Source organism: Schistocerca americana, chromosome 5 (genome assembly GCF_021461395.2).
Source record: "Schistocerca americana isolate TAMUIC-IGC-003095 chromosome 5, iqSchAmer2.1, whole genome shotgun sequence".
Classification (NCBI taxonomy): domain Eukaryota; kingdom Metazoa; phylum Arthropoda; class Insecta; order Orthoptera; family Acrididae; genus Schistocerca; species Schistocerca americana.
Genome location: NC_060123.1, coordinates 176,250,996 through 176,323,084, shown reverse-complemented (window position 1 = coordinate 176,323,084; position 72,089 = coordinate 176,250,996). Strand labels below are relative to the sequence as shown.

The 72,089-nt window shown below is 43.6% G+C and overlaps 1 protein-coding gene across 1 annotated transcript; it reads right to left on the bottom strand.

The window, feature by feature from the left end:
- Positions 1–32,932: 32,932 nt before the first annotated feature.
- On the bottom strand, positions 32,933–63,505 carry LOC124616258. Its single transcript, XM_047144561.1, has 4 exons — positions 63,205–63,505; positions 51,667–51,813; positions 40,530–40,622; positions 32,933–33,280 (listed from the first exon to the last, which is right to left on the bottom strand). The coding sequence occupies exons 1-4, from the start codon at positions 63,503–63,505 to the stop codon at positions 32,949–32,951; spliced, it is 873 nt and encodes a 290-aa protein (XP_047000517.1). The 3' UTR covers positions 32,933–32,948.
- Positions 63,506–72,089: the final 8,584 nt, after the last annotated feature.

The window sequence follows — 72,089 nt, the reverse complement described above, 5'->3', positions numbered from 1 at the left end:
CTCTCAACGGCTTTTGATTGTGTAAATCCTGGGATACTTCTAGATAAGCTCAAGTATTGTGGTATAAATAGGACAGGGCTCAAATGGTTTAAATCATACCTAACTGGAAGAGTGCAGAAAGTTGAAATAAGCAGTTCACATAATATGCAAAAAACTGGTGATTTCTGAAACTGGGGAACAATCAAGAATGGGGTGCCGCAAGGTTCGGTCTTGGGTCCTCTGCTGTTCTTAAAATATATTAATGACTTGCCATTCTATATTCACGAAGACGCAAAGCTGGTAATTTTTTGCTGATGATACAAGTATAGCTATCACACCCAAGAGACAAGAATTAACTGATTAAATTGTAAACGATGTTTTTCAGAAAATGATTAAGTGGTTCTCTGCAAACGCGCTCTCATTAAACTTTGACAAAACACAGTATATACAGTTCCACACAGTAAATGGAATGACACTATGAATAAATATAGACTTCGATCAGAAATCGGTAGCTAAGGTAGACTATTCAAAATTTCTAGGTGTATGCATTGGTGAGGGGTTGAACTGGAAAAAACACACTGAAGATCTGCTGAAACGTTTGAGTTCAGCTACTTATGCTATCAGGGTCATTGCAAATTTTGGCGATATACATCTCAGTAAATTAACTTAACACGCCTATTTTCATGCTGTACTGTCGTATGGCATCATATTCTGGGGTAACTCATCATTGAGTAAAATCAGAATAATTGCTGGAGCTAATCCACGATCATCCTGCAGACACTTATTTAAAGAGCTGGGGGTCTTCACTGTAGCCTCACAATATATATATATTCACTTATGAATCACAATCCGAACGAATTCAAAAGTAATAGCAGTGTACATGGCTACAACACTAGGGGAAAGGATGATCTTCACTACTCAAGGTTAAATCTAACTTTGGCTCAGACGGGGGTAAATTATGCTGTCACAGAAGTCTTTGGTGACTTACCTAATATCATCAAAAGTCTGACAGATAGCCATATATCATTAATTTAAATTAAAAGAATTTCTGAATGGCAACTCCTTCTACTCATTAGATGAATTTTTGGATGTAGTAAGTGGGTAATTTCTCCACCCTCACCCACAAAAATAATTGTGTCATGTAATATTTTGTGTAATGTAATGTCTTGTGTATTGAGACCTTTGATTAACCTGACACGTTCCACATCATTACGAAGTGTCGTATTCATGATCTATGGAATAAGTACTAATCTAATCTAATGACCTAAGTTCATGGCTTGTAGAAAATAAACTAACGCTAGATCACAGTAACACTCAGTTTTCACAGTTCAGGATTCAACATAACCTGACGTATTAATTTCTCAGAATGGCCATATGATTGGTGAAACTGAGAAATTCAAATTTCTAGGTTTTCAGATGACAGTAAACTGTCGTGGAAAGCCCACGTTCAGGATCTTGTTCAAAGACTTAATGCTGCCATTTTTACTATTCGAACGGTATCTTAAGAGAATGACCAACACGAAAATTAGTCTACTTTGTTTATTTTCATTCGCTTGTGTCGTATGGTATTATATTTTGGGGTAACTCTTCCAATTCTAAATGATATTTTTTGCTCAGATACGGGCGGTTCCAGCAATAAGTGGTATAAGTTCCGAACCCCTCGTCGACCACTGTTCACGACTCTGGGTATTTTGACATTGGCCTCTCAATACATATATTCCTTACTGTCATTTCTTGTTAACAATATTAGCTTATTCCCAAGAATAAGCAACTTTCACTCAGTTAATACTCGGCAGAAATGAAACCTGCATTTGGATCGGACTTCCTTAGGAAGGTGTGTAGTCTACTGCTGCATCCAGTTTCAATAAGCTACCGCTCGAATTCAAAAATCTTAGCAGTAATCCACGCGCATTCAATCGAAACTGAAGAGTTTCCTCATGGGTCACTCCTTCTATTCTTTCGAGGAGTTCCTTGAAAAATCAATATGAATCTTGTTGTATTGTTGATTGCGTTTACTTAAGTTTATGGATGAATTTTTTCGGGTTAATAAACATTTTATTTTTATCTGTTATTGCTTTTATATTGTAATTTCATGTTCCATGACCTTGGAGATTTGCTCGTCAATTTGTTCCTACGGAACTTGACCTGTAAATAAAAAATAAATAAAGTTTTGTTGCCCTTCACGGAAAGTCATACTTGGCTTACATTTCAGCAAGATAGAGCCCTGGTGCATACGGCGAAAGTTTCTACTGCTTGTTTTTAGTGCTCGCCAAACTGTACCCTGGCCAAGAAGGTCGCCGGGTCTGTCCCCATGGCGCTGATAACCTCGTTGTTGTGCGCCCTAAAACACTAATCATCATCATCAACGTCTGTCCCCAACTGCGAACATTAGGAGCATTATGGACAGGGCCCGCCAACCACCACTGTGTTTTGACGATCTAACGCGCCAGTTGGAAAGAATTTCACGCGATATACCTCATGAGGACATCCAACAACTGTATCAATCAATACAAAGCCGCCCAACAGCTTGCATAAGGGCCAAAGGTGGACCAACTCGTTATTGACTTGCTCAATTTGTGAAGCTTTTTTTTCTTGAAAAAATTGTCCAGTTTTTCTGAAATTGTAATAATTTGTTTGTCTGCATATGTAGATCACATCTACCGATTTTCGTCCTGTTCGGATAATTTCTTCGTCGTGCGCCGTTTACCGGGTACCGAACCACCATATCCGCTGCTTGTAGACGTATGTACTACGAATGATTTTGGTACCTGTAAGTATGAATTTTTAGGCTGTCCCATTAAAATACTTTTGTCTGACAGCAAGCCAAAGATGACTTCTCCGTGTTTGTGATCTGTTCTTTCATAGACAGCACCTGAGAATGGCCTGCCTAATCGAAACGAAATGAAGTAATTATCTGCTGACTAAGCAACAGGCGAAGTGGAGCCACGACACTGTCCTTTAATATAAAAAAGATTTAACGATAGGACAGCAGGGAGTTTATCACTGTAACACGATGCTCAGCCCCTGTAGATGATGTTTTAACGTTAATATTAACTGACATCAAAACAGTAATAGAGGAATAGTCACATAAACATACATGAACGAACAATACCGAGTAAACGCGAAAGCGCGCGCTGCCACAGCACGTTGCTGTTACGTGTTACGAATCTATCCCTGTTGGATAATGGCTTCAGTTGACGTATTTCGCCAGACGTTTTTCTCACCGAGAAATAAAATGGTTACTGAGCTGAAAGTAACATGTTAAAGTGGTCACTGGTGCATGAGACTGATTTATCTCCTATGGATAAAGCGTCTGCCATGTAAACAGGAGATCTCGGGTTCGAGTCCCGGTCGGGGCACACATTTTCACCTGTCCCCGTTGATATATATCAACGCCCGTCAGCAGCTTAAGGTATTAATATATAATTCTAATTTCCTTAGTGTGGCCAGGGTGTCCCACTATATTTAGAAAACACCGTTTTTGCCCTCCAGATTCTTTTCCTGTCACCTCCTAAAGATCTCTTTTTCTTCTGAAATACCCAGAATACCGAGTGCCTCACGTATTGTGGTAACCCTTAAAAAACCATAAATGGTTAACGATATCGAGATAATTTTACCTCCAAGTGATGTCATGCAAAGGGGTAAGTATTTAGCTGCATGCACAGTTTCGCTTAGGAATACACGGGAATATGTACGTTTACGTCAAACAGTACTTTTTAGATCGGAAGAAAAGAAAATCTGGGTTTAGTGGTGCAACTTTCCGTCGACTTTGTTAGAAACGGAGCACAAGCTCGGACTGGGCTACGACGTGTTCGTTTTAAAGGAAGCATTATGGCATTTTTCTCGGTTTAGGAGAACTATGGAAAACTTAAATTAGCATTGGCATATGGAGATTTGAATCCCGCTCCTTGACCAAGAAAGTCCAGCATTTTAACCACTGTGCCACTGTGCTGGTGGACAAAAAATACGTCAACACAGTGTGTGTATGTGTGTGTGTGTGTGTGTGTGTGTGTGTGTGTGTGTGCGTGTGCTGTCGGAGAAGTAGCAGTGGAATTTGAAATAGCGGTGAAAGACGCAAACGTCTTGCATAACGCCCACTTTGACGTAATTTCTCGTGTGTTCCTCTGGGCAACTCGGATAACTGCTGCACAATTGCCGCTCGTTATATTCGACTGCTAATGCAACTGTGGACATCTTCGACGTACGTGGTCCTTTCCGTAGTACCTCAGTTTTTAGGCTAATGGCATCATATCCATTTTACATTTGTTTACATCTTTTTGCAAGAATTATCATCTCTTTCTTTCCTTCCCTCTCTATTAGTGGTGTTCTAATTCTGTGTTGTCGATAGCTAATAATTATGCAGTTGCTACATGAATTTCAGATCTTGTTTGTTATACAAGGACGGAATTTGTATGAACCGAACACGTCAAGTTAATTCTCGATCGTACAGTGGCTTCCTGGTAGACAAACATCTTAAAAAGTAAAACAAATGAAAGCCTGAAGTACCAGTTCAGTCGCCCTACCGAGTCCCAGAAAGCGTTTTAGGTCCCCTCTCTGTACGTGTCTGGCTTCTCGCAGCCCTTGCTTGCTAGGTAGAGTGGCATTCATTTCCGTCGCATACAGCCGACCAGTGGCAACACTGCACGTTGGTACTTGAAGTAATCGTATTGTATACTAACTTTACTTGTGCTGTATCAAACTGACACATTTACTTGTGCGTTTCCAACCCACCTCCGAAGCGAAAGTCACTATTGCCAGCTTGTTCAGTGGAACTCGACTCGGACGTATCCGGTTGGATTTCTGATGGTGGAAGAAATTTTCACCGCCGATGTATGACCGGCAAGGGGCGGAGAGGTGGAGGCCTGAAGTTACCGGTCACCAGACTTTGCGCAGATGTCCTGGATTCAGTTGCAGGGTCTGTGGATTGACGGCGCGTGACACTTTTGATGGTGATCCACTCGTACGAAGGGACGTTGATCTCGGAGTTCCCCTCCCTTCTCCCATCATTACGCAACACAAAAAATGGCGCCACACTATACATACATTCCTTTCAGCTAGCTACACTATGCCGGTCACTGTGGCCGAGCGGTTCTAGTCGCTTCAGTCCGGAACCGCGCTGCTGCTACGATCGCAGGTTCGAATCCTGCCCCGGCCATGGATATGTGTGATGTCCTTAGGTTAGTTAGGTTTAAGTAGTTCTAAGTCTAGGGGACTGATGACCTCAGGTGTTAAGTCCCACAGTGCCTAGAGCCATTTGAACCACTCAGATACACTAAAAAATACACTTCAGACACAACTCTCATGTGCTGTGGGCAAAGGGGCCATTGCGTGTGGGCGAAGAAAACGGTTTCAGATTAAACAGGGTCTACCAGGCAACAATGGCGCACTACCATCCTTTCTTTTGCTCTTTCCTAACATGTTTTGCATTCACGGATCTATTCTTTGTATGGAATCGTGTTATGTTGTTGTGGTCTTCAGTCCAGAGACTGGTTTGATGGAGCCCTCCATGCTACTCTATCCTGTGCAAGCTTCTTCATCTCCCAGTACCCACTCCAACCTACATCTTTCTGAATCTGCTTAGTGTATTCATCTCTTGGTCTCCCTCTACGATTTTTACCCTCCACGCTGCCCTCCAATACTAAATTGGTGATCCCTTAATGCCTCAGAACATGTCCTACCAACCGATCCCTTCTTCTAGTCAAGTTGTGCCACAAATTTCTCTTCTCCCCAATTCTATTCAATACCTCCTCATTAGTTATGTGATCTACCCATCTAATCTTCAGCACTCTTCTGTATCAGCACATTTCGAAAGCTTCTATTCTCTTCTTGTCCACACTATTTATCGTCCATGTTTCACTTTCATACATGGATACACTCCATACAAATACTTCCAGGAACGACTTCCTGACAGTTTAAACTCAATGTTAACAAATTTCTCTTCTTCAGAAATGCTTTCCTTGCCATTTCCAGTCTACATTTTATAATCTCTCTACTGCGACCATCATCAGCTATTTTCTCCCCAAATAGCATAACTCATTTACTACTTAAAGTGTCTCATTACCTAATCTAATTCCCTCAGCATCACCTGACTTTATTCGACTACATTCCATTATCCTCGTTTTGCTTTTGTTGATGTTCATCTTATATCCTCTTTTCAAGACGCTGTCCACTCCGTTCAATTGCTCTTCCAGATCCTTTGCTGTCTCTGACAGAATTACAATCTCATCGGCGAACCTCGAAGTTTTTATTTCTTCTCCATGGATTTTAATTCCTACTCCGAATTTTTTTGTTTCCTTTACTGCTTGCTCAATATACAGATTGAATAACAAAGTGTTTATATGTTTTATTTCTGAAATCTTTTGTGTTTTACACTATGACTAAATTTCATAACGTTCGGCACACCTACTTTTGAATTATCGTTGATATGTGATATTACTTTGATTTTTGAAAACTATTTTATCACTATACAATTATCTCTCAATCCTTGTGAGACTTAATTTTATCTATACTGGGCTCATTATCTTCTGTAATGTATTTCCACGTTCCACTGTTTGTATGCTCTTTCAGTTCCTGTTATCTACTGCCTCTTCTAGTGCCAAATTAACAGTTGCTACGAAAATTTCACGTAAGCAATTACGCGAAAGTAGTAGGTCACTGAGCATTCTGGCAAAAAACGCTGACATCAGCATCAGAACTTTCTTATCATCTAGGACATGATATCATCGTTTCTCAGGCAATTATGCTTATTATATTCCGCTAACGTTAGTATCAGCATATTTGCATGCGGTGCAGTTTTACCCCTGCTATACGAGTATTAGAGAAAAGTTGTATTCTGGTGAACCCTGCACCTGTGACATCACGAGAGTAACTTAATGTGTACAATGCGTAATGCCGACATTAGTGCCATCTGCCTGTATCCACGTCTAGATCTCATGTGTTCAATTAATGAGGCACTGACATTGAGCAAAGAAGAATTTTAAAAGTCTACTTATTTGAAACATATAACAAAGAAATACACTCACAGTTTTCTGTATTAGTATTGGAAAAGCACGATATTGGAGGAGTGTATATCTGTAGACAGGAATAGTATTGTTTAACAAATGATGCCAATGCAACAGAATTGCAAGAAGACGCATAATGTGACTGGAACCACCAAAACAGTGTGGTGCGTATGCTGGACTAATTTATCCTTAAATTAAATGAAACAACAAGTTCACTGTTACCAGTCACCGTTTTATTTTTCCACGACGCGTTTCGAAGGTTTAAACCTCCATCGGGTGGATTTACATTAGTTAGTATTACATATGTGTGTATGTTGTGTTACGACATTTGGAGGAACTTGTGGCACTGCCTAGTGGAGAAACAAGACCCTATTTCAGAATATGGTTTTGGATAACTTTTGACAAAAAATTAAACTGATATTTAATGGTAAACTTTAATAAGTAAACTAGAGTACCTCCAATGGTCACAGGTTCCTTTTTCTGTCGTAACACTTCACATGTATACTGCCACATTTGTAAACGAATATGGCGTCTGGAATCAGCTGGGTGCAAGGTTCGTACAGCAGAAGAGAAGACATAATCGCAAAGTGCAAAGAATATACATTGTAACAACATTATTATAGAATAATCGTTTAAACCATTTGGAGGTGTTTGTTTTGAGGTGTCAAATATATGTGTGTGTACTTCAGGTGGTATATAAATCCAATTTTGAAAGGTTAAAACAGCTAAACATTCGTACTCGTTTATGCAATCAGGTGAAAAGTTAAAATGGCTTAAACTTCATACTTGCTAATAACAATTAGGTAAAATGTTATAGGCTTCAATTACAATGATCATATTGGCTACAGCAGTAAAATCATACATAGATGACACTCTTTGAAGAAAGAGAGAGAGAGAGAGAGAGAGAGAGAGAGAGAGAGAGGAAGGAGTGATTATATGAGAGCAAACATTTACATGGCAAGGAGTCTTAAGATTACATGTTGCATATATTAGCTGCCTAAAGGTTGGGGTAATACACTGGTTAATGTTGTAAGATATGCAGATAGATATACATTTGGGCAAGTAGATGATGTACATACAGTTTTAAGCTGACAGGGGGTACAAGCTGTTGGTGTGATGAATTATCTGTGAATGAGGTCAATCTCTTGTACTCTTGGCGGCTGTCAATATTTATGGTCAATATTAGGATATGTGTGTGTGTGTGTATTTTAAGAGTGTAGGCAGTTGCTGAAAACAGAGATGATACTATTGTAAATATTGTTATTTTTGTCATTTAAGATGGATTCTGGTTGTTTCATTTGGTGTTTGTATATTTGGAGTGTTTCAAGGATGTCTAGTTTTCTGCCTTTTGGTTGGATGTGTTGGATGTTAACAACACAAGTATTAGCATCCTACACATCCAACCAAAAGGCAGAAAACTAGACATCCTTGTAATACTCCAAATATACAAATACCAAATGAAACAACCAGAATCCATCTTAAATGACAAAAATGGCAATATTTACAATAGTATCATCTCTGTTTTCAGCAACTGCCTACACTCTTAAAATACACACACACACACACACACACACACACACACACACACACACACACATTTCCTAATATTGACCATAAATATTGACAGCCGCCAAGAGTACAAGAGATTGACCTCATTCACAGATAATTCATCACACCAACAGCTTGTACCCCCTGTCAGATTAAAACTGTATGTACATCATCTACTGGCACAAATGTATATCTATCTGCATATCTTACAACATTAACCAGTGTATTACCCCAACCTTTAGGCAGCTAATATATGCAACATGTAATCTTAAGACTCCTTGCCATGTAAATGTTTGCTCTCATATAATCACTCCTTCCTCTCTCTCTCTCTCTCTCTCTCTCTCTCTTTTTCTTCAAAGAGTGTCATCTATGTATGATTTTACTGCTGTAGCCAATATGATCATTGTAATTGAAGCCTATAACATTTTACCTAATTGTTATTAGCAAGTATGAAGTTTAAGCCATTTTAACTTTTCACCTGATTGCATAAACGAGTACGAATGTTTAGCTGTTTTAACCTTTCAAAATTGGATTTATATACCACCTGAAGTACACACACATATATTTGACACCTCAAAACAAACACCTCCAAATGGTTTAAACGATTATTCTATAATAATGTTGTTACAATGTATAACCTTTGCACTTTGCGATTATGTCTTCTCTTCTGCTGTACGAACCTTGCACCCAGCTGATTCCAGACGCCATATTTGTTTACAAATGTGGCAGTATACATGTGAAGTGTTACGACAGAAAAAGGAACCTGTGACCATTGGAGGTACTCTAGTTTACTTATTAAAGTTTACCATTAAATATCAGTTTAATTTTTTGTCAAAAGTTATCCAAAACCATATTCTGAAATAGTGTCTTGTTTCTCCACTAGGCAGTGCCACAAGTTCCTCCAAATGTCGTAACACAACATACACACATATGTAATACTAACTAATGTAAATCCAGGAGGTTTAAACCTTCGAAACGCGTCGTGGAAAAATAAAACGGTGACTGGTAACAGTAAACTTGTTGTTTCATTTAATGTCAGTAACAGTCACGGTAAAGCCTAACCTAAAAATGTTCGCATTTAAAGGTAATTTATCCTTCTTAAAATGACTATCCAATCTCCCACCCCATAAGAAGTGCTAGCAATTGCAGTAAGTCTGAGGGTTGGAACTTTAATAGTGGCAACTATTTATTTACAGCTCGTACAATATAGATACGTGTTTCAAAGTTTTACTGACCTCCAAAGTAGTCACCAGCAATGTGTATAACCCGTTGCCAGCGATATGGCAATCGTAGAATACTCTTAGCGGTGCCAGTTGTGTCGACAGTTCGTGCGGCGGGGTCTATTGCCCGACGAATTTGTAGCAGTTCTGAAGCAAATGCCGTGAAATGTTTCCTTCAGTTTAGAAATCGAGTTGAACTCACGAGAGCTTAAGTCAGGGGAGTGCTGTAGGTGGTATAGCACTTAGCAGCCTCGTCAGTAAACAAATCAGTAACAGCTTGCACTGTACGTGCTTGAGCATTGTCCTGCAAAATGAGGTCAGGTCCCGCAAAAGTGTCATCGCCTCTGTCTCTATGCTGTTCATTTTTGGATCACAACCCACAATCAGCTTAGAAACGTGGAGAACGCAATTGATTGTATGCAGTTCCAGCTTATTTCGGGGTGCACTCAGCCTCGTGATGCCAATTGAGGAGCTACTCGACCGAATAGTAGCGGCTCCGGTCACAGAAAACCATCGTAACGACCGGGAGAGCGGTGTGCTGACCACACGCCCCTCCTATCCGCATCCTCAACTAAGGATGACACGGCGGTCGTATGGTCCCGATGGGCCACTTGTGGCCTGAAAACGGAGTGCTATATAATTACAGCTTACGAAAATCATTCTATTGTTGCAGGTTAATCTCTTCCGAAGAATCTCCGAGCAGCAGTGGATATTTCACGCGTCACATGCTTGTACTTTCTGAAGAAATAAAGATCAAGTGGCTGATGTATGGAGGTTTCGTTTACTGCAATTATGTGAAGTGTGATTTTGATTGCTGGTAGATTATTTTGTACGTGCATGTCACGAAGAACACTCGCGTGTTTGTGGGGCCCGAAAGAATCCGATATTAGCAGAAGTATATCTCTACTGATTTGTTCTACTACCGCTTCGTGTAGAAATGTCCTGAAAAGTTCTTAGGTCACTTTGTTGGAGTAGAGTGGACGAGTAACTTTGTTGCCGCGAACATGGTCTCACGTATATGAGCACTGAAACAACGAGACTCTTGAAGGACTACAAACAGCTTCGGGGTAAGTTTACCTATTTGTGAAAGCAATGGAATAATTGCGCACGTGTATGTTGTCACGTGCACGGACTGTACAACCCCAAAATATCTGTAGCACCTCTACCTGCAAGAGTGTGGCCCACAGTCTTCTTCTCGTAGAAATCACTTGCGTCGCCGTTGTAGATATCTGCATCAGTGTAGGCTGTCTTGAGTACACGAGTTACTTATTGACAGTCCTCTACTGTTTTTAGGATGTCATTTCTATTCTGGTACATTTTCACTGTAACAAAAGGTTTGGCTTTACGGCTTACGATGTCGTTTTTATGCTTCCTGAGAAAGAACCAACTGTCACTTGCGTCAAAGCTTGGGAAATCTAACTATCTTGCTTTTTTTTGGTCCATAATTTTATGTCTACATTGTGCACGCTGTTTGAAGGTCTCCATCACATGCATTGTAATGTGTTTGCAATTTTCTTCCACAAGTATTAACTCTCCACTTCCCACCGCCATTTCCATTGATATAACATACATCGTGCAGGGTATCTACTGAGAAATCTGTTTTTCATTGCAGACATTGTGCGGTGTGGTAATGTTTAGATTGACTTCGACTGCTTTTTGAGGTTAAATCAATAGTTGAGCACTTCGATTTTGTCGTTTCTTTCGCAAAACACTTTTTTTTCTTTTCACGGTAATTCGTCATTTCTATCACTTGAAGACTCTTCTGGCGACGATATCAGAGACGTTGACTCTTGCCTATGGACTTGGTCACAAACGAACAATTCCGCTCCGTCTAGTGTGCGCTCGTCGATACCTAATGTTTCCTCTTCGGTGACATTTCGACGCCTGATCAGTCCTGGCTGGCTCTGAGCACTATGGGACTCAACTGCTGAGGTGCTTAGTCCCCTAGAACTTAGAACTAGTTAAACCTAACTAACCTAAGGACATCACAAACATCCATGCCCGAGGCAGGATTCGAACCTGCGACCGTAGCGGTCTTGCGGTTCCAGACTGCAGCGCCTTTAACCGCACGGCCACTTAGGCCGGCAGTCCTGTCCAGTAGAAATACCAGACACTATCATCAACCAATTCAAAACGCAAAACAGCACCGTCAGCTGCAGCAGCAGCACTGGCATGCGAACTGGACAGCAATTTCAGACTAACTCGTTCGCGTGTGAACAAACACGAGACTTTAGATGCAACATGCACATTTGATGTCCTGCAGTCAATATGACTATTTTGATTATTATTGTTATTACTACTAATACTTCCGAGCGTATGATGCAGTTGTTTCTTTATTCTCTTGATCCGTCTGTTTTATTTTTATTCTGTGAAACTACAAATGTACTCGGTAGGTTTGTTACATTTCAAATAAACGAGTTGCTATAATCTCCGAACTGTCTTTTACATCTCAGGAACATGTTTCCCCATATAACAGTTTCAAACGTACTATAGTACAAAAGATAGCACAAGCAGGGCTCGAATCCGGTACGACAAAATAACGATCTACCGCCTTCCCTACGGAGCTCTACACAACAGACGGCCACAGCTGTTACTCACTACTTACAGTTCACGCACTCTCTCCGGGACGACAGCAGATAGCACAAACTAACTACACTCCTGGAAATGGAAAAAAGAACACATTGACACCGGTATGTCAGACCCACCATACTTGCTCCGGACACTGCGAGAGGGCTGTACAAGCAATGATCACACGCACGGCACAGCGGACACACCAGGAACCCCGGTGTTGGCCGTCGAATGGCGCTAGCTGCGCAGCATTTGTGCACCGCCGCCGTCACTGTCAGCCAGTTTGCCGTGGCATACGGAGCTCCATCGCAGTCTTTAACACTGGTAGCATGCCGCGACAGCGTGGACGTGAACCGTATGTGCAGTTGACGGACATTGAGCGAGGGCGTATAGTGGGCATGCGGGAGGCCGGGTGGACGTACCGCCGAATTGCTCAACACGTGGGGCGTGAGGTCTGCACAGTACATCGATGTTGTCGCCAGTGGTCGGCGGAAGGTGCACGTGCCCGTTGACCTGGGACCGGACCGCAGCGACGCACGGATGCACGCCAAGACCGTAGGATCCTACGCAGTGCCGTAGGGGACCGCACCGCCACTTCCCAGCAAATTAGGGATACTGTTGCTCCTGGGGTATCGGCGAGGACCATTCGCAACCGTCTCCATGAAGCTGGGCTACGGTCCCGCACACCGTTAGGCCGTCTTCCGCTCACGCCCCAACATCGTGCAGCCCGCCTCCAGTGGTGTCGCGACAGGCGTGAATGGAGGGACGAATGGAGACGTGTCGTCTTCAGCGATGAGAGTCGCTTCTGCCTTGGTGCCAATGATGGTCGTATGCGTGTTTGGCGCCGTGCAGGTGAGCGCCACAATCAGGACAGCATACGACCGAGGCACACAGGGCCAACACCCGGCATCATGGTGTGGGGAGCGATCTCCTACACTGGCCGTACACCACTGGTGATCGTCGAGGGGACACTGAATAGTGCACGGTACATCCAAACCGTCATCGAACCCATCGTTCTACCATTCCTAGACCGGCAAGGGAACTTGCTGTTCCAACAGGACAATGCACGTCCGCATGTATCCCGTGCCACCTAACGTGCTCTAGAAGGTGTAAGTCAACTACCCTGGCCAGCAAGATCTCCGGATCTGTCCCCCATTGAGCATGTTTGGGACTGGATGAAGCGTCGTCTCACGCGGTCTGCACGTCCAGCACGAACGCTGGTCCAACTGAGGCGCCAGGTGGAAATGGCATGGCAAGCCGTTCCACAGCACTACATCCAGCATCTCTACGATCGTCTCCATGGGAGAATAGCAGCCTGCATTGCTGCGAAAGGTGGATATACACTGTACTAGTGCCGACATTGTGCATGCTCTGTTGCCTGTGTCTATGTGCCTGTGGTTCTGTCAGTGCGATCATGTGATGTATCTGACCCCAGGAATGTGTCAATAAAGTTTCCCCTTCCTGGGACAATGAATTCACGGTGTTCTTATTTCAATTTCCAGGAGTGTACATTGGAGTTTTGGCTGGTTCACTGTCGATATACAATGTTCGGTACCAGTCTAACTGACACCTGGATATTTGGGAACTTTGAAGTTATGAAAATGCTTTTTTTCGAAAAAATTCAACATTGTCTGGTAACAGAGCTTTTTTTCTTTAATTCAGTAAATTTAGCAGGTTTAATGTAAATATCTTTTTTTTTCAATGACGCAGGTAACTGTGACGTGTGATGTCAATAAATATATTGTAACTGATAAGTGTATTTACACTGAAGCGCCAGACTAGCTGGTATATGCGTGATTATTTAAATACAGAGATATGTAAACAGACAGAATACGGCTCTGCGGTCGGCAACGTCTATATAAGACAATAAGTGTCTGGCGCTGTTGTTAGAACGGTTACTGCTGCTACAACGACAGGTTATCCAGATTTAAGTGGGTTTGAAGGTGGTGTTATAGTCTGCGCGCGAGCCATGGGACACAGCATCTCCGATGAAGCGATGAAGTGGTGGTGTTCCCGTACGGCCATTTCACGAGTGTGCCGTGAATATCAGGAATCCGGTAAAACATCAAATCTCCGACATCGCTGCTGCCGGAAAAAGACCCTGCAAGAACGGGAGCAACGACGACTGAAGAGAATCTCTCAATGTGACAGAAGTGCAACCCTTCCGCAAATTGCTGCAGATTTCAATGCTAGGCTATCAACAAGTGTCAGTGTACGAACCATTCAACGAAACATAATCGATATGGGCTTTCGGAGGCGAGGGCCCACTCGTGTACCGTTGATGACTGCACCACACGAAGCTATACACCTCGCCTGGGCCCGTCGACACCGACATTGGATTGTTGGTGACTGGAAACATGTTGCCCGGTTGGACGAGTGTCGTTTCAAATTGTATCGAGCGGATGGACGTGTATGAGTATGGAGACAACCTCATGAATCCATGGACCCTGCATGTCAGCAGGGGACTGTTAAAGTTGGTGGCGGCTCTGCAGTGGTGTGGGGTGTGTGTAGTTTGAGTTATATGGGGCCCCTCATACGTCTAGATACGACTCTGACAGGTGACAGGCGTGTTAAGCATCCTGTCTGATGACCAGCACTCATTCATGTCCACTGTGCATTCAGACGGACTTGAGCAATTCCAGCAGGACAATGTGGCACCCCACACGTCCAGAATTGCTACGGAGTGTATCCAGGAACACTCTTCTGAGTTTAAACACTTCCGCTGGCCACCAAACTTCCCAGACATGAACATTATATAGCGTATCTGGGTTGCCTTGCAACGTGCTGCTCAGAAGAGATCTCCACACCCTCCTACTCTTACTGATATATGAACAGCCCTGCAGGATTCATGGTGTCAGTTCCCTCCAGCACTACTTCAGACATTAATCGATTCCATGCCACGTCGTGTTGCTGCCCTTCTGCGTGCTGGCGGGGGCCCTACACGATATTAGGAGGTGTACCAGTTTCTTTGGCTCTTCAATGTATATTCTCCAGGTAACACTGAAAAACATTGAAGTAAGACAAAAACAAACAAGATGTGATTGCTGAAAAAATGGTAATAAGAATATTAAAATTGCTAAAAAACGAAAATTTGCAATAGAAACCATTAAAAGTAACAAAAATACACCAATATAAGCAAATATAACACAAAATATTATAAAAAATCTCCGAAATACGCTATGTAATAAAACGACTATTGCTCCCCTCCCTCCACTTATAATTTTGTTTTAGAACACACTTGATATTATTTTTGTTTCTGTTAAATGTTGGCTGTTGAATATACGAGCAACGTATTGGGTTCTATCCACTGCAGTTACAGGTCTGTGTGTCGGATAGCATGTCAATGAAATAAAGGTAATACAGATGCCACGAATTAAGACCAAACTTGGCAAACACAACACTAAAGTGAAAAAAAAGAAGCTATGTTAACCAAACGCGTACCTGAGTATAGGATTATTTCTACTCTAACATTGTTTCCTTGATGCCAATAGAAAGTGCTGCCACGCGTGTTCATAAAGTGAAAAGAAATTATTGTGTCCCGCATAAGGTGTAATTTTAAGAGAATTTTATGCGAAAAATCAAGGAACATATTCTCAATTCGAAGAGAGGTTATGGGAAAATGAATAGATTTATCAGTTTATGATAGATAACAGTTAATGCGGTCTGGAGAAAGTCTTTCTCGCAGTCTGCTGCACTTCTTATGGTTGATCTCGTTCGAGATTTCCAATAATATTGGAAAAAGATGAAGCAGATGCACAACTACTACGAAGAATAAGGTAAGAATGATAGTTGAGCTACATTCCGAGATTGAAGACTATTACAAGGGTTGTACAAAACAGTATGGAAACCTAGTTTCCTGAGACTAACCATACCTATAGCTTTCTGAAGTTGTCTTTTCCCTTCTGCTGCTACAACTCGCCAGTATCGTATTGCAGCCCTGGTACGTTCAAATATAGCCCATCTAGTGAAATAGTGTTCACTTGATATTGCTCTTTTTGGAGCCCGGTGATGGTGTAGGATAGGAACTAGGCGGCAGTAAGTCGTGGCTGTGAAGTGTAGTGTGTGTGCCACTCTGTTGTATGGAATCACTGCAGAAAAATGGGCCGATATGGAGACGTGTCAATGGCAGAAAGGAGCTGTTCTGGTCGAACGTGCACGTGATCACACCGTTAATGAAGTTGCCCGAGTTGTTTGTGTATCAATGCGGACAGCCCAATGTGTCTGCAAGAAATGATGTATCATTCCCAGTCATGTAAAACGGCGTAAGAGCAGCGGTCGTTAAAAGACCAGGCAGTGAGTGGGGGCGAGTGTCAGGTTTTGTCAGTGACAGTCGCTTTCACACAGACAGCAGTTGCTGCCCTCAATGAACACGGGTCCATCTGAACTAGTTTCTGAAGGGAACTTCGTGCAAAGGGCCTTTGAGGTCGGGTACCTCGCAAAACGCCATTGCTCACAGTGTCAGGTAAAGCTGCACGTCCTCAGTGGACCAGACAGTACAGAAACTGGACGGTAACTGACTTGAGGCATGTTGTGTGGTCTGAGGAGTCGTGATTTTGTCTCTTTTCAAATGATGCAAAGCGTTAAACGCACCCACGGCCGAATAAGGTTCTTATCTTGCAGCGTATAGCGGGGCCCACAACATATACAGGCCCCACAACGAACTCGTGACGTCACGCTAGTCGCCTTGTCCGCCGTAGTTTGCGGACACTCGACTCAGCATTTAAACATGCAGTTAAAAATAGTTAAACTCGCTTGAAATAGTTACTCGTTCCCTGCTGGAGATAACAGTCGTAGGATATGAAGCGTCCAGCGCTATAACGCAGCTTGCCTTTCTCATGAGCCTCGGCGTGCAGTGTCGCTAGTGATTTTCGTACCACGACATATTCAGGTTACCGTCAGCGTGGACCAGAAAATTTATTTCAGCATTCTCGGTGACCGAGCTTTGTATTTACATGTACATCTTCGTGAGAAATATGCTGTGGACACGCCCATCTTACCGTGTTCAAAAAATGGTTCAAATGGCTCTGAGCACTATGGGACTTAACATCTGAGGTCATCAGTCCCCTAGAACTTAGAACCACTTAAACGTAACTAACCTAAGGACATCACACACATCCACGCCCGTTACCGTGTTCACAGCTACACACGTTCGCTTCTGGGTTTCCAAATACTCAGGCACCCATCACACATCGAATGGCCAGATAAATCGCTTAGAAAGTTTCAAACAAATCTGTGCTCCAGGCATCCGCAGCTGTGGCAATACATCTTGCAGAAAGAACACCGCATACAGCTCTATGATAATCTTTAATGGGACACGACTGGTTTCGTGATCTATAGCCACCTCCTCATGTGTACATAATGCTTTAGGTCGTTACAGACATCGATGTTTGGATAGAAGCGAGCTCATGTATTTCGATGTTGTTTCCAGTAGGTTACTAAAGATTTGTTCCTGTATAATGACTAGTCTTATCTCAAATGTAAAATGCATCATCAACTCAAGGTGTTTTTCCTTAGAGACTGAAATATGCCGTTGTCAAGTCCCTATTTAAGGAAGATGATGGATGTGTCAATAACTACCGACCGGTTTCACTGCAGACATTTTCCAAAATTTTTGAGAGGGTGATGTACAGGGTGTTTCAGAAAGAATTTGCGATCGCTGCTTCACGGCTCTGTTATTGCAGGAACGAATACATTGTCTAGTTTATATTACTTGTTGCTTGATGTTGTTCATCTTCTGTTTGCTTAGTTAGCATTGCATGTTGCAAAATGGCTACCCAGCAGCGGAAATCATTTCGTGTTCTCGAGTTTTGGAAGTGTAATTCGCTGACTCCAGTGCAGAGACGTTTCTGGTTGACGGAACATTAGGAGGCGAAATGGATGCAACATTCGCAGATGGTATCGACAGTTTGTAGACACAGGATGCATTGCCCGCCTTCGTGTTCGCGCTGAAATTGTCGCACAAATACACGCCGTCTTCCCGCGTAGTCCGATAAAATTACCGCGTCGAGTCAGGTGGGAGTTACAACTGCCTACAACAACAATTTGGCATGTTTTGAGAGGTCGGTTGGTTCTGAAGCCGTACAAGTTACAGCTGTTATATGCACTGCGTCAAACGGAAACGTGTGGCATTTTCTGACGAGCTTCAGAATGCTGTTGATAATAATAAGACTTTTGCACAACGTATCGTGTTCAATAATGAAGAAAACTTTATACCTTTTTGGGAAAGTAAAAAAATACAATGTTCGCATTTGGGGCCTACAGAACTCACAGGCACACACCAAACATGTACGAGTTGCACCCAAAGTGAACGTGTTTTGTGCGATATCTCATTCCATTCTTCGTTGAAGGAAACCCGCTTAACGGTCACCAGTGTCTTGCTGTTAAAAAACTGGTTGTTTCCGAGGCTGAACGAGGACAACTTCATTTTTCAACAGGACGAGACATCCCCACACTGGAGTCACCAGTTGCGCGAATGTATGAATGAAACTTTACCGAGCCGTAGGATTGGTCGTCAAATAGTCGGCGACTTAGCACTTCACAACTGGCCTCCACGGTCACCGGATTCGATAACGATGACTTCATACAGTGGCGTTTCGTTGAGGACCAGGTTTATGCACCAACACTTCAATAGAACATAGAACTATTTACAAGAACATAGAAGTCTTGAAGTGCCGGATGTGTACTGCCCCAACATCAGTGACGACGGACGTGACTACCAGAATATGAGAGGAATTCGAGCTACGGTGTGATATTGTTCATGTCGTTGGTGGAGGACGTATTGAAGATTTGTAGGATTTGTAGGATAAACTTGAGAGAATCGTAAATATGTGTCCCAAGTTTCACAGCTCTACATCTTATAGTTTAATAACTATATGCGATCGAAGTACGAAGATTCTCTTTGGAACAACCTGAATTCTAGAACAGTATTTCACCTGAGCAACAATAATATGCTCAGCAAATCACAGTTTGGATTTCAGAAGAGTTGCTCTGCTGAGAATGCTATTTACATATTCATTCACCAAATTTTACAAGCATTAAATGATAACATCGCACCGGTTGCTGTTTTATGTATCTATCTACAGCATTTGACTGTGTGAATCACAGTATTATCGTTAATAAATTGAAGTTTTAGGGAACTGAGGTGTAGCCAATTGATCGATAATGTCAAATCTAACCACAATGCAGGAAACTGTACTTAGTAATCCATCACTGTAGTACGGGAACATTATTCTGATTAGGGAGAAATCAGAGCGTTCCCAAAGGCTCAACCTTAGGTCCACTATAGTTTCTCAAATATGTAAACTACCTTCCATCTAATGTACAACAAGCAGAATCAGTTCTTTTTGCAGATGACATTAGTGTTGTAATAAATCCAAGCAAACAGACTGCAGCAGAAGAAATGGTAAACAAGGTCCTTAAAAGTATTTAGACTGGTTTTTCTGCAAATGGTCTCACCTTCAATTTTAAAAAGACGCAATATATTCAGTTCTGCATCTCTAGGAGTACTGCACCAATAATAAGTGTAACACATGGTGAGGAGACTGTAAATAAGGTGGAAACTACAAAATTCTTAGGTGTTCATATTGATGAGAATTTAACTAGAATATGCACATTTAAGAACTTCTAAAACAACTTTTCTCAGCCACAATTGCACCAAGAATCATTGTAAATCTTGAGGAGAGACAAATCACTGAGATACTTCTTTAACACATTTTCATTGAATAACGCCATGTTGTTGTTGTGTTTCTACTATCCCTCATCTTTTTACCTACTTGATCCTCTGCTGCCTTCACTATTTCATCTCTCAAAGCTACCCATTCATCATCCACTGTATTTCTTTCCGATATTCTTGTCTATCGTTCCCTGATGCTCTCTTGAAACTCTCTACAACCTCTGCTTCTTTCAGTTTATCCAGGTCCCATCTCCTTAATCTACAGTTCATAACCAATAGATTGTGCTCAGAGTCCACATCTGCCCCTGTAAATATCTTACAATTTAAGACCTGGTTCCTAAATCTCTGTCTTACCATTATATAATCTATCTCAAATCTTCCAGTGTCTCCAGGCCTCTTTCAAGTATACAACCTTCTTTCATGATTCTTGAACCAAGTTTTAACTATGTTCAAGTTATGCTCTGTGCAAAATTGTACCAGGGGGCTTCCTCTTTCATTACTTACCCCTATTCCATATTCACCTACTGCTTTTCCTTTTCCTACTATCGAATTCCAGTCGCCCATGACTATTAAATTTTCGTCTCCCTTCACTATCTAAATAATTTCTTTTATTTCATCATACATTTCTTCAATCTCTTCGTCATCTGCGGAGCCAGTCGGCATATAAACTCGTACTACTGTGGTGGGCGTGGGCTTCGCGTCTATCTTTGCTACAACAAGCGTTCGCTATCCTGTTTGTAGTAGCTTACCCGCACTCCTACTTTTTTATTCATTATTAAACCTACTCCTGCATTACACGTATTTGATTTTGTATTTATAACCCTGTATTCACCTGACCAAAAGTCTTGTTCCTCCTGCCACCGAACGTCACTAATTCCCCTTATATGTAGCTTTAACCTACCCATTTCCCTTTTTAAATTTTCTAACCTAACTGCTCAATTAAGGAATCTGACATTCCACGCTCCGACCCGTAGAGTGCCAGTTTTCTTTCTCCTGATAACGACGTCCTCCTGAGTAGTCCCTGCCCGGAGATCCGAATGGGGGACTATTTTACCTCCGAAATATTTTACCCAAGAGGACGCTATCATCATTTAAACATACAGTAAAGCTGCATGCTCTCGGGAAAAATTATGGCTGTAGTTTCCCCTTGCTTTCAGCCGTTCGCAGTACCAGCACAGCAAGGCCGTTTTGGTTAAGGATCAGTCAATCATCCAGACTGTTGACCCTGAAACTACTGAGAAGGCTGCTGCTCCTCTTCAGGAACCACATGTTTGTCTGGCCTCTCAACAGATACCCTTCCGTTGTGGTTGCACCTACGGTACGGCTATCTGTATCGCTGAGGCACGCAAGCCTCCATCGGTTGGTCCATGGTTCATCGGGGGGGGGGGGGGGGGGGGGGGGGGGAGGGATAACGTCATACGGAATAATATTCTGAGACAATGATTTTTAAGAAAGAAAGTCTTCATTGCTCAAGAAACTTGTTCACCCATGATCATCTTTCAGACATCTGTTTAAGGCATTAGGAATTCTGAATGCTTCCAGAATGAGATTTTCACTCTGCAGCGGAGTGGGCGCTGATATGAAACTTCCTGGCAGATTAAAACTGTGTGCCCGACCGAGACTCGAACTCGGGACCTTTGCCTTCGCGGGCAAGTGCTCTACCAACTGAGCTACCGAAGCACGACTCACGCCCGGTACTCACAGCTTTACTTCTACCAGTACCTCGTCTCCTACCTTCCTACCTTCCTACCTGCCAGGAAGTTTCATTCTGAATGCTGTCTCACAATATATTGATTCCCCATGAAGTTCGTTGCAAATAATCCACTTTAGTCCGAAAAGATCAATGATACACGTAATTACAATGTCACAAGGAAAGAGAGGCATTCATTACTCCACATTAATGTTGTCTCTAGCACAAAAAAGTGTGCACAATGCTGCAACTATAATTTTTCTTTCATTTCCCAGTGATATAACATGTCTGACAGACAGCAAAGTAAAATTTGAAAGCAAACTGAAACAGTTTCTCCTTGAAAACTCCTTCTATTACGTAGAAGAATGCCTACTATTGTGATGCGTCAAAGGTGGTGGGTAGGAATTGCTAACTTACACTTGTATATCCAAAAATATACAAAAAATATGTTCAGCATGTAGCCGTATTTACTGTTGATCTGCGACGTGATTGGTCATTTGGATTCCGTCAATTTTTTGTGGAATGTGCACTTCTAAATCTTGACAGCTTCTTGTCTGAAAATTTGTTGTCAAGTCTTCGAAATACACACCCCACAAAAAATTTACAGAATCTAGGTATCGATGGCTCTGGTTATGCATGCATTGATGCAGCTGACTCTCTAGACGTTAATGGTCTGAAGACGGCATTAAAGAGCTGTCGAAAATGGTGGTATAAGTAAAATTGCGAAACTGGTTGTGTAAATAAAATAACAACTGCTGAAAATTTACGGCTGTTTTGTGACATTACTTTGGTAAATACGATGTTTTGTGGTCGAATCTTGATTTTTCAGAGGTGACAATTACAACTTTAATACCATGCCTCATATTTCATTATAGCCATTAAAATTGCTCCACCAAGAAGAAATGCAGATGATAAACGGGTATTCATTGGACAAATATATTATACTAGAACTGACATGTGATTACATTTTCACGCAGTTTGGGTGCACAGATCCTGAGAAATCAGTACCCAGAACGACCACCTCTGGTCATAATAACGGCCTTGATACGCCTGGGCATTGAGTCAAACAGAGCTTGGATGGCGTGCCCATGCAACTTCAACACGATACCACAGTTCATCAAGAGTAGTGACTGGCGTATTGTGACGAGCCAGTTGTTTGGCCACCATTGACCAGACGTTTTCAATTGGTGAGAGATCCGGAGAATGTGCTGGCCAGGGCAGCAATCGAACATTTTCTGTATCCAGAAAGGCCTGTGCAGGACCTGCAGCATGCGGTTGTGCATTATCCTACTGAAGTGTAGGGTTTCGCAGGGATCGAATGAAGGGTAGAACCGCGGGTCATAACACATCTGAAATGTAACGTCCACTGTTCAAAGTGCCGTCAATGCGAACAAGAGGTGACCGAGTGTAAGTAGGCTGTTTATGTTTTCTCTATGTAAGTAGGCTGTTTATGTTTTCTCTATGTAAGTAGGCTGTTTATGTTTTCTTATTGGCAACGTTACGTAGCGCTCAATATGAAAATCACTGGCTGTGCTGTGTGCAGTCTGTGGCTGCTTTGCATTGTTGTAATACTCGCCATTGTAGTGTTAGGCAGCTGGCTGTGAACAGCGCGTAGCGTTGCGCAGTAATACTGTAGATTCAGGTTTTGGGTCATCACCGTTTTCTCAAATAAGTCAAGACACATTTTCTGCTTGTCAAAATGTGAATGTTGTCGGTGCAAATGCACTGCCGAAAAGCGTAGAGAAACAGATTCCAGACACTAATACATTATTATTGCAATTAATGCAACAAATGGAACAAAATCAGAGACAAACACAGCAAAAGCTTGAAAAGTTTGACACAATGGAACAACACCAGAGACAAACACAGCAACAGTTAGACACAGTGGAACAAAATCTCAAAAAGTTAGACACAATGGAACAAAATCTTCAAAAGTTAGACACCACACTTGAACAAACACGTGAAGATTTAACTAGTGAGTTACATAACATTGAATCGAAATGTCAAAAAGTCTGTAATGACGTAAAATCACAAATTTGTGAGCATTTCCAACCTATTTTTTCGCGGCATGAAAATGCATTACAGAATCATGAAGCAGCCATAAAAGAGCTGCAAACTATTTTTCATGAAAATCACAACACCTTGCAAGCTAAAATTGACTCAGTTGCATCTACCGATTCGGTTACGCAACTTGCAAAAACTCAGGAAAACTTAAAGGTCACAGTAGACACGATTGCAACACAAATGGACACTCTGAAACTTGGTTCAGAAAAACATACAGAGGAAATGATTTCACTATCGGATAAAGTAGCCGAACTTTCAGATCAGTTCACTAACTTATCTACAAAGGTAGATGATGATCTGAATGACACAACACCTGTAGCCTTCACTGACACAGAAGAGTATGAACAAATTAGAAAATTCAAACAAAATCAAAATCAAATCAATACACAGTACAACAGAGAAATCCGGGAAGTGCAAGATCAGTTGGCACAAGTAGTACAAGAATTACGTATTTCAGAGGACACTCGCGCCCCAATACGGGAAGAGGGACATACAAATACGGAACAGACACAAAATAACAACACAGGGCACTTCGGAAATTGTGAAAGAAGTTGGCAAGGTACGCCGAATTTTGAGATGGAACCGCCGAAACGACGTAACTATGACCGAGATGCTACTCGCCGACACGATGATTTTGACTATAAGCTGTTCATTACTACACGTAAATTCAAAACATTTAAGAATTCTGGCAACGACATTCATCCACAAGCATGGCTCCATCAATTCTCGCATTGTTTTCCTCCCAACTGGTCGTTAGAACACAGATTAGAATTTATGTGTGGCTACTTGGAGAATGAACCAGCTGTAAGAATGCGATCGGTAATTCACGATTGCCACAGTGAAGGAGAGTTTTACCATGCCTTCCTCTCAGCATATTGGTCTCAAGCCACACAAGACCGTGTAAAACATAGCATCATAATGATGAAACGTTTCGAACAATCTGAATTTTCCAGTCTTATGAAATATTTTGAAGACATGTTGCATAAGAATCAGTATCTTTCAAACCCATACAGCCCCTCAGAACTCATCCGCATTTGCTTAATGAAATTGCCTGAACATTTACGACATATTATTTTAGCAGGACGTTGCAAAGACGACATTGAAGCTTTTCAGGGACTGTTACAAGAACTGGAAAGTGACACTGACAATCGCGGAACGCGAAAACAAGGACACAACAATTACATGTCACATCCGTCACAATTCCGTGACGACAGAAACAATAACCAGACACGACTGGTCTATTCTTACAACGCAAATCGTGACCAAAACAGACACCACCCATATGACAACCATTGGCAGAGTAATAGTTACAGAGAAAGATCGCATTTCCGTAGTAATGAATGTGACAGAGATAACCATAGAAACAGACAATATGGTAATCAGAACTATTATTATCAACGGAGACAGAATAATTTCAGACGCAACAGTTCAGCGCGCAGTTACGATTCAGGGAGAAATTCTCCACCACATGACCGACACGAAAGAAACTGTGTAAACTACCGACAAAACGACAGACCTGAATTCCATCAGAACTGGCGAGCTTTAAACAGAGCTGGGCCCTCTCGTCACGGTGAATTTGTAAAAGCTAGGTCTCCTAATCCCAATAACGACGCGCGCCAACAAATGAACAGACAATGACTCGCACCGCAGGCAGCCGCGTGCGCCAGGTGGCTCAGGGAAAAATAACATAGACGCTAACCTTGTGAAAAATTCCAGTATTCTTTACTGATGTATACTGCATGATAATTGCGTTCAAGCTGAAATTCTGAGTACTTTGAAGAGTAAAAGATTGTACCACATTTCACATGTAAAACCTATTATGGAAAGATAATCTGCTTTTTAATTTTTTCTTTGCTGTAAAACTTTTCAATTGACGCTACTGGTATGCTTTGTCAGATTTAGAATCTGTTAACATGTAACAATGTTTGAAGTGAAATATCCAGTCAAGAACCAAGAGAACTTATTGAAACAGAAATGACGAATGCATTGTTATAGTGAACAGACGTCACAGTGTTATTGTGTGTGTACATTCTTGCTTGTTTGTTGCACGATTACGTAACGACTATAAGGCTCACATACTTAGAACATTTACCAGTACTGCTAAGGAGATTTTAATGCAACATTTTGGTTTATTTGAAAATACATTCTGAATTTAATGTGCTTTCTGAGAGATACCAGATGACACAGAGGTTAGTTTATGTGACAGCTACACGATTTTTATCACGACGCTACTAATGAGTGACAATTTACAATGTTGCTTTTGCAGTGTTTCTGTTTTATATCTGCACAGTTTTCTGAATTCTTCTAGGAAGTAAAACATGTTTTAGTAGTAACTTTTGTGGTATAGCTACAATGAGACAGGGTTTTCCGTAGCACAACAATACGTTACAGTACAGTACTTTCTTCATCACAACAATAAGCGTAATAACTACGATATCTATACACAAAGCATTTTACTTTTGTTTATCATGAGGTAAGTACATTGACTTCTGCAGAACTTAGCTTTCGGAGGACGATAACTACGACACTTCCACAGAGATTATGTTGCAACAAGACGCACATTTAGCGCTACAGGACACGTATTTGAGTCATTAATTTTGTACTTAAAACATTTATTTTTAAAGATTTTTGAATTACAAAGAAAGTTTTCCGTGATATATTTCATTCCATTGGTGTAATCTGTAACACCTGAGGGTATAATTACATTAATCCTCAGGGGGGTACACGCTTACTTTGTGTACCATGTGTGTGGCAACCACAAGGAACCCTAGCTAATATGGTATTTGCTTATACAACTTTACACATCGGTACCATATTTCTCTAACACACAAATTACACAGCTATCTGATCATTTAACTGAGAGATAAACATGTTTTTTACTACATCAGTGACACATGTTTACGTAATTACACAGTTGGATAACTTCACACTTATGAAACTGTATTTTGTCTGTACTTTGTAAACTGTTCATATTTTTTTGGAACCATTGTGATACTATGAGAGCTTTGAATGATATATTTGGTAAGGGAGCATGATTTTAAAGTACGTTTGAGGTAGATGACACTATTGAAATGAGCAGAGAATTTTTTTAGGTTTTGAAATTATTGCAGAAAGCTACGACGTTTTTGAGATTTGACTGAGGTGTTATGATGTTATTATTACGACGACGATGTGTACTATCCTGTTGAGGTATGTTTATGATAAATAAGCTGATGCTATATGAGGAATCTGATTATGCTATGTAGCTATTATGATGAAATATTGAAGACGTGTTGATGAATATGAATATGTATATGTGTAATAAGGTAAGGAATAATGAGTAGTGTTTAGGGACTCTGATTTGTGGAAAAGGTTGTTGGAAACCAAGAATCGTACTTTAAGAGTTATGAAATGTGTGTGTATATTCGTGAATGTATTACAATGCAGACGAAAATTTTTTGGACACTGTTATATCAATAGCATTTTGTTTCTACAGATTTGTAACGCAAATTCTTGACCTGTGAAATATTTTTATATGCGACTGTCTCTGTAGCGGAAACTGCTGTCGTAAATATTTCCGTAAGAAAGTTAACGGACCACCTACACGTAATGCGTCGCGGGCACCCAGCTGTGTCAGACGCCTGGAGAAAAAGCCATTATTGCGAGCCCTTGCCAGCGGCACAGGTAGAACAAAAAAAAAGGGGAGGCCATTATCCTCGGAAATATTTTTACATCTGCACACCTGATTATGACAAGCGTCTTTCTACGAGAGTTGAGAGAATTTCTACTAACTTATGAAATGTCACATGACTATTGAATGATATTTTTATGCTTTGGTTTGCGTAATTGCTTATTTCATTTGATATCTGTTTTCCAGCTGTGTTACAGCATTAGTTTTATAAAATAAACTTAGATGCATTTGCTAATGTGAACACTTTCTGTCAACAGATCTATTAAATAATTATTTTATGATCCACATTCTTTAAAAAAGGAGCACTTGGAAAGGAAAGAACAATAAGAAGGAACTAGTAACTGCATTCATAATTTTCTTTTCAAGTAATTGGTAACTTTTTGGTAGAATAACTTCTTGTGGTGCACCACTTTAATTACATAGATATTAAGATGTGAATATACATTTCCCTTATCTGCACTGTTGTTTTTACTGTAATATTTTTTCTGCTTGAGCTATGTCATGTTTAGATATAAGTTATTGCATTTGCTGTTGCTGTTTGCCAGGCATAGTGCTACTGAATCTTAAATTGTGTTACTCTGTTAAGCTAGTTTTACTACTGACTTATTTTTCTTGTTACTATACATTGGCTCATATTAGTTGTAATATTGCAATTGCTTTGGCATTTGTATTTTTTATCATTGCTGTTTGTGTTACTTATTTTGTGCTTCTGCATTGCCTCGTCCCTTAGTTTAGCATCTGAGCTCAGTAGATTTAAGTTAGCTTAAGAGGGGGTAGCCTCTAAGAGAATGAGTTGCGATGAATTGGAAGAAATGCATTGAGAAAACAGGTTTAGGTAGGATTTTCTTGGAAATAAATGTTGAGGTAAGAAATGTGTGAACATATAAATACAGAAAGCATGCTTGGATAAGATTTTTTTGGTGGAAGCAAAGGTTGAAATAAGACGAAAGATCTATAGAATGAAGTTTTGGGATGGACTGCAGTAGCAAATGTTACACTGAAACCGAACCCTGTCCTTTCCTTTTGTGTTATCCCAGTACGTGTTTGTGTACCCTTGTGTATTTGTTTTCTTCCTGTCTCTGTGTAGTTTCATAGAATTTTTTCTTCTTTTAATATTAAGCTACATTCACTATGATGAGGAATACTGTTATCCTCGAATATAATTGGCATTAATAATATGTTATTTACTTTGTAAAGATGTTAGATATTATTAATTCCGTTCTGTTTAATGCTCATGTGTGAAGTTGATGTTTCGCAAGTTATTCTGATCTTCTATGTATGTACTCATGTCATAATTCCTGTAACACTGATGTATATGTCTATATCTATTCTTTTGTAAAGCCTGTACTACAAATGTTATCTATATTGTTATGTTTTTAATGATGTATTTTGTACCTTTGTTATTGTATTCTTATGTTATAAAATTGTAATTGTCACCAGTTCATGATATTATTAACTTGTTAGTTACATTTCACTGCACACGTTTCTGTTGGTCATAGTATATGGATAATATGTGAGAAGTTGGGACTGTGAGTGTTTGCACGTGTGTTAATAACTCAGCAAGGGACTGGATAACAGCATTGCTGGATCTAAGGACAATTCCAAAAACTTTGTGAGTGCACAAGTGGTGGTTTATGGACTTGCTATATTCTCCGCAAGACTCTTCAATGGTGAATGTGCACCTGCACAATCGCAACAGATGGCTGCTGGCCATCTCTACAAGGACTACAGTGGGTCTGCACATCTGGTGGCCCACCAATACCATTATCTCTACAAGGACTACAGTGGGTCTGCACCTCTGGTGGCTCACCAATACCATTATCTCTACAAGGACTACAGTGGGTCTACATCTTTGATGATCCATCAATACCATTATTTCTACAAGGACTGCAGTGGGTCTGCGCCTCTGGTGGCCCACCAATATCGTAATCCCTACCAGGACTACAGTGGGTCTGCTCTGTGATGACCTACCAATATTCATCAAAACTTCGAATGACTCTGCTGTGGGTTTGCTCCATTGTGGCCCATTACCTGTCTGCATGTCGAGTCAGCACTGTCTTTCCGTTGGAAGGACAACACTACTTCTTCAAGACTGCATGGAAATCCACTACTTCTGTGTGCAATTTCTTTTACTAATGAGACTTTGTGAAAAAAAAACCTGTGATTACCGTAATGAACAATGTGGACTGTCTTTATGGACTGTGAGAAAATTTTAGCTTTTGACCAACATTGTATCAATATGTGTGTGCATTTGATTTCTTTGTTATTGTAATTATGAAAAATTTTATCAAATCATTATTGGCCACTGCCCAAAAAAATTTTGTAAAATTTTTTGTGGGGAGCATGGGGGCTATGTAAGTAGGCTGTTTATGTTTTCTCTATGTAAGTAGGCTGTTTATGTTTTCTCTATGTAAGTAGGCTGTTTATGTTTTCTTATTGGCAACGTTACGTAGCGCTCAATATGAAAATCACTGGCTGTGCTGTGTGCAGTCTGTGGCTGCTTTGCATTGTTGTAATACTCGCCATTGTAGTGTTAGGCAGCTGGCTGTGAACAGCGCGTAGCGTTGCGCAGTTGGAGGTGAGCCGCCAGCAGTGGTGGATGTGGGGAGAGAGATGGCGGAGATTTGTAATTTGTCATGAACTGATATATATATTATGACTTGTGATGATATTAAGGTAAATACATTGTTTGTTCTCTATTAATATCTTTCATTTGCTAACTATCCCTATCAGTAGTTAGTGCCTTCCATAGTTTGAATCTTTTATTTAGCTGGCAGTAGTGGCGCTCGCTGTATTGCAGTAGCTTGAGCAGCGAAGATTTTTGTGAGGTAAGTGATTTGTGAAAGGTATAGTTTAATGTTAGTCAGGGCCATTCTTTTGTAGGGAATTTTGAAAGTCAGATTGCGTTGCGCTAACAAAATATTGTGTGTCAGTTTAAGGACAGTCTTGTAAGAATTGTTCAAAGGGGACGTTTCACGAGACGTGTAACCAATGGTACCCCATACCATCACGCCGGGTGATACGCCAGTATGGCGATGACGAATACACGCTTCCAATGTGCGTTCACCACGATGCCGCCAAACACGGATGCGACCATCACGATGCTGTAAACAGAACCCGGATTCATCCGAAAAAATGACGTTTTGGCATTCGTGCACCCAGGTTCGTCGTTGAGTACACCGTCGCAGGCGCTCCTGTCTGTGATGCAGCGTCAAGGGTAACCGCAGCCATGGTCTCTGAGCTGATAGTCCATGTTGCTGCAAACGTCGTCGAACTGTTCGTGCAGATGGTTGTTCTCCTGCAAACGTCCCCATCTGTTGACTGAGGGATTGAGACGTGGCTGCACGATCCGTTACAGCCGTGCAGATAAGACGCCTGTCATCTCGGATGCTAGTGATACGAGGCCGTTGGGATCCAGCACGGCGTTCCGTATTACCCTCCTGAACCCACCGATTCCATATTTTGTTAACAGTCATTGGATCTCGACCAACGCGAGCAGCAGTGCCGCGATACGATAAACCGCAATCGCGATAGGCTACAATCCGACCTTTATCAAAGTCGGAAACTTGATGGTACGCATTTCTCCTCCTTACACGAGCCATCACAACAACGTTTCACGAGACAACGCCGGTCAACTGATGTTTGTGTATGAGAAATCGGTTGGAAACTTTCCTCATGTCAGCACGTTGTAGGTGTCGCCACCGGCGCCTACCTTGTGTGAATGCTCTGAACAGCTAATCATTTGCATATCAGAGCATCTTCTTCCTGTCGGTTAAATTTCGCGTCTGTAGCACGTCATCTTCGTGGTGTAGCGATTTTAATGGCTAGTAGTGTATTATGTACATTAGGGATGAATCTCTTCCTAAAATATTCATCATTTTATACGCTGCTAAGTGTAAGCTTTAGCTTGACTATATAGGACACAGCAATACAGTAAAAAAAATTTATTAAGCAATAAATACAAATAAATAAATAATAAATATTGAAATACACAGATAGGATGATGAAGTATATCTGCTTGAAGTAAGTAGTCATGGTTCGAATGAATGACAGTTTTCGTTACTCATTCAGTCCAGAGAGAGAAGCACGACTCGAAAGCCGTAGCTGTGCCGTGAGCTGGAGCCTCGTCAGCCGATGAACGCCTGGCCCGCCTGGAGCAGACAGGCCATGACGTTCCAGAAGGAGGGTCCGGAGAAGAGGACGCCGGCCGCACACCACATGATGCCCAGCATGCTGCCCCACGCCTGCCTCGCTTGAAGCCCAAAATCCCGGGGAAGCAGGTCCGTTCCTGGGTGGTGCCTGCTGGCTCCGCCGTCGTCGGATGTCCATCTAGTACCGTCAGCCGGAAAATCTGGCTTATTGACGTTAGGCGGAAGAAATTTGGATGTTTGCGACTGCTGATCCATTCCAGATCCATCCGGCCTTTGCAGCTCTACGTGTCGCGAGGATTCTCCTGCACTTGCTGCCAGAATATAGGCGGGCCTAAAGTCTGAAGACCGCTTTACTCTAACATGCTTGGCGCGAAACGCCAAGTTGCCGTGTGCTATTTCGTTAGTCTTATTGTATCTGGCCGAAAGTGACCCTCCTTTTTCTTTTAAACATTCGACGCGATTCCCAGTCTCAAGAGAACCCTGCAAGCACGGTAAAGTAGAGGTATCACCTTTTAGAGAATTAATTCGGATCAATGGATTCATTAAAGATTGAGCTACTCCTATATGTAACAGCGGAAAAATGATTGAGAAAGGATTATTTGGTTTACTACTAGGCGAAAATATTGCAAATGCCGCACTGTTCTTTTGGTAGTCTAACGTATTATTTGGCAAAAGCACAAACTTTCGAACGGGTGGAGATTTAATTGCATGGACAGTGTCATTGTATTCTTGTATAGTTGAGTTGTGAGCTTCAAACTGAGCGTAAATTTTTGAAGCAGTCGTTGTTTTCTCTCCGAATTTAGCAGTCACTTTCGTGCCGTTAAATAGTGTGGGATGTTCCGACGACGTAGTCACTGTCTCATTGCTATGTTCTTCATGTGCGAGATGTTGAAAAACAGTCTTTGTAACCGTATTCTTTTTTATGACGTTGGTTGCTGTGCCATTGGGCGGCACATGCGGTCCAGAATGAACTTGAGCTCCACGGAGGTAACTGAGAAATGCCGCCATGAGTCCCTCACTTTTGTTCACTAGATCATTTACTGCAATTGTGATGCCGCCTGTTGCATTTCCGTTATCTTCAACAGACGGCGAGAAGATATATTTTATCGGTTTACCTCGTGAATAAATGTTTGTGATGGGACTACCGTGAAGGGCTCCAATAATACCTTTTCTGACCACTGGCATTTGATGATGCTGCTCGGCGGTTATAAATTTTGTAGTCTGCGGTGAAGCTTTGAGAGGTGCATATTGCTGATCAGATTCCGTGGCTGGACTGTACAATCTCTTAGCCTCGTCAGCACTCTCCACGGTCGCTCTGGTGTGGGACAGCGGCTGTAGAGTTGCCTCGTCGTCCTGATCTCGGACCTGCGTTGCAGTAGCAAGTGCTACGGGGCCGGCCGGGCGGTCGCCGATGACGCCTGCTTTCGGTCCTCGGTCACCTCGTCGTAGATGTCGTCGCCGCCGCCCCCCGCCGTCGGTTCGTCGACGGTCGGCAGCCCCTCCTCGCCCGGCTTGACGAGCGCCACGCCGTCGCGCCCCATCACCATGCAGTCGAAGTGCAGCACCAGCACGGGCGCCCTCTGCAGGCGCGCCTCCATGTCCAGACACGCGTGCAGGTTGAGCCCCGGCGTGTACACGTCCCACAGCCGCATGCACATGTCCATAGACGGCGCGTACGGGATCGGCACCGGCATGCACAACGGCGGCGGGTTCTTCGCTGCAACAGGGGAATACGGTGGTTGGACAAATACACGAAAACACCGCGAGAAACATAGATGCTATTCAAGCCTGCCGGTTGCGCTGTTTATTTGAGCACGAACGGCAGTGCGTCATACACCGAAGAGCCAAAGGATCTGGTACATCTGTCTAATAGGGACCCCGCGAGCATGCAGATAGAGATGGGGACCCTCCACGCCCGCACCAACGTGGTGACCAAACCAAAAGTTCTACTGTCACCTCCGTCAACATGTTAGTTATCTAGTAAGGGGATCACAGGATGCTGGGCTGCGATGTTATCCGTGCGTCTGGGTAAGACTACGCATTAACACGGTCCATCAGGTGATAGATAGTGGACGAAACGCGAGTGAGGGTAGCGATTTTGTTGTGTACAAGGCCCGCGTAGTCAGCGCGTACACAACTTTCTCACTAGAGCGCGCCCCGCTAAGCACAACAGCGCAGGCGCAGCGCTAGTCCGTCTCCGCACTACGAGATGGTGCTGCCTTAAGAGACGGACCAAATTCTGCTTCCGCCGATCCGCGTATTAATATGTAACGCAGCCAATGAGATTGCTGCTAACGTAGAACCTTTTCTTCCTCGCGGATCACACTCGCGCAGTGATACCTGAACGCGCGAGGTATTATAACGAGTGTACAGACCTCCGATTAGTCAGTCTGCATTAGTCTGTAGTCAAGTTTCAGTCTGCGCCTAATAAGATTACCATATTCCTGTACATAGCAAAAAAAAAATGGTTCAAATGGCTCTGAGCACTATGCGACTTAACTTCTGAGGTCATCAGTCGCCTAGAACTTAGAACTAATTAAACCTAACTAACCTAAGGACATCACACACATCCATGCCCGAGGCAGGATTCGAGCCTGCGACCGCAGCGGTCACGCGGTTCCAGACTGAAGCGCCTTTAACCGCACGGCCACACCGGCCGGCCCCTGTACGTAGCCATGAAGATAAATGACTAGACACTTTGCCAAGTATCAGAGATATGTGAGAATAAGATTAACGTTCCAAGACCAAAGGAACTTCAGACTGTCAATTGTAAACAGCATCAAGAATCAAGTTACGTAATGTCTATGTTATTTATTATTTTAATAAGTGTGTGTGAAAATTAATCAAGTTCTGTTTAAAGTTGGGCACCGTCAATCTGCTACTCTAAGCGTGCAAGTGGCATTTCTATCGTCTGACCTAACGGCAGAAGACAAACACGCCACGATACGACCACGAGACATATTGCTGACACTCGCCTACTTCGTTAGAGCGACAAGTCAAATAATCTGATGGTGTGTGTACCGAAGGTCTTACAGAGCGCACACCATAGATTTGAAGAGCAGAGGGAAAAAGTGCCAAGGCTCGTGCCGTGGGAAGAAACCTCTGCGACAGTGGGATGGGTAGTAAGAGCAGTAGTGGCTTACTAGCTGCGATAGTTCATGCAAGGTTGGATTCGTTAGTATGGGTATCATGCATCATTACCGTGGCAAGCGATGGCGATGTATCCCAGTTGCTGCAGCCGCTACATTCCTGGAACAATCGAGATCGTTGTATAGTAGTGGGAGATCGGCCATAGATCATCTCTCTGTGTGGGGGATGTGTGAAGCTTGTTTGCATGCACTATACGGTACGGCTTCCCTGCGTGGTGCCAGTTATTCGGCAGTGTATTCCAGCTAAATATCCAGTAATGGCGTCTGATTAACAGGGGCTCACCTGTACCGTTGTGTTTGCGTGTGCTTGGCCATAGATGTTAGGTCCTTACAAGTATGTCTTTTGGTCTTTTATGTTTCCATCTATGGTTGTGGTCGTAGTTCCCCAGATTCAGAATAAACGGGTTCTGCGAATGTCTGGGATTCTGTCTAGTCTTGTGTTGAGTTTGTGGATTGACTCCGTGAGAGTCTCAAGTCGGTGTTCCCGGTGAAGGTCCGCGATGCGTGTGTATCGTGGAGCATTGCTTATGATTTTGAGTACTTTGTTTTGTATGAGCTGCAGACGGCGCAGGCGTGTAGGCGCAGCGTATCCCCAGACAGGAGCTGCGTACGTCATCAGGGGTCGAATAAGTGTCATGTACATGGGCCTCGACACCCTCCTGTTCAGTGTGCTACACCTGTTGAGCATAGGGTAGAGCTGTTTGAGCCTCGCGTTAGCTCGGTTGGTCATGTGTTGTATGTGGTCCCCCCAGAGTAATTTCCGGTCCAGCCAGACACCGAGGTATTTGACTTTCTCACGGAAACATATTGGGCTTACATGTAGAGTTATTGGTCAACAGTGTCGGTGTTTGCGCAGTTGCTTCGGTCTTCTAGTGAACAGAACGGCTTCGCAGTTGTCCACGTCTACTGTAATACACCATTTCTCCAACCAAGGCTCAGCCACTCTGAGTGCAGTCTGTAAGCGTGACGTAGCGTTTGATGGTTTCCAATCTTGCGCGAGCCGCAAGACGACGTGGCATGGACCCGACTAATGTCTGAAGCAGTGCTGGAAGGAACTGATACCATGAATCCTGCAGGGCTGTCCACAGATCCATAAGAGTACGAAGATGTGAAGATTTCTTCTGATCAGCACGTTGCAAGGCATCCAAGATATGCCCAGTAACGTTCATGTCTTGAGGGTTTGGTGGCCAGCGGAAGTGTTTAAACTCAGGAGAATGTTCCTGGAGCCACTCTGTAGTAATTTTGGACGTGTGGGGTGTCGCATTCTCCTGCTATAATTGCTCAAGTCCGTCTGAATGCACAATGGACATGAATGGATGCAGGTGATCAGACAGAGTGTTTATGTACGTGTCACCTATCGGAGTCGTATCTAGACGTATCACGGTCCCCACATCACTCCATCTCCACACGACCCACACCATTTCCTGTCAGACAGATCACAGTTCGTAGTAATTGACGGAAAGTCATCGAGTAAAACAGAAGTGATTTCTGGCGTTCCCCAAGGAAGTGTTATAGGCCCTTTGCTGTTTCTTATCTATAAAAACGATTTTGGAGACAATCTGAGCAGTCGTCTTCGGTTGTTTGCAGATGACGCTGTCGTTTGTCGACTAATAAAGTCATCAGAAGGTCAAAATAAACTGCAAAACGATTTAGAAAAGATATCTGAATGGTGCGAAAAATGGCAGGTGACCTTAAATAACGAAAACTGTGAGGTCATCCACATGAGTGCTGAAAGGAACTCGTTAAACTTCGGTTGCACGATAAATCAGACTAATCTAAAAGCCGTAAATTCAACTAAATACCTAGGTATTACAATTACGAACAACTTAAATTGGAAGGACCACGTAAAAAATATTGTGGGGAAGGCTAACCAAAGACTGCGTTTTATTGGCAGGACACTTAGAAAATGTAACAGACCTACTAAGAAGGCTGCCTACACAAGGCTTGTCCGTCCTCTTTTAGAATACTCGTACTGCTGCGCGGTGAGGGATCCTTACCAGGTAGGACTGACGGAGTACATTGAAAAAGTTCAAAGAAAATCTGCACGATTTGCATTATCGTGAAATATGGGAGAGAGTGTCACAGAAATGATACAGGATTTGGACTGGAAATCATTAAAAGAAAAGCGTTTTTCGTTGCGACAGAACCTTCTCACGAAATTCCAATCACCAACTTTCTCCTCCGAATGCGAAAATATTTTGTTGACTCCGACCTACATAGGGAAGAACGATCAACACGATAAAATAATGGAAATCAGAGCTCGTACGGAAAGATATAAGTGTTCATTCTTTCCGCTAGCTATACGAGTTTTGAATAATAGAGAATTGTGAAGATGGTTCGATGACCCTCTGCCAGGCACTTGAATGTGATTTGCAGAGTATCCACGTAGATGTAGATGTAGATTACAGAGCCTCCACCTGCCTGAACAGTCCCCTGCCGACATTCACGGGTGAGGTTGCCCCATACCCGTACACGTCCATGCGTTCGAAGCAATTTGAAACTGGACTCGTCCGACCATGCAACATGTTACCAGTTATCAACAATCCGATGTCGCTGTTGACGGGCCCAGGCGAGGCGTAAAGCTTTGTGTCGTGCAGTCATCGAGGGTACACGAGTAGGCCTTCGGCTTCGAAAGTCCATATCGATGATGTTCCGTTGAATGGTTCGCACGCTGCTGACACTTGTTGATGGCCCAGCATTACAATCTACATCAGTTTGCGGAACGGTTGCACCTCAGTCACGTTGAACGATTCTCTTCAGTTGTCGTTGGTTCCATTCTTGCAGGATCTTTTTCCGGCAGCAGCGATGTTGGAGATTTGATGTTTCACCGGATTACTCAAAAATGGCTCAAACGGCTCTGAGCACTATGCGACTTAACTTCTGAGGTCATCAGTCGCCTAGAACTTAGAACTAATTAAACCTAACTAACCTAAGGACATCACACACAACCATGCCCGAGGCAGGATTCGATAATGAAGGCTTTCACGATTGTAGAATGAAGGCTACAGCAATATATCAACAGCAGGATTCGAACCTGCGACCGTAGCGGTCGCTCGGCTCCAGACTGTAGCGCCTAGAACCGCACGGCCACTCCAGCCGGCTCACCGGATTACTGAGATTCACGATACCCTCGTGAAATGGCCGTATGGGAAAATACCGACTTCATCGCTACCTCGGAGATGCTGTGTCCCATCGCTCGTGCGCCGACTATAACAGCACGTTCAAACTCACTTAATTCTTGATAACCTGCCATTGTAACAGCAGTAACCGATCTAACAACAACGCCAGAGACTTGTCTTATATAGGCGTTGCCGACAGCAGTTGATGTTAGTTTCTATGGTGCTTCAGTGTATATTGACGACTTTGCGTCTTGTACGTTGTTACGCCTAAGGCTGTTGGGAGCCGTCAATAGTATTCCAAGATAGGAAATCAGAGACACAATGCAGTGAGCAGGCAAAACTGGTAGCGTTTAGGTTACCGGAGCCATATGGCAACACTAGAGCCCTGCAAACTGCAAACGCTCTGGGCAGCTGCTCAGGGGAGAAATTTCACTTCAGAGTAACTCCATCCACGGCCTAGAAGGTGTTTTAAGGCGTCGCAATACAACATTGCCACGAAAGGGCACGTCTTAGCAGAGTCAGCAAGCTTGCTCCGAAGAACTACAACGTCAGTGTATGTGCACAGGTTAGAGTGCTACTACAGTAGTCACCATCCACAAAAGGGCTGAGGGCGGGGCCAAGCGACGTAAAACACTGTTGTTGCTGGTTTATAATAGGAGTGGTTATAACGTTGATAGCAAACCTGTGGATTGTTAATGTAAAGTCCAGTAGCATCCCGGCCGAAATGGGCCGGCCTTGGAGGCCGTGCGGTTCTAGGCGCTTCAGCCCGGAACCGCGAGACTGTTACGGTCGCAGGTTCGAATCCTGCCTCGGGCATGGATGTGTGTGATGTCCTTAGGTTAGTTAGGTTTAAGTAGTTCTAAGTTCTAGGGGACTGATGACCTCAGATGTTAAGTCCCATAGTGCTCAGAGCCATTTTGAACCAGAAGCATCCCTACCTACAGAGTAGGAGAAGGGGAGGAATCTAAATGTGGTTGGTCGTAGCTTGATAAGTGCCAAGTGGATTGGTGGGTCGGCTGTAGCTAGTGAGAAACAGTGCATCACTACGATTTTTTAAAAACCCATGTTTTTGTATTGAGAAGGAGTTCTCAGTCATATCGTTGAGGCTCCGACTCCTTGTCACTTGTGACCAGCCGCGGTAAGCTCTGATATGTCAGTTTTTCTCATTTGGCGTGGCGTGCTGCTCTAAAGTTTTCACTTAACGTGCTGCTAGTTTTCACTACATCTGCTAGCGCCCATCAAATGCACGCAGGCAGAATCTGCTTTCATCGCTGGAAACCACCGCGCGCCATGCCGTCTTCCAAGTAATCCTCTGGCGGCACCAGTCGATGCTTTGGTGTGAGTGAAAGATGGGTTAGATGTGTGTGTGTGCCCGTAGACCCACAGCTAACATCTAGTTCGCAACAATTCGTGTTGACACGTCTGGGCTCTCAAGCCCTATTATTTGTTGTATGATAGCTGTATTGTCTGCGATGGTGTACTCAACGACGATCCTGGGTGCACGAATGGCAAAACGTCATTTTTTCGGATGAATCCAGGTTCTGTTTACAGCATCATGATGGTCGCATGCGTGTTTGGCGGCATCGCGGGGAACGCACATTGGAAGCGTCTATTCGTCGTCGCCGTACTGGCGTATCACCCGGCGGTATAGTAGGGGGTGTCATTGGTTAAATTGTATTGACGGCACTTTGAACAGTGGACGCTAAATTTCAAATGTGTTACGACCCGTGGCTCCACTCTCTATTCGATCCCTGCGAAACCCTACATTTCAGCAGGATAATGCACGACCGCATGTTGCAGGTCCTGTACTGGCCTTTCTGGATACGGAAAATGTTCGACTGCTGCCCTGGCCAGGACATTCTCCAGATCTCTCACCAACTGAAAACGTCTGGTCAATGGTGGCCGAGCAACTGGCTCGTCACAATACGCCAGTCACTACTCTTGATGAACTGTGGTATCGTGTTGAAGCTGCATGGGCAGCTGTGCCTGTACACGCCATCCAAGCTCTGTTTGACTCAATTCCGAGGCGTATCAAGGCCGTTATTACGGCCAGAGGTGGTTGTTCTGGGTACTGATTTCTCAGGATCTATGCACCCAAATTGCGTGAAAATGTAATCACACGTGCTACGGTCGCAGGTTCGAATCCTGCCTCGGGCATGGATGTGTGTGATATCCTTAGGTTAGTTAGGTTTAAGTAGTTCTAAGTTCTAGGGGACTGATGACCACGGATGTTAAGTCCCATAGTGCTCAGAGCCATTTTTTGTAATCACATGTCAATTCTAGTATAATATATTTGTCCAATGAATACCCGTTTATCATCTTCATTTCTTCTTGGTGTAGCAAGTTTAATGGCCAGTATTGTAGCAAACCTGATTTCCAGCCTCGTAGTGCTGCTACTAGTGCCACTCTTATGCGACCGGAGCGATATTTGAATAGAGATCACCTCTGAGGTGCAGAAACACGTGTACCAACTTTCGTTTATGTCGCACAACTCCTTCGTGGTGTTGCCATTTCTTTTCGCCAATGTATCTCTTGAATCAGCCCCCAAATAGCTTTAGTTTCGTCTTTGCAAATCACTAGTACCCGAAGGCAGTCAGCAGTAAAAGGAAAACGACAAAAGACGAAATCGACAGTGGTGTACTTGGCTCTCGCATTGTACTCGTCAGTGAATGGGGCTGTGGGACGGGCGTTCACTCACCTGACATGGTCTGCTGGTAGAGAGAGTCGCCGTCCATCAGCACGTCGGCCACCAGCGCGAACTCGTACGGGTCGTACGTGAGGTTCATGCACGCTGCAACACAAGCGCGACGCGTTAGCGATTGTGGATCAGTCGGTCACGCGGGGCGCCAGTGACCGTAATTAAGGAGCGCCGCGCATCACATTTCAAACACCTATCGCCGAACGTGCGATCAAGTGTGACAGTTTTGGCTCTTCTTTATCGTCAAGACGTGTCCTCTAGCAACAAACGTGTGTACTAAAGTAGATGACCCAGCACAAAATAGACATCTGTGCTGAAAACTTGGTAATACAGAAAAAATTAGCAAGCTTGTAACGAAGACAGGAAAAATAAAGAAACATCATTTCACCTAAACACACACACACACACACACACACACACACACACACACACACACACACACAGATATGTAAGACATGTAACAAGGACACCTTCCAAAACATCGAAACCACGTTTCCGGAAAACAACAGCACATAAAATGACAAAAAAATTGCAGGCGCAGCTCGTGGAAATGTTTTCAGTGAAACTCTTAAGTAAAAGAAGAACGTAATGATCTAATTATGGTGCTCCAGGACGCTGGCTCGTTGTAGTTTCTTCTCCGTTTTGTTATGCTTATATAGCCGGCCGCTATGGCCGAGCGGTTCTAGGCGCTTCAGTCTGGAACAGCGCTACCGGCTACGGTCGCAGGTTCGAATCCTGCCTCGGGCATGGATGTGTGTGATGTCCTTAGGTTAGTTAGGTTTAAGTAGTTCTAAGTTCTAGGGGACTAATGACCTCAGATGTTAAGTCCCATAGTGCTCAGAGCCATTTGAAACATTTTTTTGTTATACTTATACTGCGACAGAGATGAAACATTACTGACTGAATAACCTGTACCTTTACCTTTAGCACCTTACAATTATCTTTTAGAGAAAAGATTTAGTGTAAACATTAATGAACGTTATATCGTTGAACATTTCCTTTTAGTTCCTTGAATCCAGATAAAAAATTACATAGTTCTTTAGAAGCTTTAATGCAAGCGCTTCGTCACCGTACTGCAAAATACCCGACTCTTGTTTGGGTATCTTGAACTGTTTACGATACATTTGTGGCAGCCCACTACATGCAGTGTAATATGACTGAATTCAGAAGTTTTGTTTCGTCACAACGAGGCAGTGTTAATAGACATACCTGCTAGAGGTTTGTAATGGAATTCACGTAATTTTCCAATGTATTAATATTTATGTGATGTGAATTATATTTTCAATGCGTGAAGAGTTGACAGAGCACTGAAATACCTGAGTCGAAACAAGGCCCCGGGAGTAGACAATATTCCATTAGAACTACTGACAGCCTTGGGAGAGCCACTCCTGACAAAATTCTACCATCTGGTGAGCAAGATGTATGAGACAGGCGAAATACCCTCAGACTTCAAGAAGAATATAATAATTCCATTCCCAAAGAAAGCAGGTGCTGGCAGATGTGAAAATTACCGAACTATCAGTTTAATAAGTCACAGCTGCAAATACTAACGCGAATTCTTTACAGACGAATGGAAAAACTGGTAGAAGCCGACCTCGGGGAAGATAAGTTTGGATTCCGTAGAAATATTGGAACACGTGAGGCAATACTGACCCTACGACTTATTTTAGAAAATAGACTAAGGAAAGGCAAAACTACGTTTCTAGCATTTGTAGTAAACTTTTGACAATGGTGACTGGAAAACTCTCATTCACATTTTGAAGGTGGTAGGGGTAAAATACAGGGAGCGAAAGGCTATTTACAATTTGTACAGAAACCAGATGGCAGTTATACGAGTCGAGGGACATGAAAGGGAAGCAGTGGTTGGGAAAGGAGTGAGACAGCTATAGAAGAATGCTGAAGATTAGATGTGTAGATCACATAACTAATGAGGAGGTATTGAACAGAATTGGGGAGGAGTTTGTGGCACAACTTGCCTAGAAGAAGGGATCGGTTGGTAGGACATGTTCTGAGGCATCAAGGGATCACCAATTTAGTACTGGAAGGCAGCGTGAAGGGTAAAAATCGTAGAGGGAGACCAAGAGATGAATACACTAAGCAGATTCAGAAGGATGTAGGTTGCAGTAGGTACTGGGAGATGAAGAAGCTTGCACAGGATACAGTAGCTTGGAGAGCTTCATCAAACCAGTCTCAAGACTGAAGATCACAACAACAACAACATATTTTTAAGTCTTTATGTTGTATGATAGGTAAAGCTAACATCTTTAGAAGTCATATTAACATTTTTGCTAGTCAATCAGCCACGCCCAAAGTACATTAATTTGTTACATGTAATCCTAGAGGCTAAGTGTCCAACACCGGACTACTTTTCTGGTGTAGAGGTAAAACCAGTAAATTATATACACAGACCACCCACGTGTATCAGTCTACTTATTAGCGAAACCGTATCAAAATCCCTACAACCGTTGCTGAAATTAACTTTCACACGCATCATAGTTTAGCAAATATGCACGGAATATTTACAAATTATGTACTGTATGGAGAAAAGTTTCTCTTGAATCAGTCTATCTTTTGATCGAAACCATATGAAAATGCCTGACACAAATATGCACCTACAGACAGAAAAGACGCAGAGAGGAACTTTAATGAATAATAGTATAGAAGAAAATAGGAAGAGCTGTATAGACTCTGGTAATAATAATTACACGTGCTCAACGGCCTGCCGAACGACGTGTTATTTTCTGGCGAATCTCCACATCACAGAGACGTGAACGCTAGGTTAAATGGCAGACTAAAAGTAAAAGAAAGACATACTCCTGTTGCGTCGTCGCTTTTCGTCAGTGGCTCGGTGCGAATGTCATATGACGTCTTTCAGAGTCCATCGATGATAACTTCACTTAGTTGTTTTATTACAGAGGGTACCATTCTTCTGATCGAACACGCTGAGCTACCGTGACCGTGCCACCCCCCTCCCCCCACCCCCCTTAGCCCACCAGGCCCAAAGTAGCTTCTGATCATTTACTGGCTGGTACTAACTTGTATTCACAAATCTTCCTCGTGAATCAGTCCATCTATCAGGGAAAACCGTATAAAAATCCCTACAGCACTTCTCAAGATTAGCCTTCACGTATAGACAGGAACTACAGCGGGGGACTTTATAATGTGTAGAGACAGACGGTACTGATGTGAAATGAATCTGGAAGCGATAATCAGTTAAGTGTGAGAGCCAGCGATATAGTGAGAAACGTGTTAAAAAGCATACAGCAGCCCCTTCGATTTCTTACATTTCTCGTTTCTTTAGTGCAGTGTTTTCCAACCTTTCTTGGACCATAACCCGTGAGTGCTATCAGACATTAGGTATTATACCCGCCCTCCCCCTCCCTCCTATTACGATCCCTTGCCCCCCTCCCCACCTTTCTCTGCCCCGCATTATCACCAACTTGGGCACTAACTAAATTGTAGACTGAAAGACTTTTCTTGGAACACTTATTTTTGAAATGATGCAAGATGAATGATACACTACTGGCCATTAAAACTGCTACACCAAGAAGAAATGCAGATGATAAACGGGTATTCATTGGACAAATATATTACACTACAACTGACATGTGATTACATTTCCAATTTGGGTGCATAGATCCTGAGAAATCAGTACCAGAACAACCACCTCTGGCCGTAAGAACGGCCTTGATACGCCTGGCCATCGAGTCAAACAGAGCTTGGATGACGTGCAGCCTCAACACGATACCACAGTTCATCAAGAGTAGTGTCTAGCGTATTGTGACGAGCCAGTTGCTCGGCCACCATTAACCAGACGTTTTCAATTGGTGAGAGATCTGGAGAATGTGCTGGCCAGGGCAGCAGTCGAACATTTTCTGTATCCAGAAAGGCCGTACAGAACCAGCAACATCCGGTCTTGCATTATCCTGTTGAAATGTAGGGTTTCGCAGGGATCGAATGAAGGGTAGAGCCACGGGTCGTAACACATCTGAAATGTAACATCCACTGTAGAAAGTGCCGTCAATGCGAACGAGCGGTGACCGAGACGTGTAACCAATGGCAAAAAAATGGTTCAAATGGTTCTGAGCACTATGGGAATTAACGTCTGAGGTCATCAGTCCCCTAGAACTTAGAACTACTTAAACCTAACTAATCTAAGGACATCACACACATCCATGTCCGAGGCAGGATTCGAACCTGCGACCGTAGCGGTCGCTCGATTCCAGACTGTAGCGCCTAGAACAGCTCGGCCACTACGGCCGGCTAACCAATGGCACCTCATACCATCACGCCGGGTGATACGCCAGTATGGCGATGATGAATACACGCTTCCAATGTGCGTACACCGCGATGTCGCCAAACACGGATGCGACCATCATGATGCTGTAAACAGAACCTGGATTCATCGAAAAAATGACGTTTTGCCATTCGTGCACCGAGGTTCGTCGTTGAGTACACCATCACACTCGCTCCTGTCTGTGATGCAGCGTCAAGGGTAACCGCAGCCATGGTCTCTGAGGTGATAGTTCATGCTACTGCAAACGTCGTCGAACTGTTCGTGCAGATGGTTGTTCTCCTGCGAACGTCCCCATCTGTTGACTCAGGGATCGAGACGTGGCTGCACGATCCGTTACAGCCATGCGGATAAGATGCCTGTCATCTCGACTGCTAGTGATACGAGGCCGTTGGTATCCAGCACGGCGTTCCGTATTACCCTCCTGAAACCACCGTTTCCATATTCTGCTAACAGTCACTGGATCTCGACCAACGGGAGCAGCAATGTCGCGATACGATAAACCACAATCGTGATAGGCTACAATCCGACCTTTATCGAAGTCGGAAACGTGATGGTACGCATTTCTCCTCCTTAAACGAGGCATCACAACAACGTTTCCCGAGGCAACGACGGTCAACTGCTGTTTGTGTATGAGAAATCGGTTGGAAACTTTCCGCATGTCAGCACGTTGTAGGTGTCGCCACCGGCGCCAACCTCGTGTGAATGCTCTGAAAAGCTAATCATTTGCATGTCACAGTATCTTCTTTCTGTCGGTTAAATTTCTCGTCTGTAGCACGCCGTCTTCGTGGTGTAGCAATTTTAATGGCCAGTAGTGTATTTAGTTTGTGTGTGTGTGTGTGTGTGTGTGTGTGTGTGTGTGTGTGTTGTGTGTGTATGTGTGTGTGTGTGTGTGTGTGTGTCAGAATGAATGACGAAGGAATTTGTGGTGCATTGCAAGTTCTAATCTATTCCTACTCAGAAAAGAAATGTAACTACCCACAGTGAGGGTACACACTTGTTTCAAAACATGCTTCCCCTGCATTACTCCTCTGCATTGCGGCACTCGCCTGACCTGCAACTATGTGTGTACTATATTTCCTGTTCGAAAATCAATTCGTTCGTTCACTCATTACTTCTTAACTGACGGAAGTCTGATGACTTTAGGCTGTTAATGCTTTGTGTCTAACCACTCTAATAATAATAATATTAATGATAATAATAATAAAACTGTGTACAGCGCTATAGTAGCCCTTATGTAGTTACTGAATTGTTGTCAATTAATTCATTGGTCTGTTTCGACGCGAGTAATGAAGCAATTTCTGGAGTACTGCAGGTATTATCTACAATTTGGAGTAGACATTTTCTTGAGATATTTGTTACGTACTTTTATCATCAGGGATATACGGGACAAAACTCAACATATGTGTGTAGCGGGTGGGTTGGGTGGGAAACCTGGAACCTCCACTGCATTAATGCTACTAATTGTGAATAAGTAATTATTGATAACTTATATAATAAATATTAGTCTTACAAAATTGTGATAATGGTAATGATCTTTTGAAAATAATTTAGTTTCTTGACTGAAACAGAATCGAATCTTTTACTTTCTACCCCTCAGAATGTTTCATTTTTCTCCTCAGGGGGTAATTAACCCCCAGGTTGTAAACCACTGCTTCAGTGGAATTATTCAAAAGTTATATGATAGAAACATCAGGCAGTCTGTTCTTTGTTGTGGAAATCAGTGCTAAGTTGTGCAACGAATGAAAGATAATTACTTATGGCTGTGACGAAGAGGCAGTGTGAATAGCAATTATTACGAGCATATGATTTCAGCAGTGAGATTATCAGCTGAACCGATTTTGCTGAAATTTGGCCTAGAGATAAATCGAACACTGAGAAAGAACATGTACTACTTTAGAAAGTATGTAGAACAAGATACTTATTGATTTGAAGAAAGTTACGTGAATTATGGAAAATATTTATCCTTTGAGAAAAGCTGTTTACTCTTTGACTTTTGATCTTTATCATATTTGTGAAAACATATTTATTGGTTGACATGTGTTGCATGATACGATTCTGAGTAATGAATACAATGCTAATACAATATTAAATATTTCTAATCCATACTTTGACACTATTTGTGTGTAATGTACACATTGTATTATGTTTAGCTACTTCAGTAGCACGATGAATAGCTGCGCGCCCCTGCTCATGCCTCTCTGTACATCCTGCTCGACAGCAGCACTGCGCATGCCGACGCATCGTGCTTTTGGATAGAATGGGAGGGGCGTGGGAGGGGGAAGAGTGCTTACCCGAAAAGGCAAACACGTGAGGGCAGCTGACGATATTGCGCGTACAGTAACTTACTTACTCACCATCACTCATGATGAAACAACTGGCGATACGCGAGCGCAGCCACAAGTAACAGCTAGTACTGTCACATATACATTGCGCAACACAATTAGGGGTCACTTTTTTTTAAACACATTATATTCTCCCATTGCGATGCAGAAGTTCGAAATTTAACTCGAAGGTGCTTACAACTTTCTCTATAATGGTGTAACTCCCGCCCGGTTGGCCGTGCGGTCTAACGCACGGCTTTCCGGGCGGGAAGGAGCGCCTGGTCCCCGGCACGAATTCGCCCGGCGGATTTGTGTCGAGGTCCGGTGAACCGGCCAGTCTGTAGATGGTTTTTAGGCGGTTTTCCATCTGCCTCGGCGAATGCGGGCTGGTTCCCCTTATTCCGCCTCAGTTACACTATGTCGGCGATTGCTGCGCAAACAGGTTCTCCACGTACGCGTACACCACCATTACTCTACCACGCAAACATAGGGGCTACACTCGTCTGGTGTGAGACGTTCCCTGGGGGGTCCACCGGGGACCGAACCGCACAATAACCCTGGGTTCGGTGTGGGGCGGCGGAGGGGTGAAGTGGACTGCAGTAGTCGTCGTGGGGTTGCGGACCACTACGGCTGCGGCGGGGACGCAACCTCTCCGTCGTTTCTAGGTCCCCGGTTAACATACAATACAATGGTGTAAAAATGTGGCGCCTTGTAACGTCACCTTGCTGTTTGGCGACATTTCAAACACCATAATAACATATGCGGAAAAAGAAGGCAAGTGGTACCAGATATCTATGTACAGGTCGCATGATTAAAGTAAACTGCGGGTCGGTGGTTTGTGATGATTTTAATGTAAATTTCTTGCAGAGAATGGGCAGGAAAGCTAAATGGAGATGTTGTTAGCAACATATGGTTTAGTGTCAGCTACACATTTTCTTGCTTGAGCAGCTCAAGATAGTAGTATATTGGTAGGTAAATGGAACTGCAACATTTTTTAAGAAGTTCTAAAAATCCAAGAGTATGCACATCTTGTCAGAAATCGCCAGATCAGACACTAAAAAGAAATCAGTACGGAATAGTGTTAAAAGCGAGACGGGGAATGAAGTCTTAAAAGATAACACTATTTCTAACAAAGAGAATGGGAGTGTTATAAACGGCAGTTCAAGTGTAGCAGGTATTTTTACTAACTTGTTTTTAAAAGCAGGGGCGCAAAACGGCCCAAGAAGCTCAGAAATGAAAGCAACACCGTACAGTTAAGAACCAATATAGAAGAAATTTAGTGAACTTAAAATCTGTCATACATCCCCATCTAAAGTGAGGAATATCAAGGTGTCCCTGAAAGGGATAAGTTTATATGGAGTTGATATAATCTCCGCTAAAACGTTAAAAACTAGCTTGGCCCTATATGTTTTTATGTTCTCAATCACAGGTGTAATACGTCATTAGTTCAGGGTATTTTCCCAGTTAGTTCTTTTTGCAGTTGATACAAGAAGAAGGATCGAAAAAGAAAATACTGAATGATGTTTTTGTTGATCTTCTTGACTGCTTTTGCACAAATTGACGAGCATTAAACTGGGAAAATACATCTCATCCAGTTTTTTATAGTCACATACACCCACCTACTATTTAAGAAGTTTACCGACAAAAAATTATAGAGTAGAAATTCCTTGGGTATGAATATTGATGAAAATGTAAATTGGAAAAAAGTATAGTAGACCTGCTAAAACATTATGTTTATCAACGTTTGTCATAAGAATAATCAAAAACTTTGGAAACATAGAAATTTGTATGTTAACTCATTTTATATATTTTCATTCACTGATGTGTTGCAGCATAATACTCTGGGGTAACTTACCAATAAGGCAAAAAACCATTCGTTACACAAAATAAAGTATGTAAAGTTATATGCAGGGCCCACATAAGACATTTGTTTAAACAAATGGGAATTTTAACGATGGCCTCGCAGTATAGTTTGTACTAGAAGAAAAAAATGAACTATACTTCCCTGTAGTGAATTTAACTTTGGTTCAAATGGTCCAAATGACTCTGAGCACTATGGGACTTAACTTCTGAGGTCATCAGTCCCCTAGAACTTAGAACTACTTAAACCTAACTAACCTAAGGACATCACACACATCCATACCCGAGGCAGGATTCGAACCTGCGACCGTAGCGGTCGCGCGGTTCCGGACTGAAGCGCCTAGAACCGCTCGGCAACTCCGGCCGGCGAATTTAACTTTGGCACAGAAGGAAGTGCAATACTCTCTGATAAAGCGCTCATTGAAATAAAATGTTTCACCCATAGTAGATTAAAGCTGTTTTTTCTCCTTAACAACCCCTTCAATGTCATAGATGAATTCTTCAATAGAAGTGATTAGTCAATTACAAACCCTTTAAATTGTTCTGTGATCTACGGAACATGGACTTATTGTATTGTATTGTATGAAACGGGGGACCTAGAAACGACGAAGGGGCTTCGTCCCGCCGTAGCCTGCAACCCCACAACAGGCTACAGCAGTTCACTCACCTCACCGCCGCCCCACACCGAACCCAGGGTTATTGTGCGGTTCGGCCCGACACCCCCTGCCTCCAAAGTTTGCGCGGTAGAGTAGCTATGGCGTATGCATACGTGCAGAAAGTGTCTGCGCAGCAATCGCCGACACAGTGTAACTGAGGCGGAATAAGGGGAATCAGAACGCATTCGCCTAGGCAGACGGAAAACCGCCTTAAAAACCATCCACAGACTGGCCGGCATACCGGACCTCGACACTAATCCGCTGGGCGGATTCGTGCTGGGGACCGGCACGCCTGCCCGCCCGGAAAGCAAACGTGGACTTAAGTAACCAATGAGAGACTGGAAGTGAATGTCCTTGTCAGAAGTTTGCTATCATATTCCTGAAACACGTATATGTGATAAATTATTTTCTTTTATTGACGCGCAAGAGCGACTGTCATACCCAAGAGAGGTGAGTCACAGTTGCGGGCGCCAGGTCAAAGAGGTTAGAAGAGGGGCTTCTCAAACTTCGCATTAGTGTAGACACTAGATTCTCATGAGACATCATATCGTGGGTTTGCACTTAAGCCTTCAGGAACGATTGAGCTGTACGAGGGGGGACCCAAAAGTAACCGGAATCGTAATGCTGCACATCGTGTACTTGTAGTAGCAGGTTGTGCCGCCAGAGGGTTGTAGTAGGAGCTCTGCTGAGTCATTCTGCCACGCGACGTCACCCAACAGTGACAAGCGTGGTTTCTTTGGCAGTTCTTTGAGTGTGCGTACAGTGCAGACGTGACACGAGGAAATGGCTAGTTCTTACGAACAACGTGCGGCAGTGAAGTTTTGTTTCCTGCTCGGCAAGAACACTGCAGAAACTGTTGCGATGGTTCAGACAGCCTATAAAGACCATGCTCTTAGTAAAACGCAAGTGTACGAATGGTTTTCTCGATTTAAAAAGGGAGAAGTGGTGGTTGACGATGAGCCCCATTCCGGTCGACCTTCACCTGCTCGAAGGGAAGACAACATCGACAAAATCCGTGATCTCATCAGTGAAGATCGACGCAGGACAATCGACCAACTCGAGAACTTGTCTGGGTTGTCCTGGAGCTCAATTTAGCGCATCTTGAGCATCGATTTGGGGATGCGATGAGTGCCAGCAAAATTCGTGCCGAAGCTTCTTACCGGAGATCAAAGAGATCGTCGCATTGAAGCCTGTCTCGAAATGAAGGACGCGTTCAAAGATGATCGACATTTTTTTCAACAAAATCATTACAGGAGATGAGTCATGGTGCTATGGGTACGATCCAGAAAGTAAATAACAGTCATCAGAATGGAAGTCACCTGGCTCACCTCGACCAAAGAAAACTCGACAAGTGAAATCGAATGTGAAAACGATGTTGATCTGTTTTTTTGACATCAAAGGGATCGTACACTCTGAATTTGTCCCTGAAAACCAGACAGTAAACCAACAATTCTATTTGGAGGTTATGAAACGGCTTCGCAGAAGTTTATCGCGAAAACGTCTGGCTGTGTAGGATTCTGGAGTGTGGTTCCTGCATCGCGACAACACTCCCGCGCACACGGCTCTCAGCGTTCGCCGGTTTTTGGCCTCAACGAAGACGACTACCTTGACCTACGCGCCCTATTCGCCGGATTTAGCACCCTCGGATCTTCCTATTCCCGAGGAGGAAAAGAGACTTGAGAGGGAAGCGTTTTGCGGATGTGGAAGACGAAAAACGCAATGTCATGGAAGTGCTAGCAGGTTTCAAAGAGGACGAATTTAAAAGGTGCTTCGAACACTGGAATGAACGTTTGGGCAAGTGTATTAATGCTAATGGAGAGTACTTCGAAGGAGATTGAGGTTGTAATTGAAAACAATAAAGTATATGCTTTCTAGAAAGAAATTCCGGTTATTTTTGGGTTCCCCCCTCGTATCTGTGAGATGAAGGATGACAGTGTGTTTGAGAAGCTTCTCAGATAGACAACAGGTAATGAGGAAGGCGAGGGAAGCGCCGCGTTACTTGCCGGTCCGGTCGAAGCTGAAGGCCTGTATCCGCATGCCGACGCAGCAGCCGCAGGTGAGGTCCTGGCAGGAGCAGGGCATGCGCAGCCGCGCCCCCAGCAGCCGCGTCGGCGGCCGCCGCCGGATGTCCAGCAGCTCCAGGCGCGGCTCTGGAACACCGCACGCCGCCCGCTGCAACATACGCCGATCGCTGGCTGCCTGCTGCTCGCTTACAGCTAAAGGCGGGCGACTTTCTGGCCTCAACCGACTACCCGTCACGTGCCTGCGTGCGAAACAGCCGCCAACCAGCTCGCGAGCGGTCCAGTGGCGTCAGTAATCGACTAACTGTGCCGAGCGAGAAGTTCTAAAATCTGTTCAGTGACGTCAGTGAACAATGACAGTGACGAGTGAGGACTTTTGCTATCTCGATTACGCTGCAGACTGCGCATACGCAGAAACAAGACACTTTGCCTTCGTTTGTAAGTACAGAGTGTATATAACTGAAGTTCCAGTTTGTAAACGCTGTAGAAAGAGAACCATTACTCAGAATTAAGTCACGTATGAACAGCATATCATGGTGACTCTGCGCCACTAGTCCTGAGAGAGTTCCGGACACTCGAGGCTGATCCGATGTTTGCTTAGGGTCTGGAGAAAATGATCACATGATGTCCCCTGCAGGTGCCTAATTGTTAGTCCGGATGTGCTTATATGATTTGTGTAGAACAATATGTGCACACTGAAGAACTCACACAATAGAAAAGCTTATAGGATGTCATTTATACACTACATCCTGTAGCATAGGAGGAAGAAAGGGAAGCCACGCTCCAGAATCTAAGTGCCTAGCGTTGCCATTGCTCATGGTTTCGTTACAGACTAGCTTAGCGCCCACTGCTTCGCTCACGTAGACTGTATGGCCGGCACATATTTTGTTTTTTTGTTTTGTTTCTGTTTCTTTTAATCGATTTCGCGTGTTGTTATGCCCATTGCTCATGTGTGCATCTACACACTATAAAAGAGTTAGTGACCCTTTACATGGCTGCCAGTCTTTTCATAATTAAACTGTTCCAATGTGTTTAATTTAATATTATATAGTGGTAAAAAAAAAGACACAAATTGGGAAAGTGGTTCTGTTGTTATTTGCGTCAGTCTTACATCCAGCACTGCAGTCTCTCATCTCAAATAGATACTCCTGTACATAAAATCGCATTTAAATGTGGTATCTATTCTGTCGTCGGCAATGATTAGTTATTAGTAAATCGAAAAGAAAGGGTCTTTTGAACTGCAGCGTGGCGTGGGGAGGATAGCGGTTGATCCGACGTCTGTCGAAGATACGGCCACAGCATTACACGGGGGAGGGGGGGGGGGGGCTGGGGGGGGGGGGGAGGGGTTGCACTGTGGTGTGTAAACATGCAATGCACGGGGAATTGTGCAAATATTGGTCATGCCAGACAGTATGGTGCGTGAAATACTACGAAACACCCTGTATTACTATCCATACAAAATCACCCATGTTGAGGAATTGTTGCCTACTGACATGCCAGCAAGACAAACGGTCCCTCTGGAATTTCTTGCTCGCTTGGAAGTGGACAATGAATCGCAATGGAACGTTCTGTGGACAGACGGAGCCCATTTCCATCTCCAGCGACATGTTAATACGCAGAATTGCAGAGTGTGGGCTACGGAAAATCCGCACGCACATTAGCCGGTACCCCTTCACTCGGCAAAGGTGACTGTGTGGTGCGGGTTGACGCCACCGTTTATCGTACGACCGTATTTTCTCGAAGTGATGAGTCCTTGGGGTAATATTACCTATACCGTCACTGGTAAAGGTTACGAGGGTTTTTTGCCCAACCCTTCAACGGCGTGAGTGTTTGGCTAGGACTATTTCTATGCAAGACAACGCTCCTCTACAGCCAGCGAAGCGGCTGCCGCAGAGGCATTTGCGAAAGGCTAGTATTACCAGCCGCCATTACACTACAGCCTGGCTGTCCACATCAGTTGATCTTAGCCCGCGTGGGTTTGGCTGACAGGTGCTGAGTGCTCCAATTACGAACGTAGCTGGACCGGAGGCACGAATTACGCAGCGTATTCTCAACGTGACCCCCGAGACATTCCGATCTGTTGTGGAACATGCTGTTTCCCGATTTCAACTTGTGACTGAAAACGGAGGACAGCGTATTGAACGTGTCTTGCGTTAGTTTAACGACAGTTAGAAACCGATATTATTTTGATTTTTGTGCAGTTTTTGGCCTCAGGACACTTAAAAACCGATTTTTCCCATCATCCTTGTTACGACCAGGCTGTGGTGGATGGGCTTACCTAATTAACACTGCCACAAACGTTGATTGCCGAAGTTATGACGTCATGCACATTGAACAGTACAGATGGTGTAGCGTGCAACTCAAACCATTAGCCTTCATCTGTCATTTATAACGTACTCCATTTAGGTTAAGAAGCTTACATTGCCATCTGTTGCTAATATTTTCGTTAAATTTTTTTGTTCCATGACACTTTCCCCTACGGCTATAATGTTGTTGTTGTGGTCTTCAGTCCTGAGACTGGTTTCATGCAGCTCTCCATGCTACTCTATCCTGTGCAAGTTTCTTCATCTCCAAGTACCTACTGCAACCTACAACCTTCTGAATCTGCTTAGTGTATTCATCTCTTGGTCTCCCTCTACGATTTTTACCCTCCACGCAGCCCTCAAATACTAAATTGCTGATCCCTTGATGCCTCAGAACACGTCCTACCAACCGATCCCTTCTTCTAGTCAAGTTGTGCCACAAACTACCCTTCTCCCCAGTTCTACTCAGTACCTCCTCATTAGTTATGTGATCTACCCATCTAATCTTCAGCATTCTTCTGTAGCACCACATTTCGAAAGCTTCTATTCTCTTCTTGTCCAAACTATTTATCGTCCATGTTTCACTTCCATACATGGCTACACTCCATACAAATACTTTCAGAAACGACTTCCTTACACTTAAATCTAGAGCGGTTCTAGGCGCTTCAGTCTGGAACCGCGCGACCGCTACGGTCGCTGGTTCGAATCCTGCCTCTGGCATGGATGTGTGTAATGTCATTTTAGGTTTAAGTAGTTCTGCGTTCTAGGGGACTGATGACCTCAGATCTTAAGTCCCATAGTGCTCGGAGCCATTTGAACCATTCTCGATTTTAAGAAATTTCTCTTCTTCAGAAACGCTTTCCTTGCCATTGCCAGTCTACATTTTATATCCTCTCTACTTTGAACATCATCAGTTATTTTGCTCCCCAAATAGCAAAAATCCTTTACTACTTTAAGTGTCTCATTTCCTAATCTAATTCCCTCAGCATCACCCGATTTAATTCGACTACATTCCATTATCCTCGTTTTGCTTTTGTTGATTTTCATATCCTCCTTTCGAGACGCTGTCCATTCCGTTCAAACGGCTTTATTATGCTTTTCAAATTTGACGTAATTCTGACCAATGGTTCTCTTTTTATAGCGTTTTGAAACTGGAACTTTAATTATGGACACCCAGTTTATATTTTCTCGAGGATATAAATGTAGATCTTTTGAAATGTTTGGACGACTTTTTTCCTATTCTTTATGCTCTCAAAAGCATGGAGAAATAACCATACGATCTTTGTCAAAAACATCCTCTACGAACTTTGCATTTGGCATTAGTAAAGTCTTCTATCAGTCTTATAATATACATCGATCCTTTTTTTGCATAAAAAAAGAGGGCCCCCATAACCTCACTTTCACCGGTCAGGTGCCAAACTCGACAAGCAGAGAGCTCTGACAACACTCGCAGTTTTGGCGTTGCCGTGTAAGTGAAAACGACGATTCGTGACAGACGAGACTCAGTACAGGACCGCAACGCCAGGAGCGCTGCAGTAGACCCGCTTACCACGACCAGTCGGTTGAGACAAGAAAGTCGCTCTCGTAAAAGGTGCGACAGTCCTATAATATATCTGCGACAGCAGCGCATTTAGCGACGCGTCAGCCACACTGTTGCCTGACGAATGTGAATAGTGTCGTTTGTGCTCATCTGAAACACAGTTCTTACGAAAGGAGGCATGTGTATGTAACGAATTACAGCAAAACAAAAGGAAGACACCATATCTGTGGTTCATTCAGTATCCTTTGAAATCTCAAAGTAATGAAACATCACATTACAGGGCTGTTTACTTAAGCTTCTCTTGCAACATACAGACATTTAGTGAATATTAATGTTTATTCTTAGAAGCAAGAAATGGCAGATAAATCGTACGAGAAAGCGAAATGCAGTAAGTATCGGAAAGACTTTGTATTCCCTCATAGCAACGTGTTTCATTCTTTACACTTCGAGCCAAAGCAGTTTATGAACATCAAAAACTGATATGGAATGCAGTACCAAGAAAAGGCCACCGCTGACTGTTCGCTGAATAAAAAACTGCCACACAGCCGTAGTAATAAAATGTAAAAAGCAATAAACTATTTGCCGGTACTGGAGCCAGGAACATCAGAACCTTCAACTCAGACGTATTTCCAAGATTAAATAATTAGGCTAAATAATATTATTCATGTGTCGGAATATCAAGTGAAGCATACTCGTATGTAAATGAAAATCACTGGACTCTATGTGAAATTACAGGCCGAGGAAAGAGTCTGTCGCTAAAAGAACAGACATCCACAGAATACCACAGAACGGAAGTGGCGAAGGACAACATACTTATTTTTAAAAAAAAGAATTACATCCAAGTACTTGAAAAAGACGCTCCTTATTTATTGTTAAGCCAGATCAGGAGACCATTGAAAGGAAAACATAGGGTACGACGGAGAGATTAAATTCAACAGTATCCCTTCACCAATACGTTACAGCTTATGTCATGAATTTCAGCTCTGTTTACATCCATTTTACGGTCGTATTTAAATTTTCTTGCCAGTTGTAGTAGTGGATTTCATTTTCCGGCTTTTTCGCGAAGTTTTGTAGACTCAACGTAAGTGCTACGTCACTGTATTATTTTACGAGCTATTAGAAGCATTAAATAAAAGTGCATCAGTATCTTGCAGTTAGATCTCGATAGATGATAAGGTTCCGGTTATTTATTACTTCTGTCCGCCCCCCGGTAGCTGAGTGCTTACGAGACAGAATTTCAGTCCTAAGAGCCCGGGTTCGACTCTCGGCTGGGTCGGAGATTTTCTCCGCTCAGGGACTGGCTGTTGTGTTGTCCTAATCATCATCATTTCACCCCCATCGACGCACAAGTCGCCGAAGTGGCGTCAAATCGAAAGAGTTGCACCCGGCGAACGGTCTACCCGACGGGAGGCACTTGTCACACTGCTTTTTATATCACTTTTTCCTGCTTAGTTATCCTCTGCAATGCCCTTGCCCCCTATTCTTCATACTACCCTTCATTAACAAATTTAGAGTTCCTTCTTGATTCATGATACATCATATCAACTTATCCCCTCTTTTAGCCAAGTTGTGCCATTTTTTTTCTCTCCATTTAGAGTACAGCACAGAAAGAAGTGAGGTATTCCACCATAAAATAGTTGACCAACACCCAGTGAAATAAAGAATGTCATAGATAGTAAAATTAACTTGAAACTCAAATTTAAACCATATCTGTTTCCTTCTCTCCATTGAAGAATTTCTGAGCATGAAATAATATGGGTTGTATGTGTGTGTGGGAGGGGGGGGGGGGGAGGGAGGGAGAAGGGGGAGGGGAGGTTCAGAGAGAGATTGAACTTAAGTGTAAATCACTGTACGTCGAAACAACATTTCTTGAGAAAGTTGTATAAATGGCAGGTTGTTGCCATATTTTTCTCTAAGAAAGTGTACTGTAATAATAAAACCGACCCGTTTCACGCCGTTTACATGTACATCTATAACGCGCAATCTATTTTATGGTGTGTGTCGGAGGATAGTTCGTTGACCGACTGTCACTTACACATTTTCCTGTTCCAGACGCGAATGCTGAGTGGAGAGGAATGTTGCTAAGAAATTCTCCAATTTCACCTACATTGTCTTTCCGCGAAATATACCTAAGAGGACGCAACGTACTGCTTGGCTCTTCTAGGAAAGTACGCTCACAGATTTTTTGGAAGTAAGCTACATCGTGATGCACAACGGGCCTCTCCTAGCGTCTGCCATTGGAGTTGTGTGACAATGTCCGTGACGCTTTCGTATTACTAAACCAATGTATGACAAAATCCGCTCTCTTCTTTAGATCACATCTATGTCTCAGTACTTTCTGATATGAGTCCCAGGCTTATGGCAGTATTGATGTACCGGTCGAAGGATGGTCTTCTATCCAGAATGAATTTGCAGTTAGGAGCGAAGTGTGCACTGGTTTGAATCTTCCTGTGAAATTACGACTGTCTGTCAGACGAGAACTCGAACCTGGGAGTACTCCATCTGCACTAATATCATTTATAGTACTAACTGAAACAAAACCGAGGTAGGCAGCGTCCCAGAAACGAGAGTTGGAAATTTAACAGTGGCAACTATTTATTTACACCTCGTACAATATAGATATGTGTTTCAAACTTTTACTGACCTTAAACGTAGCCACCAGCATTGTGTATAACCCGTTGCCGGCGATGTGGAAATTGTGGGATGCTCTTACAAGGGAACCTCCCCATCGCACCCCCCTCAGATTTAGTTGTAAGTTGGCGCAGTGGATAGACCTTGAAAAACTGAACACAGATCAATCGAGAAAACAGGAAGAAGTTGTGTGGAACTATGAAAAAAATAAGCAAAATATACAAACTGAGTAGTCCATGCGCAAGATGAGCAACGTCAAGGGAAGTGCGGGCTCAGGAGCGCCGTGGTCCCGTGGTTAGCGTGAGCAGTTGCGGAATGAGAGGTCCCTGGTTCAAGTCTTCCCTCGTGTGAAAAGTTTACTTTTTTTATTTTCGCCAAGTTATGATCTGTCCGTTCGTTCATTGACGTCTCTGTTCACTGTAATAAGTTTAGTGTCTCTGTTTTGCGACCGCACCGCAAAACCGTGCGATTAGTAGACCAAAGGACGTGCCTTTACAATGGGAACCGAAAACATTTGATCGCAAGGTCATAGGTCAACCGATTCCTTCACAGGAAAACACGTCTGATATATTCTATACGACACTGGTGACGGCATGTGCGTCACATGACAGGAATATGTTGTCGACCCACCTAACTTGTACACTTGGCGAATGGGTAAAAAGATTCTTCTACCTTGCCCGATTTAGGTTTTCTTGTGGATGTGATGATCACTCCCAAAAAAGCGATGAAAACATAAGAGTTTGTCAGATAATAATCGTCTGAAAATAAAAAATTAAAATTTTCACTCGAGGGAAGACTTGAACCAAGGACCTCTAGTTTCACAGTTGCTCACGCTCCTTAGATCACATTCTCATTGGTGTTGCCTATCTTACGCATGGACTACTCAGTTTGTATATTTTCTTATTTTTTTCATAGTTCCACACAACTTCTTCCTGTTTCCTCGATTGATCTGTGTTTAGCTTTTCAAGGCCTATCCACTGTGCCAACTTATAACTAAATCTGAGGAGGGTGCGATGGGGAGGTTCCCTTGTTAGCAGTGCCAGTTGTGTTGACAGTTCGAGTGGCGCGGTCTATTGCCCGACGAATTCGTAGCAGTTCTGAAGCGAATGCCGTGAAGTGTCTCGTTCAGTTTAGAAATCGAGTTGAACTTACGAGGGCTTAAGTGAGGGGTGTGCACTAGGTCGTAGGTTCTCTTCCAAAAAATGAACAGCATAGAGACAGAAGTGATGACACTTTCTACAGGACCTAACCATCATTTTGCAGGACAATGCTCAAGCACGTACAGTGCAAGCTGTTACTGATATGTTTGACTGATAGGGCTGCGAAGTGCTATTCCACCTAATGCACTCTCCTGACTTAAGCCCTCGTAAGTTCAACTCGATTTCTAAACTGAGCCGGCCGTTGTGGCCGAGCGGTTCAAGGCGCTTCAGTCTGGTACCGTGCAGCTGCTACAGTCGCAGTTTCGAATTCTTCCTCGGGCATGGATGTGTGTGATGTCCTTAGGTTCGTTAGGTTTAAGTAGTTCTAAGTTCTAGGGGACTGATGACCTCCGATATTAAGTCCCATGGTGCTCAGAGCCAGTTGAACCAGCTCTAAACTGAAGGAAACACTTCACGCATTCGCTTCAGAACTGCTGCAAATTCGTCGGGCAATAGACCACGCCACTCGAACTGTCAACACAATTGGCACTGCTAAGAGTATCCTACGACTTCCACATCGCTGGCAACGGGTTGTAGACAATGCTGGTGAGTGCTTTGTAGGTCAATAAAACTTCGAAAGACGTATCTATTTTGTACGAGCTGTAAATAAATAGTTGCCACCATTAAATTTCCAACCCCCGTATTTAACTGATACTACGATTTTCAGTGTCCATTCGGCACTCAAACCCTGTGATCCAGGTTCGAGTCTTGCTCCAGCGTACAGTTTTAATCTACCAAGAAGTTTTGCGGGGTCTGTGAGCTACCTCCTCCTTCCAGAGGAGTCTTCCAATTAATCTCAGTCTGGCCTCTCCCTTTCCTGTTGTTTGTTTTATATTGTCGTCTCACTTTAAATCCCTCCTTATGCTGTAATATTTCTGGCTTAGTCAGCCATCATATTAGGCTCCAAGAAGCTGTTCCCAGAGCAGTGGAGATGCAAGAAGTATATAGATGACGAAATGTGGTGTGAGGTACCTGTGACAGATGTGAGATTCGGTACCATTCCCGCGAGAAAGACCTCCTGCATAATGCTACTGCTCTGTAATTGGCTACTGTGTTCGGAGCAAGGGCGCCAAAACGTTAAAGTATAGTTATTATTATTAGTTAAACTACTCATTGGAATGACTTCGCTTTTTAATATAAATATCTCTCAACAGCTGACTATCAATCAGTCATTTTAGAATTATTAAAAACAATTTAAATAAAAAAAGACTGACGAAATTCCAGACGAAGCACTTCGGAAGCGTTCGGATCACGCCTTTTCTGGTATGGCGCGCGAAGCGTTTCGGGCTGTTCGTCACTCTGGATTAGGCAGTCGAGAAGAACAGACATGTCTGTCGGAGGATGTGTTTGCCAGTAGTCAATATTAAAAGATTCACTCCGGTAGTCATGAGGCACAGACACGTGCCACAAATAGTGTAAAGATACATTTTCGTAAACATTGTGTTTGATCATGTACTTTGCTGTATCAGAAGGTGTTGTATTAAGTTGATGTAGTCTTCTCGTGAAGCTATATTAAAATACGCGATTGGCATTCCAAAGAAGTGACACATTATTTCAGAACAGAACCTCGCTAAAAGTAAGTTTCAGCCTCAAGATACAGAACCTACGACCTGCGTGCTGTTTTCAGCGCTGGGGACATCAACTTGAAGACAGCAGGTTAGTAAACTATAACAGAACCTTCGTACCGCACATAGTGCAGTGGAAACAACTAGGCGCCTCACGTGTACTGCATGCACAGAAGAAATGTGCTCAGTGACACGTCATCTGCAGTAATGCAGAGGAGGTGAAGGAGGATAATCGTTATTAACACCAACAGTCAATTCATTCTTCCTTTCTTGCCGTGATGCACCCAAATATTTAACGGATGTTGCAGTTTCCTGGCTTGTTCGCCAATCGTGCAGTCATACAATAAGGGGTATTTTCCTCCTGTTTATGGGCAATACTTTAGATTTAGTTATGTTGAGGGTAAGAGGCTTATCTCACTAGGGGCAAGATAGATACCGCGTACTGGAAAATTAAAGAGACCTTTGGAGAAAAGAGAGCCACTTTTATGAATATCAAGAGCTCAGATGGAAACCCAGTTCTAAGCAAAGAATAGAAAGGTGGAAGGAGTATATAGAGGGTCTATACAAGGGCGATGTACTTGAGGACAATATTATGGAAATGGAAGAGGATGTAGATGAAGATGAAATGGGAGATACGATACTGCATGAAGAGTTTGACAGAGCACTGAAAGACCTGAGTCGAAACAAGGCCGCGGGAGTAGACAACATTCCATAAGAACTACTGACGGCCTTGGGAGAGCCAGTCCTGACAAAACTCTACCATCTGGTGAGCAAGATGTATGAGACAGGCGAAATACACTCAGACGTCAAGAAGAATATAATAATTCCAATCCCAAAGAAAGCAGGTGTTGACAGATGTGAAAATTACCGAACTATCAGTTTAATAAGTCACAGCTGCAAAATACTAACACGAATTCTTTACAGACGAATAGAAAAACTGGTAGAAGCCGACCTCGGGGAAGATGAGTTGGGATTCCGTACAAATATTGGAGCACGTGTGGCAATACTGACCCTAAGACTTATCTTAGAAGAAAGATTAAGGAAAGGCAAACCTACGTTTCTAGCATTTGTAGACTTAGAGAAAACTTTTGGCAATGTTGACTGGAATACTCTCTTTCAAATTCTAAAGGTGGCAGGGGTAAAATACAGGGAGCGAAAGGCTCTTTACAATTTGTACAGAAACCAGATGGCAGTTATAAGAGTCGAGGGGCATGAAAGGGAAGCAGTGGTTGGGAAGGGAGTTAGACAGGGTTGTAGCCTCTCCCCAATGTTATTCAATCTGTATATTGAGCAAGCAGTAAAGGAAACAAAAGAAAAATTTGGAGTAGGTATTAAACTCCATGGAGAAGGAATAAAAACTTTGAGGTTCGCCGATGACATTGTAGTTCTGTCAGAGACAGCAAAGAACTTGGAAGAGCAGTTGAACGAAATGGACAGTGTCTTGAAAGGCGGATATAAGATGAATATCAACAAAAGCAAAACGAAGATAATGGAATGTAGTCGAATTAAGTCGGGTGATGCTGAGGGAATTAGATTAGGAAATGAGACACTTAAAGTAGTAAAGGAGTTTTGCTATTTGGGGAACAAAATAACTGATGGTGGTCGAAGTAGAGAGGATAATATGTAGACTGCCAATGGCATGGAAATCGTTTCTGAAGAAGAGAAATTTGTTAACATCGAGTATAGATTTAAGTGTGAGGAAGTCGTTTCTGAAAGTATTTGTATGGAGTGTAGCCATGTATGGAAGTGAAACGTGGACGATAAATAGTTTGGATAAGAAGAGAATAGAAGCTTTCGAAACGTGCTGCTACAGAAGAATGCTGAAGATTAGATGGGTAGATCACATAGCTAATGAGGAGGAATTGAATAGAATTGTGGAGAAGAGAAATTTGTAGCACAACTTCACTAGAAGAAGGGATTGGTTGGTAGGACATATTCTGAGGCATCAAGGGATCACCAATTTGTTACTGGAGGGCAGCGCGGAGGGTAAAAATCGTAGAGGGAGACCAAGAGATGAATACACTAAGCAGATTCAAAAGGATGTAGGTTGTAGTAGGTACTGGGAGATGATGAAGCTTGCACAGGATAGAGTAGCATGGAGAGCTGCATCAAACCAGTCTCGGGACTGAAGACCACAACAACATGTTGAGGGTCGACTGGTAGTCCCTTCAGGTATCCCTGCATTTCGCTACATTTTTATATCCTTGCAACTTCCTCATACAATGTGATTCACGGCACACGCAGGTAACCTAGCAGACAGCTGGCAGGCGCCTGGTGGTTACCTGTGTCGTTGGCGGCAGCTGCCGCGGCCGCGGCCTCCTGCCCCTGGGCCCGGAGTGGCGCCGCCAGGTCGAGGGCCAGGGCTGCGAAAAGCAGCGGGGCGACGCGGAGCCGGCGCAGCATGGCGAGCCACTGCTCCGGCTGGCGGACTCGCGCGGGCGACGAACCCGCGAAAGCGGCGCGGCCGTTCGCCAATCCGGCGCTCTGCCGGCGCGCCAGTTCGCGCGTGACCTTGCTGGCAGCGCGCGCCGTTACCGGGTCACACAGATCCTCGCGGCGCGGCGCTTCGCGGTCGCTTTCCATTGCGGCTGCGACTCGCAGGCAAAGCGCTCCGGTGCGAATGCGAAAGCAATGACGCACATAGCGTAATGCTAGAGACTGCTGTATACCGCTGCTAGTGTTAGAGCCGTGTCCCTTCAGTTCCAGAAGCCTTTCGATGAAGTTGTGCCCTGTCACGTAATGAAGAAAATCAGAGTCTACGGGATGTAGTTCTATAATGCGATTGCGATGACCCTAGCACACATAATACAGACTGTCATTGTTAATGGAGCGGTAAAGCTCAGATGTAAAAGTAACTTCGGGCGTACTCCAAGGGAGTGTTATAGGACCTATGTATCCACTGTTTAAAAGTCCATAACTTGCTAATTGATGGGTTCTCTCATTTTGGGTGAAAGTGTAGCTTCCAGTCCAACTTAAAGATATCACTGTAGGTGTTCGAAATGGTGACCATTAACATCCACACACAAACAACGCCGCCGAACTAAAGCACGAACTACTGACTGCAACGTGTTCAGTTGGATATTTGCACATGAATGTACGAAGTTCATCCAATGTGCTTGGCCTTTGTCGATAAACGACGTCCTTTGGTGTTCCCCACAGTTAAAAGTCCAGAGGAGTTAGGTCTGGGGAACGTGGTCGATACTCCACAGCACCTCTAAGCCCTATCCATCCTCCCGCTAGATTTTCGTCACGATATACCCTAACACAATTTTGGCAGTGGAAAGTAAACTTTTCTGTCTTCATACAAATCTCGGATGGCCATTAAAATTGCTACACCAAGAAGAAATGCAGATGATAAACGGGTATTCATTTGACAAATATATTATACTAGAACGACATGTGATTACATTTTCACGCAATTTGGGTGCATAGATCCTGAGAAATCAGTACCCAGAACAACCACCTCTGGCCGTAATAACGGCCTTCATACGCCTGGGCATTGAGTCAAACAGAGCTTGGATGGCGCGTACAGGTACAGCTGCCCATGCAGCTTCAACACGATACCACAGTTCATCAAGAGTAGTGACTGGCGTATTGTGATGAGTCAGTTGCTCGGCCACCATTGACCAGACGTTTTCAATTGGTGAGAGATCAGTAGAATGTGCTGGTCAGGGCAGCAGTCGAACATTTTCTGTATCCAGAAAGGCCCGTACGGGACCTGCAACATGCGGTCGTGCATTATTCTGCTGAAGTGTAGGGTTTCGCAGGGATCGAATGGAGGATAGAGCCACGGGTCGTAACACATCTGAAACGTAATATCCACTGTTCAAAGTGCCGTCAATGCGAACAAGAGGTGACTGAGACGTGTAACCAGTGGCACCCCATACCATCACGCTGGGCGATACGCCAGTATGACGATGACGAATACACGCTTCCAATGTGCGTTCACCGCGATGTCGCTAAACACGGATGCTACCATCATAATGCTGTAAACAGAACCTGGATTCATACGAAAAAATGACGTTTTGCCATTAGTGCACCCAGGTTCGTCGTTGAGTACACCATCGCAGGGGCTCCTGTCTGTGATGAAAAGTCAAGGGTAACCGCAGCCATGGTCTCCGAGCCTATAGTCCATGCTGGTGCAAACGTCGTCGAACTGTTTGTGCAGATGGTTGTTGTTTTGCAAGAATCCCCATCTGTTGACTCAGGGATCGAGACGAGGCTGCAACATCCGTTACAGCCATACGGATAAGATGGGTGTCATCTCGACTGCTAGTGATACGACGCCGTTGGGATCTGGCACGGCGTTCCGTATTGCCCTCCCGAACCCACCGATTCCATAATCTGCTAACAGTCATTGGTATCTCGACCAATGCGAGCAGCAATGTTGCGATACGACAAACCGCAATCGCGATAGGCTACAATCCGACCTTTATCAAAGTCGGAAACGTGATGGTACGCATTTCTCCTCCTTACACGAGACATCACAACAACGTTTCACTAGGCAACGCCGGTCAACTGCTGTTTGTGTATGAGAAATCGGTTGGAAACTTTCCTCATGTCAGCACGTTGTAGGTGTCGGCAAGGGCGCCAACCATGTGTGAATGCTCTGAAAAGCTAAACATTTGCATATAACAGCATCTTCTTCCTGTCGGTTAAATTTCGCGTCTGTAGCACGTCATCTTCGTGGTGTAGCAATTTTAAAGGCCAGTAATGTATTTACTTCAGGCGCACATATATGTGAAGCGGCAAAGAAACTGGTATACACATGCTTATTCAAATACAGAGATGTATGAAGAGGCGGTTGGCAACGGCTATGTAAGACAACAAGTGTCTGGAGCACTTGTTAGATCGGTTACTGCTGGTACAATGGCAGGTTATCAAGATTTAAGTGTTTTTCAAAGTGGTGTTATAGTCGGTGGACGAGCGATGGGGACATAGCATCTCCGAGGTAGCGACGAAATGGGGATTTTCCCGTACGACCAATTCGCGAGTGTACCGTGAATGTCAGGAATCTGCTAAAACATCAATCTCCAACATCGCTGCGCCCGGAAGAAGATCCTGCAAGAACGGGACCAACGACGACTGAAGAGAATCATTCAACGTGACAGAAATGCTACCCCTCCGCAAATTGCTGCAGATTTCAATGCTGGGCCGTCGACAAGTACCAGCATTCGAACCACTCAACGGAACATCGTCGATACGGGCTTTCGCTGCCGAATGTCCACTCGTGTACCTTTGGTGACTGCACCGCACAAAGCTTAATGCCTCGTCTGGACCCGTCAACACTGACATTGAACTGTTGATGACTGAAAACATGTAGTCAAGTCGGACGAGTCTCGTTTCAAATTGTATCGAGCGGATGGACGTGAACCTCATGAATCCATGTAAGCAGGGGAGTGTTCAGCATAGTGGAGGCTCCGTAATATTGTGGGGCGTGTACAGTTGGAGTGATATGGGACCACTGACACGTCTAGGTACGACTCTGACCGGTGACACATACTTAAGCACCCTATCGGATAGCCTGCATCCATTCATGTCCATTGTGCATTCCGAGGGACTTGGGCAATTCCAGCAAGAAAATGCGATACCACACACGTCCAGAATTGCTAGACAGTGGCTCCAGGAACACTTTTATGAGTTTAAACACTTCCGCTGGCCACCGAAGTCTCCAGACATGAACATTATTGAGCATATCTGAGATGCCTTGCAACATACTGTTCAGAAAAGATCTCCACCCTCTCCTGCTCTTGAGGATTTACGGACAGCCCGGCAGGATTCATGGTGTCAGTTTCCTCCAGTATTATTTCAGACATTAGTTGAGCCCATGCCACGTTATGTTGAGGCACTTCTGCATGCTTGCGGGGGCTCTACACGATATTAAGCAGGTGTACCAGTTTCTTTGGCCCTTCAGTATATATACACTCATCTTCACAAAAAACCAGGACACCTTGAACGACTAGAGATAGGATGTTCATATTCACAGGACATGTACACTCGACAGCAAAATAAGTGGGTCACCCCTGAATTCCAACGTGTAGGCTGCACCTGAATGTATGCAACCAACAGAGCATATCTGTGTTGCACATAGTCGCAACTCTCCACAGTACAGTCGTTGTAAGATACACAATGGGTACCGCTAGAGACTACTAGAGAACACCAGTCTTTTTGACAGTCCGTCCAGATGTAAAGTAACACCACGATAGCAAAGAAGAGATCAGACAGTCCTTAACGTTTGTAAACTAAACTTAATTACAATAAGTGACATTTCAAATGTTATGGGACAACTAGTTTTGTCACATAAATCGTTCAGTAATCCTTAGGCACAATTAAATATTTGAGACAGTATATGGATTTATAAAGTTGTATGGCAATTGGAAACAAGTTCTTTGCTGTCTAAAAGGTTTACCCAACACATGTTGAACGTCGTTCAACGTTCAACGGGGAGTGGTTCCGCATCAACTTTATGTAATAATAAGCAGTTAAAAGAAAAACGTGATTAACGGCGGCAACCACTCTACGGAAATCCCAACATTAACAGCGAATCACAAGTAATATCATTGTTCACATTACTCATCAACAGTTACTTGTACACGAAATTGTACTTTAAATGACATGACCAACGTCTTCGTTCTGGATCCGGATGCAAACCCAGAACGTAAAGCCATTGTTAACCAAGCAAAGCTTTGTGCCTTATCGAGACTCGATCTCTAGGCAGAAAGAGACGTCAAATATTGACGTTTGCACCAGTATCAGTTATCAATTCTCAACTTGAACGTAAATGACGATAATGTTTGTACGAAACGAGGAACCCTAACATGACAATTACCTTCTCGGTAATTAACCTCTAAAGAAGTTGTATGTTGTTGCATTATCAAGGAACAAAGGATGCACATGTTTAAAATTGAAATGCCATCATGTAATGCAGGTGACAAGGACGCGAACCCAGCACCTAATCGGATTGTTGAATAAGTAAGTAAAATCAGAATGTAGATATCACAGTTTGTCACCAGTAGTGAGGTTAGAACATTAAACGACGACTGAAGTTGTATTGCTTGACCAGGATTCGAACCCGGCGCCTACCGCCGTCGTTGTCTAACCAGGAACAGACGAGAAATGTCCAATGTTGGTCCATCATTAGCGAGATGTGCGCACGTTTAACTAGAAATAAGACGACGAAAACGTCTATGCTGACTGAGAGTCGAACGAAGCACACATGGTTATGAAGACCCGTTAATAGTCAAATTCTTATTCAGTAGTAGCTAGGAGTAGCATTTTCGCCACGCGGTCTAAGTCGCTGCAGTCATGGATTGTGCGGCTGGTCCCGGCGGATGTTCGTGTCCTCCCTCGGGCATGGGTGTGTGTGTTTGTCCTTGGCATAATTTAGGCTAGATAGTGTGTAAGCTTAGGGACTGATGACCTTAGCTGTTGAATCCCATAACATTTTACACACATTTGAACATTTGAGTAGCATGTTTAGATGCAAACCTTACGGCCTTTCTCATCCCTAGTAACGTGTTGCCTAATATCTGCGATATCATGGTGTTAATTTACAAGTGGATTGACTGCCGTAAAGAGCAATGTTCTCTAGTAGTCGTGTATCATTGAGATGTAAATGAAGTGCCTCAGCAGAAAGTAATTACCGTTGTGCAGCACGTATTGTTTCAGAGACACTGAGTACATGTTATAAGTGCACAAAACGTGTATTATATATTAAGTACACACTATTATTTGGAGAAGCTGCCGCCAGACCTGTTTACTCTTACATTCCGCTTAGTTGTCGTGTTTGAATACAGGTTTTCTTAAGGTTACATCTAATGCACAGCGCTTACAAGAAAGTATAGTTTACTGCGTCATGCTATTGCTAGCTAGATGAAATATTTTGTGGTAGCTATGTTTAAAATGGGTGTATTTTTGAAAGTATTGTTCGTCAAATATTTGAATAAATCGTCAACTGTAGGTGTGACTGCACATGTTATAATAGCTGTAGCTGCGTTAGTTTGTACTACAGACTTGGGTAGGTTAGGTGTAAATTTTGATCCTTCAAGGGGTGATCGTGGCCATGCGGCCCGGGTCTGTACTAGCCGCGGCTCGCGAGCTACGGGCCAGCCAGGCTGGCCGAGGCGAGACGCAAGTGAGCGATCTGGCGGTGGCGTTGGTGGGCCAACGGCCCGGGACGAGCCAGCACGGCTGCGCCGCATGCCTCTGCCTCTGCCGCTCCGTTTGACGTAAATATGTTTACCTCCTCTCCTGGAATCAGTATAAGAGCGGCAAGCAGGAATACACATCAGGCTGTCTGCCGTAATGGCTCACTGGGAGAGGTCTATTCGAGGTAGAGGTTCAAATGGCTATGAGCACTATGGGACTTAACATCTGAGGTCATCAGTCCTGTAGAACTTAGAACTACTTAAACCTAACTAACCTAAGGACATCACATACATCCATGCCCGAGGCAGGATTCGAACCTGCGACTGTAGCGGTCGTGCGGTTCCAGACTGAAGCGCCTAGAACCGCTCGGCCACTTCGGCCGGCCGAGGTAGAGTCGTCGCTCTCATTGAGAAAGGAGGATGTTCCATCAGAGAAGCTGGCAGACGGTATGGCGTACCACATACCACTGCAACGAGATGGTGGAGGATCTGCCTTGAAAGAGGCACCACCAACAGGGCTCCAGGCTCAGGCAGGAAGAGAGTGATCTCACAGCAGGGAGACAGGGACCTAGTGTCTAGGAGCAGAGAAAATCCCTTTCTGAACGCGAAGCAGTTGCGGCCGGAGACCAACTTCCCCGGCTCCAGTGACACGATTCGCCGAAGGCTGAGGGACGCTGTACTGCATGCACGACGATCCGCCGTGAAACAAGAGCTCAGCGAAGACAACGTTTTATACCGGCTAGCATTTGCGGAGCTCCATCTGAGGGCGCCGTGGGACAACGTCATTTTCACTGATGAGAAGGTGTTTTCCACCAATAACGACGGTCCACGAATCGTTTACAGGCCGCAAGGGACTCCCCATCGACGCAAATATGTAACCACGACGAGAAGAAGTGGCCGTTTATCTGTTACCTGCTGGGGTTGGAATTTTGCGAGAGGGGCGGGAATTCTTCACAGGATAGAAGGAACTCAGCGTGCAGTATGCCCACATATTGTAAAATGTGAAGCTTCCGTCAGTGCGAATGCTGTACGCAGAAGGGGACGTCACATTGCAAGAGGACCATTCTCCCATTCACAAGTCTGCATTTGTTCAGCAGCGGCTCTCCACGATTGGCGTCAACGTCATGGACTGGCTGCCACGGGCGGCTGATATGAACTCCATGGAAAACATGTGGGCTGAAGTCGCCAGAACATTAACAGAGAACTGGCCACGAAACCAACTAACTACTGCGGACGCTCTTTGGGACTGCGTCCTGGAAGCCTGCACTTCTATCCATTCCCAGATCCCGCCCTCCTTCCTGTTACCCGTCTCTTGACATGTGCATCTGCATCTAAATGAATACTCTGCAATTCATAATCATGTGTTTAGCAGGGGGTTCTGTGGTCTGGTGGATTAATCTTGTATTGATGTGTAAAACGTGTAGGTTCGCATCTCACGTCAGGCGTAGATTTTTAACACACACAAGCAGCTCTCCTTCACCCCTAGTAACGCCAAGTGCAGAACGCCAGTAAGCTCCGTAGTTCAATATCCGCAATAAAGATAACATCCCTTCGCTGCCGACTGGGGCAGAATGGCATTCGTTTGAGCTGTGACAGATGGAGAAACCCCGTAAGGCAGAGACTCTGTCACCAGCAAGCCCTCGTAAACTAGAAAACGTATTTCATTTAATGAACCAATGGCCATGTAAGTTCACAAGGCTCTTACTTTATTTGAAACTGAGATGTTGAAAATTGTGGTGCTGGACTGGGATTAGAATTCGATTTCACTGTGGTCCCGAAGATTGCAAACTCTTCTAGGCGTCCTCGAAAGGCACCTATCTGGTTTCGAATCCTGATCAGCTCAAAATATTCATTATTTCATTTCAAGCCCTAGCATGTGCAGTCCGAACTACTAGTGAAAAATAGTTGCACTTTCAACGTCTCTTAGTGCGTTGTCAGCTGTAACGTGTTCGTTTCAACTCCCTGCCACATGATGAGCTTTTTATCACAAAATTACAAGATCGAACGTTTCCTTACATCTTTTCAAGTTCAAACATTCCTCTCCATCCTACTGGTGAAAACGGATTTGGGTTTGACGTTGTGTTCGTTGTGATCACCAACGACGATATGTTGTGGATTCAACTTCTAGCCAGCAGAGTATTTTCCATCACATCATTGAAAGTACAAACATGCCATTCCTAGCTATTATTGGAAAAGATTTTGATAGTTAAAGTTTCTTCATGACCACGTGTGCGGGGTTTGAATTTCATTCAGCACAGAACTTTTCGTCGCCTGATGTCTAGCTAAACATGCGCCCATCTCGCTACTGGTGAACCAACAATAGCTATTTATTGTCTGTTCCTGGCTGGCTAGAAAACGCGCGGTACTAGATGCTGGGTTCGAATCCCAGGCAGGCAAAAACAATTCTATCGTCATTTAAGGTTCCAGCTTCTAGCTATTGGTGAAAACATTTGATATTTAACTTCTGATTTTATGTACAGTCGTGCTCAAAAGTATCCGAACGAACTGAATTGCATTTCGCCTGATTTCCATGCAACCTATATAACGCAGCTGTCTAGCAGGTCCTCTAATCGCTCCTTAGTACAGTCGTTTGACTGTTGAAAATGGTTCCAACAAGTCACCACTAGAAAACACTGCTCTGTATCGCAATAACTCAAGATGTAAAATAATACCACGATACTACAAATATCAGGAAACACCTCATCACAGATAAGACTGTCCTTAAGGCTTGTAAGCTCACATTTATTGCAATAAATGACATACCTGAAATGTTAGCACTCTCATTATTGCGTCAGATAGGTAATGCACGTAGTAAGTTCGTCGTATTCATGATTTCCTCTTCAAAGTAACATACCATACTTGTTATTTAACACAAAATCTCATTAAAAATTTACGTTATTCACGAGCAGCTAGTTGAGAATATGTATGAACTTCAAATGACACGACGAACTGCCTCGTTCTGCATATGGATTCAAACCGAGGTAATGCAAACTAAGATTTCGTGGCTGACGGAAATTAAC

Excerpts from the sequence above, each read along its gene's own strand:
- LOC124616258 (XM_047144561.1), bottom strand. The coding sequence starts at position 63,505 with ATGGAAAGCGACCGCGAAGCGCCGCGCCGCGAGGATCTGTGTGACCCG. Across the intron at positions 51,814-63,204 it reads AGCTGCCGCCAACGACACAG|AGCCGCGCCTGGAGCTGCTG; the intron begins GTAACCACCAGG and ends GCGGTGTTCCAG. Across the intron at positions 33,281-40,529 it reads CTACCAGCAGACCATGTCAG|CGAAGAACCCGCCGCCGTTG; the intron begins GTGAGTGAACGC and ends CCCCTGTTGCAG.